Source organism: Strix uralensis, chromosome 13 (assembly GCF_047716275.1).
Source record: "Strix uralensis isolate ZFMK-TIS-50842 chromosome 13, bStrUra1, whole genome shotgun sequence".
Lineage (NCBI taxonomy): Eukaryota > Metazoa > Chordata > Aves > Strigiformes > Strigidae > Strix > Strix uralensis.
The window spans coordinates 2158282-2229029 of NC_133984.1; the positions used below are offsets into that span (position 1 = coordinate 2158282).

The 70748-nt window shown below is 47.3% G+C and overlaps 3 protein-coding genes and 1 long non-coding RNA gene across 5 annotated transcripts; 3 read left to right on the forward strand and 1 right to left on the reverse strand.

The window, feature by feature from the left end:
- The first annotated feature begins 1323 nt into the window (after nucleotides 1-1323).
- On the forward strand, nucleotides 1324-7484 carry LOC141949400 (putative P2Y purinoceptor 10). 2 transcript variants are annotated; one of them, XM_074882923.1, is made up of 3 exons: nucleotides 1324-1652; nucleotides 4183-4373; nucleotides 5237-7484. In XM_074882923.1, the coding sequence occupies exons 2-3, from the start codon at nucleotides 4370-4372 to the stop codon at nucleotides 6397-6399; spliced, it is 1167 nt and encodes a 388-aa protein (XP_074739024.1). In that variant the 5' UTR covers nucleotides 1324-1652; nucleotides 4183-4369; the 3' UTR covers nucleotides 6400-7484. The 2 variants fall into 2 exon arrangements, with proteins under 2 accessions (XP_074739024.1, XP_074739025.1); XM_074882924.1 differs by lacking the exon at nucleotides 4183-4373.
- A 5937-nt stretch (nucleotides 7485-13421) lies between these two features.
- On the forward strand, nucleotides 13422-22791 carry GPR174 (G protein-coupled receptor 174). The gene is made up of 3 exons (XM_074883100.1): nucleotides 13422-13500; nucleotides 15984-16058; nucleotides 20092-22791. The coding sequence occupies exon 3, from the start codon at nucleotides 20503-20505 to the stop codon at nucleotides 21481-21483; it is 981 nt and encodes a 326-aa protein (XP_074739201.1). The 5' UTR covers nucleotides 13422-13500; nucleotides 15984-16058; nucleotides 20092-20502; the 3' UTR covers nucleotides 21484-22791.
- Nucleotides 22792-35463: 12672 nt separating this feature from the next.
- On the reverse strand, nucleotides 35464-46438 carry ITM2A (integral membrane protein 2A). The gene is made up of 6 exons (XM_074883101.1): nucleotides 46271-46438; nucleotides 42185-42316; nucleotides 41772-41960; nucleotides 40240-40350; nucleotides 38984-39134; nucleotides 35464-36550 (listed from the first exon to the last, which is right to left on the reverse strand). Exons 1-6 carry the CDS (start codon nucleotides 46352-46354, stop codon nucleotides 36462-36464), a joined length of 756 nt encoding a protein of 251 aa, XP_074739202.1. The 5' UTR covers nucleotides 46355-46438; the 3' UTR covers nucleotides 35464-36461.
- A 15326-nt stretch (nucleotides 46439-61764) lies between these two features.
- LOC141949371 (uncharacterized) lies at nucleotides 61765-62847 on the forward strand. The gene is made up of 3 exons (XR_012630739.1): nucleotides 61765-61913; nucleotides 62099-62563; nucleotides 62666-62847. It is a non-coding gene; the product is annotated as an uncharacterized LOC141949371 (long non-coding RNA).
- The last annotated feature ends 7901 nt before the right edge of the window (nucleotides 62848-70748 follow it).

Genomic DNA, 70748 nt, shown 5'->3' on the forward strand with positions numbered 1-70748 from the left:
ACAGCCACTTTGCTTCGGGATAAACCTCTAACCTCTGGAGAGGGACGGGGCGCAGTGCCAGCCTCCCTTCTGCGAATCTGTGAACGTTTTGCAAACACACGAGCACTGCTCTGTCTTCCAAGGAGCAGGATCAGCTGCTGAAAAAGATGCACAAGAAGAAAAGCTGGAACAATAAGCAGCTTTTGCATCTTGCAGGTCACTTTACTCTCAGCTGAGATGAGAAGCATGGGGCTTCACAGGTACTTATTTGCTAGCAGGCTACGTTTATGTGATGGATAAGCAAGTGCTAATGAAGAGCCCGTAGATATGTCTATAAAGGCTGGTATAGAAACTGTATATAAACTGGTCTTGCCTTCACTTTCATCAGGATGTTGACCAATGCATTTAAATAACTGCATCTCCACTGACCACAGGACACTTCAGGTCAAGGATCCTCTTCTCTGTTCTCTATGAAGCACCACTTCAGGGCATGGGAGCGCGCTGGGGTCCCCGTGGCCAGCACCGCTGCCGGCACCGAGAAACCCTGGCAACTGCAGGGCCAGCAGAGCAGTGGGCTCAGATGTGTGGGGAAAGATGCACGCTTATCCCAGACCCTGAGCTGGCCCCTTATTCTACAGCTAAAGGTTATAATAGCTTCCTTCTTTCATTTCTCTTCCACAGTTACATTTCTGATAATTTTTCAGGGTCATAGGACAAACTACAGAAAAATAGATGGAGCAAGAATAGTTCTATTTATACATTACCTACAGTAAGAAAGGGAAAGATGCCAACAGCCATATTATCTTTGCAAGCCCTGGGCCGAAAGATGTGACACTGTATATCAAGTAAAACCGTTCAGCTGGAAATGAGGCAGCTCACAATAAGTTAGACTACAATATATGCCTGCCAGTTTTCAGCAATTCAGAAAGAAGAAGGTCATGCTTAGCAGGCAGTAAAAGAACTAAAAAAATACATATATATGGGAAAGGAATTAAAGGAGGCAAAAAAAAGAAATAGGGAATGATGCACATTATGGGTTTTTTTTAAAAAATAGTTTTTTGGGGAAGTCTCCACCTTAAACCATCATATTTATTTCTGAAATAAAGTCCAAACCCTTAGCTTTAGCCTATAGCCTTGATAGTCTGAGGCTAACCAAACTTCCAAGAAAATGAAGGAAAATTACTACCTTCCAGTAACTTACACTGGCACAGTTTTCAGTTTTCCTTTAGTGAGCACTTACTGGAAGATTTTTGCTTCTGTATTTTATAGCTTTTAGCAAGCAAATGGCAAGTGACCGTGGATAAAAGCAGAAGCAGCTCGCCTGAAGGACACCATCACAACTTCTGTGCAAAAAGAAGGAAAGAAATCCGCGTCCGAGGTCTTTCTCGGATGGCACTTGGATCAAACGTCATCGCCTTCCCAGTTGTTTTAACGTCATTAGCTGTACACGTTTTGTGTGGTGAAGAGAAACAAAATACAGGATTTCCTGTTCTGCAGACACTGTACTGGGCTGCAGATGCCGGCAGGATTCCAGCGCTCCGAAAACATGTGGAAGTTTAACAAGGAGTCGCTGGGATCGCTGCAAAACTCGGTGGAAAATAAAAGCAGAAAGCTCATTCCTCCTGCTCTCTAGCATGGATGTCACCCCCCCGAAGGATGGGAGTCACAGGAAGGTAAGATTGATTTCTGCTGCATGTTTTCTTCAGTAGACTGACGCTATCATAGTTTTGAGCAATATTATCACTTTTTTTTTAGTAGTTCTTCAGGAGATCTTTATCAGGCAGAAGCTGGTACCACATCCCCAGCAGCTTCTGACTGTGCCCATGTCTGTCTCGCTCGGCTCTGAGGGCTGGGTGAGTGGAGCTCGGTGCGTCCGAGCAGGATGCTGTGTGTGGTAGTATGCGAGAAAAGCCTGTTTTACCCAAAATACTTCAGTTTTGTCATTACTGACAGAAGCTGCCGTAACCGACCAGTTCTGTTTATGCATTTCCTATTAGCGCCTAGATTAAACAAACAAAATGACTACTTAAAACACAAGTGCCAGAAAGCCTCCACTACTTCAAATCAGGAGCTTGTCATTTCAAGCCAAAAGGGGATTTTTAATATTTTTTTTTTTTTCCTAGACTGCTTTTCCCTCCAGCATCCCAGACTTGAGCAGAGCTGAAGGGAAGCAGCTCTGCCCCAGTCCCCCCAGCCCAGGGGCTCCCCAACCTGGGCGCTCCCCCCAGCCACTCAGCTTTAGCCTGGTTTGTCCAACCAAACCATGGAAAAGATGAGGGCAAGTTTGCCAGTGAATCTGGGAGTAGTAAATGCAAGACCGCAGCAATGTAGGGCTGGGTGGGGTGCAGAGTGATTCAGAGTAGCCAGGCGATTTCCAATAGTGACAGACACATACGCCTCCAGAAACAGATACTGCTAACATACCCAGAAAAAGAAACATGGGTGTTTTAATAGCTGCCTTAACCTCCTAATTAATTGCAGAGTTACTTTATATTTAATGAATTGCAGTGCTACATCCACAATCAGTGATCTTACTCCTCTGGCAGTGATACTGGTCTCCCCTCTAATTTCAGCATGCAGCTGGATAAAATTCACCTTTTCCAGTTAAAAAAAGCCTCCCATGCTCCTGCCCATGTGTAAATCTGTGCGTGGATGAAATAGGAAAACAACCGAGGAATGACAGGGAGCATTTTGTACAGGTTTTATGAAGTTGCTGAACAAAACCCCTGCCAATGCCCAAGGGAGTATCTCAACCCTGACACCGGCATCACAGCACGGGGGGAGCTGGAGGGGCTTGGGGCAAGGCGAAAACTGAAAAACAATAATAAATAAGAAAATCCACCCTTTCAGGAAGTGCGGTAGTGAAGGAGCACTGGCCTGAAGCCAGACCAACGGGGGCTCTGCAGGGAGCTCCCTGCTGCTTTCTCGCCAGGTGCTCTGACAAGCGCCATCACCTAAAAACTGAAAGTGTCAGGTACCAGGAATGACACCGGCCCTCCCACCAAGAAACAGGCTCCTCCACTCCCAGGGAAAGCCAAAAAACCAGAGAAAACCGTCAAGGAGGCTCCCCACGGTCACGCCTGCAGGGACAAGGTTTAGGATTTGGGCTGAGGCACGTGGCAGGGAGGAGATGGCGGGACAGGGACGCTGGGCACTCTATAATCCTTTTCACAAGCCCAGACCAGCAAGTGCCACCCCTGTCGCTGGAAGGCTGTGACAAGAGCTGGCAATAGCTGCATTCCCCACACTCCCTGGCAGTTTTCCCCTCCCTGTTTTTCCCCAGGGATGTGAAGACAAGGTGTCCTGCCACCACTTTTCCAGGGTTAAACAGACTCAGTGCAAAGGGCACTGGCCGAGAGCGGGGCCAGAGCCAAGCACAAGCCCCTCGTGGGCTTGCAGGCGGGTGAGGAGCACGCAGGGACGCTGCAGGGACCAAAGGGGTTTGTTTCTCACTGTCCCCTCGTGACAGACATCCCTGCTCCCCTACCATGTCCCAGCACACTCCCACCCGGGGCTGCTGGCTCAAGGCCAGTCAGCAGCCAAAAGGTACACTCAGTAGCCCAGCAGCCCGCCTGCAGACAGGGTTTCACTTCAGCTTTGCTTTTTTTGCAGCCCTGGAGAAATAATCAAATGGGAGAAGGCAGTTTGGCAAGGGCTCAGTTTGGAAAGCAGAGTGTAAGCACCACATGGGCACAGAAACGGGGGTAAACACAGCGACCCTTCTCACATCAGAGGTGCAAGTGGTGGGCAGGCCGCCGAGAGGCTGCTGGCTGCATTTGGTATATATGTGTCTACAGATATCTATGTATATAAACATATAACCTTCCTCCTGAAACTGAAAACGTGGCAGCCCCTCTGCAGAGCTGCCTAGCTGAGGAGGAACAGAGGAGAGAAGCCTTCATCCTGTGCCTCACAGCAGCGCCAGGCTCTGCGCAGCAGCTCAGTCCCTGCTGTGGGTGATTGGCTTTTAGAGAAAATCCACCCCTGTGGCAAACACCAGGCTCAGGGCTGCGGGAAACAGCACCGCAGGCTGCTGCTTAATTAAATACTGCTGTTGGGGAGCTGGGTGGCAGTGGCAAGAGGTGCTCAGGGCTCTGCCATACGAGGCTCTGGTCTCCTGGAAGGGAAGGGCAGGCTGCCTGACACCTTGCAGGCAGCTACAGACTCTGTTTCCAAAGGGAAAATTGCACTGTTTTGTTGCAGACGATGCTGCAGGCCCTTGGTTTGTAACCTGCTGCTGCTGAATCGCCTCTTCCCGAAAGAGCAGACCCTTTCCCTGTGGGCTCTGCTCACGAATGGCAAAATCCATCACCTCTCCGGAGAGCTGCACGAGTACCTGTGAACTCCCCATGACCCACTAATACCCTCAGCGCTGGCTGGATGAGGTGAAATGGGTAAATGGATGAAAAGAATTTCTACTCTAACTAAAAGGCAGATGTATTTATCTTCCTTCATGTCCTGAACTGTTGCTGGAGGATAATTTCTGTTGCTACAACACGATGCCTGCACAATGTGCCATGAGTGCCGGAATTGAGTTAGCAGGACCGGCAGAGCAACTGGCGTGTGTTCGGCCAGCTATTAGTTTATAAATCCAGCCTTAAAATCTGGAGCCAGAGCTCTGATAGATCTGTCTGCACCTCTCCCACCGGCCTCTGCTCCGGTCAGCTGCCTGCCAGCACCATCATTTGCTGATGCTAATTATTGCCCTTGCTGCTGATTCGCATCAGAACTCTGCATCTGAAAAGACACTGTCTAGATCCATTTGAAGTCCCTATTTATTTACAGTCCCATGAAATGGCTTGTAGACATAATCAGAGCACCAAATTGATGGGAGTTTGACAGAAAACTCTGTGTAAAAGTGGTCCTGAAAACCCCCAGGGAGCTGAAGCTCTCTGGCATTAGCAATAGATTGATAAACACTACGGAGCTCAACTGCAACGTCAGTGTAATCGCAACATCGCCTTAGGGGGTGGCAGGGTATGAAATCCTGCAGAGCAAGTTGGAAAGGAGCTGCCTGGAAGGTGACCGGGATCGCTGCCTGGAAGGTGACCGGGATCACTGCCTGTAAGCGGGGTCTGGCTCTGCACCCTTCCCAACACACACACACCCCCCCACCTTGCACGTAGGCCTGCACACACACACACCCCGTACACACACCTACACACAACTTACTCTCCTATACTGAAGCATATTTCCTCCCTGTGGGGAAATACTGGAGAGTTTTTGGCTTTACAGCATCTGTTTTCACTCCCTACAGAAGCCCTTCACCCGCTTTCATCGCCCCATGAACCAAGAGACTCGGCCGCGATGGAGAGCAACATGTCTTCTGGGAACTGCACCGATCCCCAGATGTCCTTCCAGTCCACCCTGTATGCAACCACCTACACCATCATCTTCATCCCTGGCCTGCTGGCAAACAGCGCTGCCCTGTGGGTCTTGTGCCGCTTCATCAGCAAGAAGAGCAAAGCTGTCATCTTCATGATCAACCTGGCCGTGGCCGACCTGGCTCACGTCCTCTCACTGCCCTTACGGATGTATTACTACATAAACCACACCTGGCCGTTTGGGAGTTTTCTTTGCCAGGTGTGCTTCTACCTGAAGTATCTCAACATGTACGCCAGCATTTGCTTCCTCACCTGCATCAGCATCCAGCGGTACCTCTTCCTCCTCCATCCCTTCAAAGCCAAGGACTGGAAGCGGCGGTACGACGCAGCCATCAGCGCTGCCGTCTGGCTCTTCGTCGGGGCGGCGTGCTTACCCCTGCTCGTGGTGAGGAGCCCAGCCTTGTCCAACAGCACAAACACGTGCTTCTCAGACCTGGGGGTGAAGCAGCTAAGCCCGGGAGCCTCCATCGCGCTGGTGACCGTGGCGGAGCTGTTTGGCTTTGTCATCCCCTTTGGCATCATCGCCTGCTGCACTTGGAAGATGTGGCAGTCCCTGCGGGAATGTCCGACGCAGCTGCAAAACACCAGCGAGAAGCAGAAGGCTTTGCGCATGGTCTTGATGTGCGCGGCTGTCTTCTTCATCTGCTTCACCCCCTACCACATCAACTTCCCTTTCTTCATGATGGTGATAGAGAACATCATCCGGGACTGTGCCGTTCACAGGAGCACGCTCCGTTTCCACCCCATCTCCCTCTGCCTGGCAAGCCTCAACTGCTGCCTGGATCCCGTCCTCTACTACTTCATGACCTCCGAGTTCCAGGACCAGCTTCTGCGCCACAGCTGTGCTGCCCTGCGAGCTCGGTTCACGCGCCGTGGGAGCAGTCTCTCCATCACCGAAACCCACCACGATATTCATATGAAGAGAAATTTTTCTCGCTTTAAGTTCTGGTCTCTTCCCAAGTTCTTTGGCCGAATAAACAGTATGGAAATCCCTCCCATGCCACCTGACGAGCTTCTGCTGGAGTCCATCTCTTGAAACGGAACCCATTTCTGTCCATGTAGGTGCTTCTCATCGCTTGAGGGAAGATTATGTTAGGTCTCCAAATGCATCTTGAATTACCCTTGTGTGCAACAGATGCCAGGATCTAACCTAGAAGGACATTTCAATGCAAAAAGACTTGCTGGTTGCATTGTTGCTGCTGGGGACTGTTTGCCTTACAGCATTCTCCATTGTGATATTGTTAAAATACCCGAAACAGCTGTTGCTGATGCCAGTACTTCTCCCATGCTGAACTGTAGCTGGGTTCAGGTCCCTCATTTGTGTTGTTTCAGTGCTTCTACATACTTGTCATTTTTGAAAATCCTTCTAGATCCTGTGTTATAAGCAGGCAGCTCAGCCTCAGCGCAGCTTGGGGAGGTAGCATGGGGGAGTTTCAGCCCCGATCACAGCTACCTGCAGCCCTCGACGACCTACAGCACCCACCATGCTCACGTGAGGCTCTAGATCAGGACAGTTAATTATCTCCATGCAAACTGAACCTCTTCCCATTGCAAAAAAAAAAAAAATCAATCATCTGGACCTAATCTAGACTGCAAGGCTATAACTCTACCAACATGTATCAAGCAAAGAGTATTAACCTATATCCACATTGGTGTTAAAGGGAGTTTTCAAACAAACTGGGCTCAGCTCACGCTACTGAAAAAGACACCAAGAGCTGAGCGAGGGAGTCTGCCTGGCTCCCGGGAGCTACAGGATGCTCAAATGATTATGGGGGGATAAATACTTGGAAGACAGACTGTTACTGGATATGCCACGAGCAAAGAGGAAGGATGAAGGACATCTCCCAGGGCACATTTACTCAGAGACCTGGCGCGAGCTGCAGCAGGGAGGACTAGTAGTTGGCATTGCTGTCTCTTGTGTTATTAGGAGTCTTGTGTTGTTTGGCAGTTTGCTAAAGCCTGTGGTTGCAGATTAAGATGTTATCCAAGCCTCTCAGTTTTGCTTTAAAAACTAGAAAAGGCCCCAGCGCTCACTGGGTACTGAGAAAAGTTTACAGAACTGACCCAAGTGCATCCTTAAAGCTTCAAACGCGGGAGGAAATAAAATGATCTCAACACGTACTTTTGCATCATGAGTATTATTTTAAGTGCTTGTAAATAGCCTGCACCACATCTGCTCTCAGAGCAACACTACAATCTGCAGAGGCGGGGAGCCCTAGCTGGGGGCTCAGAGAGGCCCCACTGCCACCATGGCCCCTCGCATGGCGGCCAGCACAGGGGCTGAGAGGTTTCCTCCTTGTGGGCTAAGGCACGGATGACTGCAATGCCAAAAAAACCCTCGGGGAATTATATAAGTAAATGTAGGCAGAGGGGGTTTGATAGAAAACAGCTTTGCTGATGATTGGATGCACATTTCCAACCCGTGCAGCGTTTCTGGGAAGCGCGGAGCGGGCGGCGATTACCCTCACGTTGCCAAGGCTGGTCTTAGAAAGACGAGTGGAGATCCAGACAACCTAGAGGAATTTGCTTTGGTACTTATAGCTTGCCAGAGACAGGCAGAAAACACACTGCTCTGCAGCTTTTTCTGTCCCAAATCTCCTCCGTCACAAAAAAAAAAAAAAAGACAACCAAACCCACCACAAAAGGACACATTTTCCTTGTTTGTTTGAGGGAGGAGAAGAAAAAAAGTTTTCAGGGCTGAAAAAAAACTTGAGGTGGCACAAACCCAGCAGCGTGCGCAGGCAAAACAGGACACCCAAGCAAAACCTTGCCCAGGCTGTGGCAAGAGGCGGCTCCGGGCAGCCACCACAGAGATAAGTGACACCACCAGCACCTTAACTGGGAGCGTGGTTTTAGCCTGTGAGTGTCTTCCGGGAACGGAACAACCCTGTGTAGCTGGGGTGGACATCCAGGTCACCCTCAATAACCACAGCTGGATATTTATAAATCCTGCTGACTGACCACAAAGCCCGTACTGCAGCTCCAACCTTACTGGCAGCACGAGCTCCAGGTTTCCCAATACCTCCAGTTACCGCTGGGACTTCGCCAGCTTGTTTTCAGATTGCACAGCTCTTCTGAAATGTCTGCAAGGCAGCTTCCCCCTTCCAAAAAGAAAACAGGAAAAAGAAAACCAAAAAACTCTCACTAATCCATCACGTGGAAACACAACAGCAACCCTTACTCGGGCTGCCCCCATTGCCCCTAGGGCTTGCCAGCACTGCAGGTTGCATTGGAAATACAGCAGAAGAATCCTTTTTTGGGTTAGATGCACTGGATAACAAGGATTTTGCAAACCAGACCCTGAGGAAATATCTTTTTCCAGCACAGGCTGGTGCTTTCTGCCCTTCAGAGGCCACAAGATGCCTGACAGCCCTTCTGTTTTATTACAGTCCACCAAGTTCTGCTCCCACAAACACCCTGGCTGGGTACCAGGACCCAAGCCGTGGGGTTTTGGGGACTTCTGCCATCTGGATGCCACATGGAATGGGGGGACAGACAGGGATGCTGCTGGTCCCTTGTGCAGAGACCCAAGAGCTGGGGAGGGTCATGGGGGGCAGCAGGGCAGAACAGGCTGGGGGATGTCTGGCTCCACAGTGTCCCAAAGAAAATTTAGGTGAAAAACTGCCACGTTGAGGATTTGCTTTGCTGAGGCCAAGGTGTGTGCTAACTCCTTACAGGGGAAAAGCTCAAAGTTGAAGAGAAAGGAGAGCAAGGGACTGGGAGCTGATGTGTGGGGGAAGAGAGGGCAGGGTGAATTAAGAGCTTTGCAGGATTTCTCTCTCAAAGCTATTGCCTGTGGGCATTAAACCTTTTATTCACAGGGCAAAACCAGCCAGCAATAATGCCAGTGCTGCGCTTTAGCCTCAATAATTTTCAGGTAAGGGGAATTTCCAGGTAATTACAGACCCTGGGCATGCTCTCGGTGCTATTGCCACCAGCCCCGCTTGTGAGAGCGCATCCCTCAGCCAGGGCTCTCTCTGCCCCACGTATCACCCCCAGCTCTTCCCACGAGAGAATTCCCCGCAAATGCTCTGGGATTGTGCCAGGTGGCCTCAGTCTGATAAGCCACTGGTGACAATTTTGGCTGGGAGGGTTCCCTCCCCAGCGAGGCGTCTGAATCACCCTCCCGGGAAGGGCGAGAAGCTGCAGCAGCAGCAGGGAGAGCAGCTCACCCTGACCTCTGCCAGCACCCACAACATCCACATATCCCGAGCTTTTCACATGCAATTAATTATTTTATAGAGCTTAATCCTTTATGACTGAGTAGAACTGCTTAGCTTTTATATACGTGGTCCACCCATATACACATACACCCCTGCACACATGCTACACTTACATATACCTAAAATTATGCAGTATTCAGGAATATCCAAGAAGCTCTCTTGTACACAACGCTTTCTAGGGCACCACAAGAAGATGGGAAGGTTGCTTTTCTGTCTGCTAAAAATACCTTTTTCCTCCCTCTATGACCACATGCTTCCACTCCAGCCCCAGCAAAGTGACTTTGCCTCTGGAAAACCACTCAGGCGCGCGGAGCTCGTACCACCTACCCGGTAGCGAGACTCAGACTGATGATTTTTGGCACAGTGCTAACAGCCACCACTGCTGGCACCAAGCTGCTTCTCCACCCACCCACCTTGTGTCGAAGAGGGGAAAGTGCTGTGCCTGGCAAAGGAACAAACACAACTTCAATTCTAAGTGCAACCTAAATGCACAGAAAGCAAATTCTACTGCTTTAAGCCAAGCCAGGGAGCTATTTTCCAGACAGTCATGATTTCATCAGACCCGAGTCCAATTTTTTGATTCGGGTGCTCAGCCAGCAACACCCTGTGAAGCCCAAGTCACCGGTGTTCAACGGGACAGCACCATTTTAGAGACCCAGGGCTGTCTGTCAGTCCCTCCTGTGCTGCAGGGTCCCGTTCACAGCATGAGGGAAAAGGTTTTGGGAACTTTGCATCGATGCCGCGGCTGCGTTCAGTGCTGTGAGGGTTAGCTCTCCTCTGAGAAACACTCAAAGCCTCAACTTTCCTGCAGTCAGCAAGTCCTTTCCAACAGGAACTGCTGCACTGATCACTCAGTCTTGCCCCTCTTATCAGGGGATTTTTTTTTTTTTTTTAAAGAAAATTTCCCTGCTGTAGGCAGATAGTGCAGACACTGAGAAGGAAAATCCAGAACTTTTTAGCCCTGCGCCTGCTCCCCCTCTGCAAACATGCTCCTGCCTGGTGTGTGCCCTTCCCTGGGCTCCTCCTGGGTCAGCACTGAGCAAAACACCACCAGCTATGTGGAGAGAAGACAGACATGCAACCTACTCTCTGGAATTATTCGTTAAAGACTGTCAGTGCAGACCAGAGGGACCTCAGCTGGCTTTGTCTGAGGATCTCCTACAAGGTTGTGAAGCACAAGCTTAGATGAACTGAAAATTTCTAATTTTTTTATAAGATAAAAATGTAAGTATAAGATAAAATCTACGTAACAGAAGAGAAAAAAATAGGTATTAGATAAAATTTTATCTTATACCCTAAAATAATTGCTTTGTGATTTGGCACCCAGCTCCAAGTTCTCCTGATTTTTGGTGGCCTCAAGTACAGCAGGTCTGGGGGGGGTGTCTGGCCAGCGCTGTCCCTGCGTGCCCCATGCCACGGGACATCACAACTCCGAAACTGGCATTCGGCTGCCGGTAAAGGCATCCCGGGGTTCCCACCCACACACCCCGCGAAGGGGCTGAGCCGGCGCCGGCACAAGCACCAGCCCCTGGAGTGACGGGAAATGGGATGGATGCTGGCGGCAAACGGCTGCGTGCAGAGCGTGGCACCAGCAAAACAGGATATGGTTGTGCTCTAGAAAGGTGTTTTTGAAGCACAGTATATCCGTACAGTAAATGCACTCGCTGCCCCAAGCACAGGCTAGGCTTTCTTATAAATAGGCTGGTTTCTGCGGAAATGAAAGTGCAAAATTTAGCATCCATCACACGTTCAATTAGGAAAAGAAAAGAGAAAGAGATCATCTTCAGAGCTGAGGTGCTGTTCAGCCACTGGGGCTTGGTATTGTTGCTATTCTTGGGCCCGGCCTCAATTTTGTTGTCTATTAAAGTGGTGTCCAAACTGTCCCCCTCGGCCCCACGGTCCCTGTGGGGTGCCAGGGTCACACAGGGAAAGGCTGGCGGGGCAGGAGCAGAGCCTGGGGACTGCTGGGTTTCACATCACATGATTTTGAGTTTGTGGTGGAAGAAATAAAGGGTTTTTCTTTAAATCACTAGAGTGAAAACACTGCAAAGCATGAGAGCACACGGCAGAGGCGACTGGCAAGCACAGGGAAAGTTTTGCACCCCAGATCCCACTGCAATTAGGGAAACGCTCCAGGACTAACGTGAACAGAGCTGGCATCCTCCACCGAGGGCTCAGCACATCTCCCAGGAGACTCCCCAACAGCAACAAGCCCCATTTAAGCAATAAACCCCAAACCTCCGCTGCTTCTAGTCCAAAAGCATAAGCAGATTAATCCATCCCTGCACCCAAGGGGAAAACTCAGCCACAAAGATCCCACAGTGCTGAAAGCGCTAGCTCCCACACAAGATTAATTAAGGCACATTAAGTAATCAGCAGGCTTCAGAAAAAGGCTAGAAGCTTTAACTGGTAGGAGTATTAGCTGCTGAAACAGGCAAGTGCCCATGTGTTTCGGGAGGTGAGGAGCTGTGCCACCACAGGGATGACAAACCTGGCACACTGCAAGCCTATAAAAGCCCACAATCTGCCCAAGAGATTCATTTTCTCTAAACCACAATAAAAAGAAGTCTACAGAGCTACAAAACCCCGTTATAAGCTGGGATTGTTAGACAAGTAAATCAATAATGCTTTAAAGGAGTATGTGTCACCGAGCCACCAGTACCTGCTGCGAGCAGGGGGTGCTGCGGTGGGGACGCTGCAGCGGCCACCACTGCCTGGCCCCTGTGCAACCCTTCTGCAGAGCTGCTGCCCTCTCCATGCTGCAAAATAGGTCCTGTCCTCCTGAGCAGACATGCATGAAAAATAAATACATGCAAATTTAAAAGTTGCAAATAATTTTCGGTTGAATTGCTACAGGAAAGTCACTCTTTTTTTAATATAGCCAAGTGAATCAAGAATCCTCAATCCCTCTAGATCTTCAAAAAAAAAAAAAAGGCTTTTAATACTTCTTGAGCTAGAGACCCCAGATGGATAACTGCAGAAGTGCTACTTTTCAAAATCACAAAGTCACTGAGCGCAGAGGCAAGCGAGCAGCCTGTGCCGCGGCCAGCGCCGCCCTCTGCCGATGGCCACCACTCGCTGCCGATGGCCACCGCCCGCCGGGCACCCCGTGGGTGCCAAGCCAGGGGCCACGGCGATGGGTGACACCACTTCTTGGCACAAGGATTCCTTGGGAAGAGAAGAGTCCTTGGCTCTGGCCCTGGCTTGCTCCGTGTGAGCTGCAAAAGTCCACTGAATAAGAAAATAATGACTGTGGAGAAGCTCCTGCTTTTGGGGAAGCCCAAACCGGACCGTGATCAGCTTCAGTGCGACTTTCTAAAGCCCCCCTCGATGCGCTGAGTGCAGGGACCTGCAGTGTTGGGGTAAAAATATCCAGATGAGAGCAAAGGAACCTTTCCCAGAAAGCTGGGGAAGGCAGAGGAAAGTAATTGATGAAGGGTCTCGCTTCATCAGCCTCATTAGCTCCGTGGCCCTGGCAGACGGGACTCTGCGGGCAGGCACCTGCCCAGGGAGTCTGCGCTGCTTCAGGCGGGTGCTGCCGGGGTGTCGAGCCCCCCCGAGCCCCCCACCTCCGGCAGCTGCTGGGGCAACAGCAGCCTCGCAGCAAACAACGACTGTGCTTTCCAGAACACCCCAAAACCAACAGCACCTTTACATATATATGTGTATATATTAAAAAAACACAAAAAGAGAAAGAAAAAGGGCCAGGTCCGGCTGGGACCCAGGGGCAGGAGGAGCAGCACTGAAAGCGCTGCCGGCCGGGGAGGGCCCCACTCCCCGCTCCCCCCGCGCGGGCGCAGGCTGCTGCTCCCGGCAGTTGCACTTTTGCTTTGCACGTCGAGAGTGGTGGGGAACCCGCTACCAGCACCCACAGATCGGGGCCCACACTGGAGCAGCCCGCCAAGACAGCAAAGGTAGGACTGATACGCTTTTTTCTCTTTTTATCTTTGGTTCAGGCTAACGGGTTTAAATTGTACTTTTTTTTGGGGGGGGGGGGGGGGGTATTGCAACATAGACTTGGTGCTTCTTCATACTTGCACTAGAAGTGCTGAGAGGGGATGGGGACACCCCACTGAGAGACAGGAGGGTGCAGCATTAACCACCGACCCCCATGAATCTCCAAAAGTAAACGAGTAGAAGCAAGGAGGTGCAGGCTAAGCCCGGCTATGGGTGAGGAGCCAGTATCTCCATTTATCAGAAGAACGAGCTCCTCTAAGTGCTCATGAGATGCTCCGTGTGTCTGAGGGAGAGGAGGGGTAGGGCTTAAGCCCAAAATAGCCAGCCATGAAGTTTCAAAGTGTATTTTCTATTACTGTTGTGTGATTATCAAGAAGCTGCCTTTAAGAATAACACCAATTCTGGTGATTCTTAACCTTTGCAAAACTCCCAGCTGCTTGTGAAGGGACTTGTCTGTCAGTGGACTTTCTGAGGCCATACAGCCCCATCCCCACAAGCACAGCAATTTACTCATTTCTCTGGGTTTCACCGGGGTTCCTCTCACTGTATTTGCCCAATGGATTTTCTTAAACGGCCTGTTCCTCACAAGAGGCAGGACGCTGACTTTCCACTGGCAATTTTTCCGCTTAACTGCAAGAACCGGGGGGAGGGAAGAGGCAGGGTTATCCAGCTGCATGTCCCTGGGGGGCATGTGCTGACAGTTTGGGTGGAAAACTCACAGTTCTGGTGCTTATTACCCTGCACATCTACTAGGGAGATCAGGGTGTGCCACAAAGGGAGAAGAGGGGAGGGGGTTTAGGCTGACACACAATGCTGCTGTTCCAGGTTTATTTTCCCCTTTTAACCAGGATAAATATTAACAAAGGAGGACAAGAGCTTTTGCAAAGGATTAAAAGACAAAAGCAGCATATTTCACATGACTTTAAACTGGAGCATTTATTTTTTCCTGCAGATTTCTGGAATTTACCCAGCCAAAATCCCCCTGGTGTCCCCAGCTGCCTGCCCGCCTGACTCCTGCCCACCAGCACGCAGCCACCCCCTAGCCCCTCTTCCCAGGGAGCTCCCCCAGGGCTCCAGCCCCACAGCCCCTTCCCAAAATTTCAGTGCTCCCTCAAGGAGATGCTGGCAGCTCTGCCACCCCGGTGGAAAGGCGGGGAGCACAGGCAGGGCAGAGGGCAGGCATGCCACGGGAACACTCAGTTACCTTAATCATGAGCCAATCATAGAATGAGAGTGGTTTGGGTTGGAAGGGACCTTAAAGCCCACCCAGTCCCACCCCCTGCCCTGGGCAGGGACACCTTCCACTAGCCCAGGTTGCCCAAAGCCCCATCCAACCTGGCCTTGAACCCTTCCAGGGAGGGGGCAGCCACAGCTTCTCTGGGCAACCTGTGCCAGGGCCTCACCCCCCTCACAGGGAAGAATTTCTTCCTTAGATCTCATCTAAATCTCCCCTCTGTCAGTTTAAAAACGTTACCCCTTGTCCTATCCCTACCCACACCGCGCCCCCCCCCCCCCCCCCCCCCCGATCAAGAGTCCCTCCCCCCTTTCCTGTGGCCCCTTTAAGCCCTGGGTGGCCGCTCTAAGGTCTCCCCAGAGCCTTCTCTTCTCCAGCTGAACCCCCCAACTCTCTCAGCCTGTCCTCACAGGGGAGGTGCTCCAGCCCCTTGAGCATCCTCATGGTTTCCTCTGGACCATTCAAGAAATGAGAAATTAATGAAAGAACAAATAGAAAAAAATCACTTTTTATTCCACTGTGCCAATGCCCCGCAGTCCTAACCTGTAAAATCTTGGCTGTTTCACTGCTTTTTCCCCTGTAACAAACATTCACCACCTTCAGTGATTCACATTTCAGGTAACCACAGAAATCAGATGGGATGCACAGGCAGTTGCTGTGGTACCCTGCAACTGAATTAAAATGAAAAAGCCGCTCTAAGGATATCTAATAAAAACACTGTGGCCTCTATGATGCTACCAAAGAGGAAATAAAAGAGAGAAATCTTCATTTAGCACAGCAAGAGGCAACTTTGTCCCTATGGAAGATGATATAAACTCCAAATATCTACCACAAAACTGCTTCAAGGGAGAAAAGCTTTTACTCTCCCCTGACATATTTTAAGAGAACTCAAAAGCAATCCTGTGCAGTGATCAGTTTATATTTCTATCATTTTTATTTTCAGTTAATACCTATTATTATTACTACTAGCAGTTATCTCCCCAAAATAGGGCAGCAGCACTTCAGGTGACACAAAAACCAGGCAGCAACTGGGAGGAGCCCAGCACAGGACACAGCTGCCCTGCTCCGGTCCCTGGGCCAGCTCCCACATCTCCAGCGACTGCCCAGGGAGCAACAGACCCACCACCACACCACCTCTGCTTGCACAGCTTCAGCAGGAAACTATATTTCTATTTGAAGTTACCCCCATGTGTGTTTTTATTTTAGGCCATGGAGGAGAAGGAGGACGAATAGAAGAGAGGTTGCAGCCAGCCACACACCCCAGGCCTCCCCCCTAGAAGGGTAAGTCAGCAGGTGACACCAGGGTGACACAGGCAGCACTAGCGGCTGCTCTGCCCACATCACCCCTGCCACAGGCTTTACGTGTTTCTATAGCACCATAATAAATACAGTATGACATGCATAAATACCAGCCCCACACCAAACACAGGGTGCCTGCACACCCACTGCTCACCTGGCCAGCAGCCATCCTTGCAAGAGCGGTGCTCGGCAGCAGGATGCGGCCAGGCTGATCACATACCCTGGCTCTGGGAGTGAGCAGGAGGTGCTGGGCTCCAGGAGGGGACCAGGCATGATGCTGCAGCAGAGGCAACACCTACGGATGCTGCTTAACCATGGGCTGCTTTCCCCCAAGTGGGTTTAAGGGCCTCTCCTCCACCGAGCTGGGTTTTAAGGGCTTTGCTTCCTGGGGTAAAACCCACAGGATTTGCTAATGAGCATTGACCCAGGCAGTTATAACCATCCTCAGGTGAGGAGCCTGATTACACATGCAGGGTGTGATGGGCTCTGGTGTAGGCATGGGGCAGAGTCCAGTTGCATCCCAGACCCACAGGTGTTGTGGCTGCTCCCACCACCCCAGCCCCTCCACTTCTTCATACGGAACGTATGAATCTACAGCTGCCCCTCAGCAGATAGAAAATACTTTACACAGTGTAACTGTCCAGCTTTAACAAGCGTTAACAAGTCCCAGGTGTAAAGCCTGACTACAAAACGTACCTGGTGTTTCTGACTCATTAAGTACAAACAAGAAGTCTTCATCCAGTCCCTAGCGCCGCTGACTGTGGGGTCTCCTTGGCAAAAAAGAGGGGCGAAAAACCGTTCAGGGGAAGAAGGAAGCCGTGCCTGGGGACAGTCTCACACCTACCGCCGCAGCCAGCCCCCTGCGCCGAGGGGAAGCGAGCACAGATAATGCGAAACAAAATTTCCTCTTTCTGGAGCTTTTTTTAGCATCCTGCTGGTTTTTACATAGCGCATTTGGCTGAACTTTGCAATGTTACTGCTTGGGATTTCCAAAGTGTGGTTTTTCACATTGCTGTGTTTTTACCCCGCCTCTGAGGGCGGCTGCTCTCGCAGGGACGTTTTTGGGTGCTCTGGGTGAGCACCCTCGCTGCTCCTCGGCTTTAGTTGGGCTTTCTGGGACCCCTCGTTCTGTGGGTTTGCAGCCCCAGGGAGAGGCAGAAGGTGCTGCACGCCCATCCCTGCCCTGGGGCCGGGCTGCAGGGAGCAGAAGATGGTGCTGCAGGAAAGTTGCTGTGCGCTGGGGCTGGGGAAATGCTCGTGGGAATGTGTGCGTGCACTGGGCTGAGAACAGACTGATGGGCTGGGCCTGCACCTTGTCCTTCCCTTTGTGCATCTCATGGCCCAGCGATGGAGGCAGGGTGGGTTCCCCCACCCAGGAACGCAGCCAGAGGAAAAGGAGTGTGATTCAGCCTCCCTGACTGGGTGATAGAGGTCCCTGGGAAAGAGATGACAGGAAAGATAAGCTTGCTTTTTAAAAAAAAAAAAAAAATTAAAAAAATCACTGGAAGAAAAAGCTGGGTGATGCAGGTTTAGGGCTTTATCTTGTAAACGCCCCTGTAGATGCATCCCCTGCCCGAGCACTCATGCATCGGCCGCAGCAGGATACACGTATGGGCAGCGAGTGATGGCACCACACAGCCACCCTTTGCTGGAGCTTCAGAGCAAACTTCAGGCAAGAAGTTGAGACATTCTAGGCGAAAAAAAAGTGGAAATCAACCCAAGGCAAAGCCATGCAGGTCCTCACGAACCACCCTTGCTCTGCTGGGCAGGCTGCCCACATCCCAGGGGATGGAGCTGGTACCTGGGGAGCCAAGAGGAACAGAGGAGCTCTCCGGGAGTGAGAGGATGCTCCTGGTCACTGGTACCCTGATCCTGCTGCTTGGGTGCAGCCCAGGGACCTCCAATGGGGTTGTTTTGCTCAGACACCCTGGCAGGAGCAGGATGGGAAGCCTGGACATGTCATGCTGTGACAGTAAAGACAGGCACGTCTTCACAGGGCCTCAGCATCGCCATGGACAGCCAACATGAAAGAGAGCATCCCTCCCATCCTCTGTAAGCACCACTAAGCAGCTTCAGAGGCTTTCCCAGCGCAGCCTGCTCTGCCTGTACCCAGACTCAGCATTTTTTCAAGCCCAGCAAGGCAATTTCTGACCACTCGAGGAGGATGTACTGGTTTTGGCCAACTGGTTTGGCTCGATCCCAGTACAGAGGAGAAGGGAGGAACCTGCCTGAAGCAGGCACCAAAGGGGTTACCCAGCTGCCGAGGGTGAGCTCTGCAGCCCCAGGGAACCCCAGAGCATGACAGGTACCAGCAAAACCAGCCACATCCACTGCCCCCTCCCAGTTACTTGTGCCAGCAAATGGACACCAAAGCCCTTGGCCCAAGTTACCCACCAGTGACCGATAAAATCTGATGAGTAGGTGAGCACCAATTAGTGTCCCTGCATGAAGAAGACATTACTCACATTTCTAGAATTAGTCGTGCAGGTTTGTGCATTGAAAGTTGAGTGGAGAACTAACAAAAGAATTGGAAAGTCTTGAACAGACGGCTAATTTACAGCTTATTAATCGTTGCTTCTGAAGATTAATAGGATTATTTCACGAGCCCTTTTGCTCTACTGGTTATGTTAGATGCTGGCTCCCTGGAAGAAAGAAGACATCTCAGTCTCATTGGACTCTTTACTCAATGGTATGCAAGAGAAACTATACAAATAGACACAGAAAAGCTGCGCCCCCCCCCCCCCCCCCCTACCATTTCCCTGTATAGATTTTCTGTTTCCACCCAAAGCTACTTCAAAGTTTTGGTACAATCACGCTGGCAAGTGTTGAACATCAGCTCCATTAATAAATGTTCACATTTTGATGCCTATACCTCAAAGCACAGGAAAAAACCATCAAGGATTGCAGTGGGATATAATTTTGCCTTTATAAATGTGCCTTTGGCATCTTGGTTGCTACCTAAAAACTTTTCCCACTTAGACCTGTAGGTTAATTCTTCATGCTGAAGCAAAAGGGAAACCTGAGAGAGTTTGGACAGAGCGCTGAATTTCCTCTATATTAATCAGATCTGGGTTGTATTTTTTTCAGTCTGACGGGTTCTGATAATATCAGCTGCTTACCATGCAAACAATTTTAAAATAAAGTCACCTCGGTAATGATATCTGGTATTTCCAACAGCCACAGCAGTCACATGCGCAAGGTGGGCAAAGGAAAGGCTTAAAAAAAGCAGCTGTGAGAAAGTAAAATTTAATATAATGCTGGTAGTTCTGCAGCAAAAAGGGTTTAATAAGTGGGCCACTTGTCCTTGCTTGCATGTTTTATATTCTATTTATGGAAGATCAATGAAAAAGTTGACCCTGGTTCGGTGAAAGCCACTGATGTGGGACTGGCACTCTGTGCTGCAGCAGCAGCAGCTGCACCGGTGGAAAATGTTCATTTTTTGGGTGAGTGGCTCATTTACATAAGGAGCAGATTTTGTTCTGTCCTCTGCTCGGCCGTGTGCGGGTGGGAAGTTTCTGAAGGGCTTTCCCAGGAAGACCAGGGGAGCATTAAACTCCCGAGGGCTGCATGAGGTGAGAGTATCCCTCTGCCCGCGGCAGGGCAGTGAGGGCACGGCGCTCGCCGGAGCATCTCTGGGCTTGGGCACGGGGAGACCAACGCAACCGTGGCAAAGGGAGATTCGGATGGAAAAGCTGGAGCTGGGAAAGGCTCAGCTGCAGAAACCTGGCACCAAGGCCTGTGATCGGGGGCGGCTGCTGCTTGGCGGTACAGCATGGGAGGCTGGTTTGCAGCAGCAATTAAGCACATTTTCTATTTATTCCTCAGTGGTTTTGAACCTCCCTTCACTGGGTGAGACATGGTGCTTGTCAGGCAGAAGATCTGACCCCCACAGATGCCACTAGCAGTAGGATTCTGCTAGAGAGACACTCCTACCGCTCTTGCAGCTTCCCCGTCCCTCTGGTTTGCCAGGCCCGCGTCTCCCCGCAGCGTTATAACCCACCTTTCTGTCTTTCAGCTGCAGGGCCATGCTGGTTGTCAAACTCCCGTGTTGACAGAAGCGGCTGAAATGCCACCCAAAAGGTGACACAGAGGTGATGAACCGTCGACTGCTTCGGCACACGACGATGCATTTCGCGGTGTAGATCCCCGCCCCGTCAATCCTGTGAGCCACTCGAGGAAGGTCTGGTAACTTCTGACAACGAGCACGAGCAAAGCACGTGAGCAGGACTTTAATTAACTCACTCACCCCATAATGAAGCTCCTCCCCAGAGCAGACACAATAATCTGGTAACCGAAGCCTCACACACGGATGCCAGGGGTGAACATTTTTATTTAAGCACCGACGTCCTGAGGACAACCTGGCTGCAGGATGCGAGTGAGAGAGATGTTATCATGCCGGCGCTGAGCGCGGATCTGGAGCACAACCATGACGAACAGCTCGACCTGCACCGACACAGACCTCAAGACCTACTATGCGATTACATATACGTTCATCCTCATCCCTGGACTAATAGGAAACATATTAGCTTTGTGGGTCTTTTATGGGTACATGAAAGAGACTAAAAGGGCCGTAATATTTATGATCAATTTAGCCATTGCCGACTTAGCGCAGGTTTTGTCCTTGCCCCTGAGGATTTTCTACTACTTGACCGGGACGTGGGAATTTGGAGGAGGTCTCTGCATGCTTTGCTTCTACCTGAAGTACGTCAATATGTACGCAAGCATCTATTTCTTGGTTTGCATCAGCGTGAGACGATACTTGTTTCTGATGCACCCGTTCAAATTCAGTGACTGCAAACGCATCTGTGATGTGTATATCAGCATCGCTGGCTGGGTCGTGGTCTGCGTTGGCTGTTTGCCTTTCCCGCTTCTCAGACTTCACCAGGATGCTAAAAACACGTGTTTTGTGGATCTCCCCGTAAAGGAAGTTGACCTTCCCATCTCCATTGCAATGATGACCATAGGTGAATTGGTGGGGTTCGTAACACCCCTACTCATCATCCTGTACTGCTCGTGGAAGACTATCTTATCACTAAAAGAAAAAAACTCTGCATCACATGACCTCGGAGAGAAAAAAAAGGCTTTAAAGATGATTCTCACCTGTGCTCTGGTATTTCTGATTTGCTTTGCACCGTACCATATCAGCTTTCCACTAGATTTCTTTGTCAAAACCAAAAAGATTAAGAATGGGTGCGTCCAGAAGGTGATCTCGGTGTTTCACGTTGTAGCTCTGTGCCTTGCCAGCCTGAACTCCTGCGTGGATCCAGTCATCTACTACTTTACTACAGATGAGTTCAGGAGACGCCTTTCCAGGCAGGACTTGCAGGACAGCATTCAGCTCCACCACCTCAGTTACGTGAGGAAGCACTCCAGAGATACACTCAGGGAGCACACCATGGACTACTAGTGCTGGCCTTCCCCAAGGACTTCAAACGTTCACTGTATTTTGGGGTTTGGCCCGTTATTTTTTTTTTTTCCTCCCAGGACACCGAGAGCAACAACAAGCTTCTGCTGATTTCAGTGAGGATTGGAGAAAAACAAACAAAAAACCCCTCAAAACCCAAACCTGACCGAAAATATGTTGATTTAACACTTTGGTTGCAATTTTTCTCTGAATATAAATAACACTGTGTAATTCCCACAGGCCCTGTTTCTAAAATGGGCAGCCAGGAGCAGTAGCTTTGGCAGTAGGAGGACGTGGACCCGTGGCGAGATGCTGTGCCCCATTGTCACCAGTGGGCCACTACCCGGCCATGTCCTGATCACACACCCTGACTTCAGCAAGAGGCAGCAAAGACTCTGGGCTCTTGCTACACAGAAAGAATTCAATCCTAAAAATTAGTTGGTGACACAGTATTACATATTTCTGAAGCAAAAGACAATCCAGCAGTGAGTAATTTCTATGGGGAGTGCTAAGAGCCTCCCTCAAGCCATGTTGCCCATAGGGTGAGGAGTGTAAGGTGGCCCCAAAGGACTTGCCATTTAAATAATGAGCCAAGACTCCATTTTGGGGTGTAGCAAATGACATATCCGCAAATCCCAAAGTCACAGAAGTGTCCAGACACTATTTTTCTGCCATCAGTTCCCATTTCTGGCTTGAAAGCTGTAAGGCTGGAAGCCACGTTGCTGCCTTGGATAAGCTTTAACCACGGGGCTGTGCTTTGAGGGTATTTATTCAGGCTAATGTCTATCAAGACTTTCAGGTCCTCTTTCCACCAAAGATGGGGCAAATTATTTCCCTTTCACTGATAACTGACCCAGAGCCATCACACCTACTCTTCATTAACAGCAGCACAATTAAAACACAGTCAGAGGAACCAAACCTTCCTGAAGTTCACTGCAATGGGAACTCACTAAAGGTGCCACCCAACAAGCTATGTGAGATTTTTAAGAGAGGCTCAAATGTGGATGTATTTTTAATAATTTCTTTAAAAATCAAACAACAGAAGCGTTGGGTGTGACTGGTATTTCATTTGCACGTTCTTGTAAAATTTATTTTTCTGTGAACATTTGAAATGTTACATTTTGAAATGTAAACATACTGTGATGGTATTAGGTTTTATTTAATGTAAATGTTGTTTTATAGATTTAATTTATGAAAAAATACATGTTTTGTAGAAAAATGATGTGAATCCCAGAGAGTGTTGGAACACAGAAAGACTTTTTTTCTTTTTAAAAACCCTTCTGTATAATAAAACAAAACTCCACCACTTCATCCCTGCAGCAGTCTGAGCCAGTGTGTCTATACCTGAGTGTGTCGGCTGAGTAAGCACTGCTAATTCATGGAAACCACAAAGCACATTGTAATTTGTCCACAGCAATGAAAACATATTTTATTTTTTTTTATATCCTGTTGTGTATGATAAAAAAATCCCTTCAAAAATTTTTTATATGTAATTCTTGGCCCACTCTCCCCTCTGTAACTGCCTGCGTCACCAGTACATGCTTACAGGGACCAACAAGGGCAGCACCTGGATTGCCAACACCTCTCGAGCATCTGTAGAACATTTTAGATGCCTTTTCAAAATTGTTTTAACCTCCTTCCTGCACTGGGGAGAAAAGCAAAGGGACAAAACACACTGCTGCAAACTGCAGCAGCTCATCTGTCTGTCTGTCCGTCCCCTCCCACCCCCAAGAGGTTTGCCAAGGCGTGGTGGATTCCTAAAGTTGAAGGCCAGCACCGGCACAAGCCCATCACCGTCCTTTCTGGCCACTGTCCCCCATCCCTGCGTGCGTGGGAGGGGAGCAGGATGGCCCTTTTAGCTTCCGAGGGGAAAAGATGTTACACAAAGTGGTGTCAGAAGTTCAGAAATTGTTCAGTGAGAAAAACCTCAGTAAGCCTAATTTTTCACACCAAAAAAATACTGTGGGTGCAACAGAGTCGTTTCCCCTGCTGCCACAGCAATATGGTTTATTCATATTAGTATTAACGGTCTGTGTTTACAGGAAGTCGGATGTAATAGTCGCAGTAGCTCACATGAGCTGAATTCAGAAGAGAACTGCCTGCCCTTGCCCTGCTGCGGCACCTCTGCTCCCGGTGGGATTTGCTTGGGCCACGCTCTCCATTGCAGAGGGCTCACAAGCCCTTGGCTGATGTTACCACGGACATCTGGAGAACCAAGATATTACTTAAGTTAACAGAAGGTGGATTTCCATGCCCTGTTGATGGCTCGGAATCCACGATACCAGCCCATGCTTGAGCCCCTGAGCAGTCACACACCAGCAGAGAGATGTTCTGCTGCATTTCTGCCACCCAAGAAAGCCTCAGGTGGGGATGGCACGAAGACAAGTAATGCCCATCCACTGCAGCAGCAGGGAGCAGTTGCTCTTTGATCACTTTTCTGCCCAGCTTCAAGCTCTGTGCTAGGCAGGATCTGCTTCTTCACCTGGACTTTGCTCAGCTCTGACTGCAGTTCTCCATTAGCCTGTTCAAAGCCAGCAGAAGCTGATATTCCCACAGAAATCTTTTCCCCAAAAAGCCTTTTGAGTAATAAATCGTCCACAGCGTAATAAATTCCCTGTAGGACTGGGAATCTGAATGACAATGTAACTGAGAGCAAAAAAAAAACCAAACCCCAACATCCCCTTTATTCTACATGCAGTATTTCCTCTGGTTGCTCAAGCAGCATCTCTCCCCTGCGAGGGTTGTTCTTGCCGAGGAGCAAAGCACCGAGGGCTCTGCCAACAGCCTCGCCAGGCTGGCTTTGTGCCGAAGTCACAAGTGGCTTTTTGACACAAACAGAGTCAGGTTTAATTGTGCTAGGTCAAAGGAAAAGGTAGCGTGGCCACAGCACAGATCCAGGGGAGGTCTTGAGGGATGCTTGGGGACCTTAAGCTGTTCAGAAGCAGCACCAAGTGTTTTTTGGTGAAGTCTTATTTATCCATGAAACAAGGTGAACGGGGATGAGAGAGTTCCGGGTGGAAGCGGAGCTCTCGGCGTGTTTCCGAAGGCCCCAGCCCCCCGTTTCCATCGCCTCCCACACAGCCGCACGCCTCCAAACCCACACGCTGCGGAAAGTGCAACAGCTGCAGGCGATTTCATCACACCTCGGCGCCGCTTCTACCAGCTTCCTTTGTGTCGTTGTCATCAAGAGAAGAGACATGACAGGGGGTTTTGTTGTTTGTTTTTTTGTTTTTTTTTGTTTTTTTTTTTTTTTGCACGTCAAGACTTAAAACTGTACTTGCAAGCGAAGGCTGCTACGGAAGTGGGAGAGCACGTGCCTGCCCCTCTTCTCATTGTCCTCTTTACACCTTCACAAGACGGTGGTGTTGAGCCAGATCAGGGACCACTGAAGGGGCTCGCTCGCTGCCGATGGTAGGCTTGGGGAGAGGGCTGAAACGCTGAGCTGTGGGCAGCAATCCTGCCCGGGCCCAGCTGTCCTCAGCCGCTGGCTGTGGGGCTTCCTGCAGCTGCACTGAAAGCATCGTTCCTCAGAGCCATGAAAAGCTCTTCTGGACCAACATAGACCTGAACCCACTAATCCCTTAAAGTCCAGTGGCAACAAATTCCCTATTTTAGTTACACATACATTGCTCAGAAACGTATCGCTGTTGCTTTGAGCTGGCCACCTGACAACATCTCTTGGTGTCCCTTCCTCTTGCACCACGAGGCAGCAGTTGGTTCCCTCTTCACCACCTCTGCAGGGCTCGTGCCTCAGCAGAGGCGAGGTCTCACCCGCGCTCGGGACCCCCGGCCACCTCCTGCCCCCGCAGCTGCCGCCTGGCCGTGCGAGCGGGGCCACATGCCAATGGCCACGGCACCGGTCCTCCAGCATTTCCAGTGTCCTCTTCATCTCCTCTGCCATCACCAGCTACTGCCCATGAGCTAGCCAGGTAACTCAAAAGATCTTTCTGTGCAAAAAGCTCCTCTTACCTAAGCAGAGTTTTCCTTCCCTCTTACACTTCTTGTCTTTTCTCAGCACTAGATTTTATTTTGCTATTTTGTCATCTGGCTGCTCAACGTCCTGAGAAGACTCCCCATTTCTCTGTAGTTGGTGTTAGATTTTCGCTGCTCCGGTTAAGGCTGCATCAGCAGCAAACTTTGACACTTCTTCCTTCACTGTTTACTTCCCTTTTCACTTTTCTGTTAGAGGCTAAAAATTAGTATCGTCCCCAGTGTCACCAAAACAGCTCGCTGGCCATAAAAGCACACAGAGCATCAAGAACAGCACGGCTGGACACCACAGCTCAGGCCTCAGTAACAAAAAATAAACTACAGCAAGCAACCCAGATATAAGCCAATACCATCCAGTACAAAAACAACAATAAAAAGATAAAATCTTGTCAGAGACGGTTTAATCTGACAAAAAGAGGAGAAAACCTGAAGCTGTCTAGACAGTGCCTGGCTCACGCTGCCAGGTAAGTCAGGCCAGACGAGCTCCAACATTTGAGCTCTGTATAGATGTGATCTATATGATACACATTAGTGGCCAAAAGATCTGATTTTGAAAAAAGATCCAGTTACTTAAAGCCATCAAGAACAAAATAATAGTAACAAAAAACCAGAACACATCTGCAACAGCTTTTGGTACCACCACTCGCTGCTGTAACGAGCTTGTTGGGACCAGCAACTACCATCAGATTAACTCGTTTCACTCACCCTTCTCTCTAACGCGGTGATTTGCACTTCAGAATTTATCTGCACAGGCAACACTGCTGAAATAAATATGAATTTCTCAAAATTAAAAGAAAAATATGCCACAAAGGAGAATATTTGGGAAACTCAGGTGAAAACATGACGTTCCAGTTGAAACAAGCAGTCAGAGGTACAGGGATCTTTTTGCTTATCATCAGTTCTTTCCTCTAGTGTTTTTTAATATTTTCTGCTCTGTTAAAGACTCATCCATAGTCTCTCAATACAGATGAGTTACCCCCAAACCTTCTTCTTTGTCTCACACCTTTTACATCATTTCTTATCTCCCCAGAGTGAACTCCATGCAAAGACTCCTGCTGATGCCAGCAGGCTCATTAATTTCCATGAAAACACTGACCTTCCCAGGAGAAACCAGGGATGGACACCATCATATTTTTTGGATTCAGGATTGTTATCAACCTTCTCTTCCTCAGAAAGCAACCTGGAGCCAACAGGAGGAGATGCCTGATCCAGGGTCAGGCGCATCCATCTGATACACTAAGGGCTGGATTTAATGTAGGATGGGGGTTTCTAACAATTCAGCATCACCTGAATCTCGCTGCAAGGAGTGTACCCTGGTCCTAAAAGATGGGGAAGGGATAAGGCTGTCACTGCCCCTTCCTGTAAGTATAGTCCTTGCCTAAGAAGGGAGGGAAATGGTTAAAATTCCTCCATTATTTAAGAGGGGATTTGAATCCCTGTTTCCCCTGTTAGGGAAGAGCCAAAGGTCAAAGCAGTGGGAGAAAAAAGAAGAGATCACAGCCCAGTAGGCTGCTCCCGGGTACAGAGAACAGACACAAGCATGACTTTTGGTGGTTAGTGCCATCTCCTCAGAGGGGAAGACCTGGGTGCTTGTTCCTGCTTCCAGCTCTATTTCTGTATCTTACGTCAAACCAAGACGGGACGCACGCTGTAAACATGACCAGCTGCTGGCAGGGCTTAGCTGGGGGGGTTTTGGTGGCCGCTAGCGCTCTGTTTTAAGGGATCTCCATCCTGTCCCTGTGTGGGTGATGGCTGAGCAATGGCTACCTCTACGAAAGCAAGTGCAGCAACATGCCCAGATGTCCTCAGAGCCTGTTTCAGCATGAGTTAGACCTCAGAAAAAATCCTCAGCCCAGTCGGAGCCAGTGCTCAGTTCTGGTCACACACCCAGGTGCCAATATAAAGTCAAAGGAGAGGAAAAGTGAAGGCTCTTGGAGGTTAGCTACCTCCATGGTCAGCAAGAGGCTGAGCTACGATTGTCAAGATTATAATTTTGGATGCCAGTCTGCTTAAGTTTCCTTCCACCTTTGCTTTTTTTCCCCTAAACCCAGAATTCAGAGAAAAAAACAAACAAACAAACAAAAAAACAGAACCAGCAAAGGTAGGATGAACAGAAACGATGTAACTGATTGCCACAACCTAGCGTGAGAATTAACAAATCTCTACCCCATCTCCCTACCCACTCTCCCAGTGAGCTCAACAGTGATGTAAGAAGGGAATATCTTGGGGTTCCAGCTAAGCAAAGGTCATGGCTTTTACCAACCACAACGTGCAGCCACCAGCCGTCCGCTCCAAACGCCGCACAGCCAGCTTCACCTCCCTGCTTCCCCTCCCAGAAGCCCCAAGGGAAAAACTCTATTTTAAAGTTTTTAAGCCACCCAAACTCTTGTCTTGGCTGACTAGTAACTCTAATCTGCTGTCAGCCTGTTTATCAGTCCTATGATTCAGGGCCATTATCTTGCACAAACGCCACTATTGCATGACACAGTTGATATTTAAAGAAACGGTAACTCTTTGTGGTCACACAGAGGTCTGCGCAGCTAGAGAGAAAGTTCCCAGTGACCAGTGTAAAACAGAAGCTAAAACTCACACAGCTTTGAGTTTCTAGTTTAATGAGAGGTTTCTTATTTAAGTGAATTAACGCCAACCATCAAAGCCCCACATCCCAGCCTGTTCCCGTTGGTTAACAATCTATAAAACCCAGAGCAGCACCCTCACAAACCCAAACCCAACAGCAGCACCACTGCCCATGCTGGCCTGGTGCTGTTCCTCTGAGTTTCTTCACCCAAAGTTTCTCTCTCTGGGCTCGTTTGCCCCAGCTGACCCAGCCCAGGCATCCCCCATGGGACATCAAACCCCCAGTGGCATCTAGCTCAAAAGCTCTTGGGCTGCTTCCTCGTTCAGTGGGAATTTCTACAGCAGCCATAGGCTTGGGACAGGGCCACATTCTCCCTCTGGGGCAGCAAAAGAGGTATTTACCCTCCAACCCCCCACTATATTATTATACTTAAAGAAAGCCACAGGCTACGACAAGCTCTAGGGGACATGCTGGTCATGGGACCTTGGAAACACTGCTATAAATTCCAGGAAATCTCTTACAACCAAGTCAAGCAGTTCCCTTTTACTGGTAAACGGGATGTGGTGCAGCCCCCCCAGGGAGCAGATCACCCACCCCTCCGCACCCCGGCCCCTGGGTGCTCCCCCCGCCAGGGCCAGAAGTACCAGGCTGCACTTCTGCCCATCATGTGGGGGGGACGCAACCGCCAGAGCTGCCACGGATGGGTTGGCGTGGCGCAAATCATCCCCCTACTCACTCCAAACAACTGCCTCACTTCCCGTGGGTGCACGACCCTTTGCAGCCATGTAATGTGGGCAATCACAGAATCAGCTGGGTTGGAAAAGCCCTTGAAGATCCTCCAGTCCAACCATGAACCTCACACTGACCGTTCCCAACTCCACCAGATCCCTCAGCGCTGGGTCAACCCGACTCTTCAACCCCTCCAGGGATGGGGACTCCCCCCCTGCCCTGGGCAGCCCATTCCAACACCCAACAACCCCTTCTGCAAAGAAATACTTCCTAAGAGCCAGTCTGACCCTGCCCTGGCGCAGCTTGAGGCCATTCCCTCTTGTCCTGGCGCTGGTTCCTTGGCTCAAGAGACTCATCCCCCTCTCTGCACCCTCCTGTCAGGGAGTTGTAGAGGGCCATGAGGTCTCCCCTCAGCCTCCTCTTCTCCAGACTAAACCCCCCCAGTTCCCTCAGCTGCTCCTCATAAGACCTGTGCTCCAGACCCAAATGCTGCAGAGTGCTTGTTTTTAAGATCTTCTCCCATTACCCAGGAGCTCTTTGTTTGGTGGTTGGTCAAAACCCACAAATTCAGCAGAAGGGAAGATTGTTTCTGGAAATCGAAATTGCTTTGGAGATGCACCTGCCCTGCAAGCAGCTCCGCCAGCGCCCAACAGCACGGCCCTAAAGCCAACGTGACACCAAACTGGTCGGATATTCAGGAGTTGAAAAGAAATAAAACACCTGACTGTAAACTAGAGAAATAAGTGGGCTGAATAGGGCACATGAGTGCTGAACTAAACACAGAGGAAATCCCTGATTCAAGCCCCACTGATGACTGTTACCCATGGGTTTTGCCCTCAGCTGTGTGTCGCACTAAAGTGCATCCATGCGCTTCTGAAGCTTACTCAGAATCGTATTCGGCCGCTGGAAGGTAATCTTATGCTGGCTCAAGGCCAGGCCTAAAATCAACACTGGGCCAAAACACGTGCAGGCTCTCCACAGCTGGGTGCTGAGCCCTCGGGGGTTGGCAGTTAACATTTGCAAGGGCCTCGTGAGGGTGAGTGTGCCTCCATTCGCATCAAAGAAAGTTAAGTAGCCCTTAGTAGAAATACCAGATGAGGGACCACAACACCGTCTGCTCAAAGGTAAAAGGATGAATGCAAAAGCAACACTGCAAGGCTGAGATTTTATGGCTTCGCAGAGCATGTCCACGCTCCTCAGGGCAACAGCCACAACCAGCACCACCTCTTCAATGTGGAACAGTGCACAAGAACAACGGGGCAAACCAGGTTCCCGCTGACCATCTCCCCTATGAGGGGGTGAAGCTTTTCTGTAGGAGATGGGCCCAGCCTCAGAGCACCGACCCCAACTCACCCGCACATCAGTGTTCAGTTGTGGATCCCAGCTCTGGGCAAGGACCCATCTTTTTTTTTTTGTAGCACTGGTGGTTTTTTGGCTAGCGGTTTTTGTTTGGACAGTGGTGGAGTCACCATCCCTGGTGGGGTTGAAGAGTCGGGTTGACCCAGCGCTGAGGGATCTGGTGGAGTTGGGAACGGTCAGTGTGAGGTTCATGGTTGGACTGGAGGAGCTTCAAGGGCTTTTCCAACCCAGATGATTCTGTTTTTTTTAAACAAAATGTAAATGAAAACACAGAAGAGGAAGAAAATCAAATGATGCTGAGAAAGCAAAGAGTTTTGTAGAGGGAAACCATTAGTTCCATTAAAAAATAACAAATATTGTGAGTGTGCAAATAGATACTGCAGATATCCAGTGTATCTGCAAGTAGGATATTTACAGAAGAAATACAAAAGTTGTTGAGATCTGGAGCTCGCTTCTTTCTCTTACACTGAAGGCACTCAGTCAGAAACTTTGTTTTCCCTCCAGTTAGTATGAAATCAAGGGCCTTAATCTATGGTGAAAATAGGGCCTGAGAAATACCCCAGCGGTGCAAGCTCTCCTCAGCCCATACACACATCTTCCTTGCCACCTCCACCCAAGCAAACCTTTACCACAGAAAACCCTCCCGGGAGGTCAGTACCAGGAGACCGTGTCTCTGGAGCATCATTCCTGCTACTCAGCCACCCAGATACCCACCCACTCCACGGTGGTTTGTGAATTGTCAAGAGCAGTAACACCAAAGCTTTGACGGGAGCACAACGAACCAGAGGAAAGCAGCTTATGCTGCAGCACAGATGTACCAGATAAGCAGAAATGCTTTCGTTTCTTTTCAGACTACAAACTTATGTGAAAAGCCAGCAGTTACAGCTCAGCTCACCACCACAGAAGTGCTATCGTTTACTTTGTGTGAAAGTCTGATTCCCCCCCTGCTTTTTTAATTTGTTGGTTTTTTCTTTTTTTTCTTTTTTTTTTTTTTTTTTTCCACACTGTGATGTGAGGAGGCAAAGCCAGAACTGCTTCCAACTTCCCACTGGGCGATAAGGCACACAGGTAAGGGTAGGGTAGCCTGAATGGTGGCTTCTACATCCCTCTTATTTTTCTAAGCATTAAGGAGTGAAAGGGGCTGAGAACAGGAGATGACAAAGAAGCTACAACCATGAAGTGCAGAGAAACCAAAGTACTCAATTACTTACAGCGAGGGGGCACAGTTACTACTGATATCACCATCCCACAGGACCAAAAAAACCCTACACAGATCTTCCCTCCCAAGGGATTTTTGACCATAAAGTGGAAACTGTGGGTTTACCTACCCATGGATCTATTCCCGGTGAATCCTGCACGCTGGTGCTCTCACTCTGGTGTAAAAGCACCAGGTTCCACTCCAACAAGGGGTCAGGTTTGTAGGAATGAAGCTCCTTGTTCCAGGCTCAGGTGTCCACACGTGGGCTTAACCTGGAACAAACTTCAAATATCAACAAGGCCTAAAATGGAACAGCTCATGAGAGCGTGAATGCATCTCTAATAGACACACGATCCACAGTCAGAATGACTTTTAAGACAGTAAATTCACTTTTGCATTTGTTAACATGGAACTTGGAGGTGTCAGAGTGCAAAAAATATGCTTAAATAAACAAAATAGATGAACTATAAGAAATAATTTCCTTTGGAGGTGGAGTGCTAGGTGGAGAGTCTTTAATTATTCTCAAAACAGGAAATACACCCATTCATATTGCCTAGGCAATATCACAAATATATACACATAATGAAGAAATAATTTTAATGAAATAATGTGACTGTAATTATACATATTATAATTATTTTGGTTGCAGTCTCGAAGCTTCAATCAGTGCTAGTGTTTGGGCTCTGTGCCATCGCTGGCAGCCAAGCCATCCCCCACACGGCTCAAAATTAGGACAGTCAGAGCAGCTTTAATCCTTCCAAGCCTGACCTCGAGCTCAGTCTCCCCGAGCAGTAGCTCAGCCTCATGGCTAGCTACCGTGCCGCTGCGGAGGCTTTGTGGACTACTGCACTGCCTTTCTCTGTCCCTGCAAACGTTCTCTTCTGTTCTAGGATTGTTTTTTTTTTAGTTTGGGGCACGTTAGGAGAACACAAGATGAAATGCAATAGATCGGGGAAGTGGTAGGGTGGAAGAGGCTGTCTTTAGTTAAATGTCATAATGGTTTTTTTCTCTCTAGCTTTCCTGAGTACTTCAAAGACCAAGAAACAAAAGCATCTGCCTACAAACCTAAAGCTGGCAGCTGCTCCATCACTAACGAGGGGACTGTCCAATTCAGGCCACCCTGCTGCAAGCAGAGCAAGAACAAATCCCAGGCATAGGAGGATGATTTAAAAACACTAAACCTGAATTTTTCGCAGGGAAATTCAGAGCTCATTTCAGTGCTCCGGTATTTCTGCCACCATTCACCACAAACTCTGCTGAGCACATCTGTATTTTCGGTAGCTTTCCCCACCATGCCAAGAACTAATGAAGCCCACAGAAGTCAGTCCAGTCTTGCTGAAGTCCTAGCAGGCTCCTCCCAACATCTGCACATACACCGTGACTTCTGCTGTGGGCGCAAGGTGTGAGTTTTTCACTGCCCCATGAAGCATGGCTGTGTTGCAACAGTCCGCAGTATAAAGTTGAGCTTATTGTGAAAAATGTCTCACTTTTAGACAACCAGTTTAACAAGTCTGAGGTACTAAAACTCTATTTCACACCAGGCTGAGGCCTCCGTATGTTTTTCAAAGATTTCCACACTGTCCCCATTTTTTTCTTGCCTGGGTCTTCATCTCAATGTATTTATATATGCAAATAACAGCTTAATTGCTATGAATTTTTACAGAGTCTGGCTGGAGGAAACTCTAAAATTCTAGTGTAGACTAGCACCTACTCTAATGGAAGTGTCTGTCACACACCACCACCGCCGCCAGCCCCCCACACCTTATCAGTCACACTCAGAAAGCCATCAGGCTTCTGCAAAGGTCAAGAGCATCTCCTCCAAGTAACTAATTTGAATTTGCTCTTAATTGTGATTTTTCTCATGTGCCTTTCTGATCAGAGTACTTAAACTTGAAAAAACCTCACATGTAATGCTGGAAGAGGAATCATCCAGAGCACTGGATTGTCAGCTTAACATTCATAAAGGTGTTTAAAACTTACATCTAAATATACCGTGTCAGAAAAACAACCTGCAAGATGGTGTAAAGAGAACTTGGCAATAAGCAAGTGCACAGATACTGCTGATGGTCCTGTGCACAGGTTGCTTTTACAGTAAATACATGTATAAACAGGAACTACTATGATAAAAAAGTCTACATTTTCATCTTGGCAATGTTATCCCTTCAGTTACCACAGTCCTGTTTGAAGCACAGTCTTACATCTAATGGGGTTTTACACAGGTTACAGTTGTATTATAAAAATATTCTTCACTAGAAATAAAAACTAAGCAAAGACACTGAACACCACACCTAGAGGAAGCTTTCATCAAACCATTTTCAGGTTTAATTTTGGCAAAATACCCCAAACCCCGTATCTTAGAATAAATACGCCGAGGTTTTACCAGTTACACACGCTTTCCACCCAAACGCTTGCTGCCTGTGCCATCTACTGGCACACGGGTGGCTTTGACTCGCAGCCTCCCTTCTGCTTCCTACCACACGGGAGCTGCTCAAACTGAGACACAGCGTTGCAAGATGCCGAGAATACCGGCTGTTTTCACACAAACAGCGTTAAAACTGCAAATCCTTTGATCTGACTGCCCCCCGCCCCCAGCCTAAAGTCACTGGGTCCAGATAATAAGCCTTGCACGTTGCACACCACACGCGTGAGCAAAACTTCAGCCACTTCCTCCATGCAAGAGCACCAAGCAGGTAAGAACAGTCTGTTCCTTCGGGTATCCTGGCATATTGCCGAGAACATCTAATAAGCTCTTAAGGAACTGACTTCATTTCTTTTAAAATCTTTACCAAAGGTAGGCTGAAACAGTTTTCTCTTATCTGGAAGCGTGTCTAGCACTCCTGTTACATGCCTTAAGGTAGCTGGCAGGTTAAAGGCTTGTACAGCAAGAGCCACCTGCTGCCCAGGCACCCAAAGCTGGAAGAATTTTTAATTTTTATTTTTAATAAGCTTAAGTCTCAGTGCCGCGAGCAAATGCTTCTTGCTCTCTGCAACTAACGCATTTCCAAGCCTTTCCACTTTAGAGTACCAAAACAAATGAGACAGCCAACCCATCCCGGTTACCCTCACTCAATCTGGAGGAGGAGGAGGTGACCACGACAGTAACTTGCCCAACCCCTTTGCAAGTCTGTAGCAGAAACAGTGCAGCTACTTCCCCCAGCAACACAGACCCATTTCAGTAAAGCATACCTGACACCTGGTGACAATGACAAGTTTTCCACAGCATTCTACTTCAGTAAAGTTAAGGACATAATTAAATACTCTGAGAGTCACTATTTGAGAGCCAAGCTCTAGTTTTGGGACAGGCATCGCATCGCCACACGCCTTGGGAGAAGCACTGCGCTCGCTTCCAAGACAAGGCAGCAGAATTCCCTCCTGCCCAGGGGCTGCTCCTTCCCTCTGCACGGTTTCACAAACAATGTTGGAGAGCAGCTCCTCCTCTGGTCACTTCTCCCTCCCTAGTTCTGCACGCAGAAAGCCTACTTAGTGGTTTACTGCCAGCTGTACAACCTGAATTACTTTCCAGGAAAGCCAGAAGGGTTCAGCACACACTTCACCTCTCTAGCAACCACTCACAGACATTTCAATTTAAGATCTGAGCCCAAAGCACAGCAAAGTTCACTGCTAAGTGCCAAAAGGCATTACAATAAGCTGTTGATTAACCCTCCGCTGCCTTGGTCTATTATGATATGCTAAAGAGCCTTCTCGTTAACACTGCCATAAATACACTGAGACAAGCAAACTTTAATCAGCAGCCTTATCAGCACCACTGCTCGAACAGATGAATTACAAAATGCATCCTTCCTCTGTGATACCACAGCTGACTGGTACCACCAGGAACTCTGCTCAGCGAACACAGCTTACAGCAAACATCACCCGGAACGGCCCTGGGGCGGGGGATCAAGTTTGAAGCGAGATGTCCCCTCTGTTCCCCAGGTTCGTTTTGCACCACAAAGCATTTCCACATCAGCAGGAAAAGGAAATTCAGCTTCACAAGCTGAAAAAGAGGCGAGGGAAGAGGGAAGAGCAGCGCATGCTGCCACAGGCCCATACCCATCGCTTCCCCACACAGGCCGTACACCAGCACACCGCGCTCTGCTCCCAGTGCCATGAAGTCACACAAACGCCAAAGTTTTACAGAAACATTTATTATAGGGTTGCAGAATTTATGCCAATATAAAGTCCCTTAATAAAACTCTCAAGTTCATCAACTGCAGGACACTAACTCTTTGTTATCTTTATACCGCAGCTTTCAAAAAAAAGGAACAATGCTCTGACTGCAGTAGTAATGCTACTTGCTCATAAAAAGTTGATCTAAAAAGTTTATATAAGCCAGAGTAGTTTGAGTTTACAACTACAGTCACATTCACAAGTGAGCTATACCAGAACAGGTTCTTGAAATAGGAAGTTACAGGATAAACCAATTCATAACCAAAAATATTGACAAGCTTTAAGAGCAACTCTATCTGAATCTAACAACTAAATACCACAAAACCAAACAAAGGTAGAAGAATTAAACGTAAGCTCGGGGAAGGTTCCAAATATACATACGAATTCAATACAGTAATTGCACAAAATGAAACAGGGTAGTGTTAAAGGTTTATGATCACTGAGATTGGATTTTACATGCTTCACACATGGTAGTTAAAAGAAACGTTTAATGATACGCATCAGAAGGTTTTTTAGCCAGGATACGATGTGCAGAGCTATTCTACAGAACTACACAAGATGTGCAAACCACAGATTATTAATATTAATCATTCTGTGAAAGTTAAGGTGAACAGAATTGGTTCCAGCCAAGGAATTGGTTAACAATTTTTATATATATATATATTTTTCTGCCATTCCCAGATTACACTAAATCAAACACATTCAACAGATAAACTGATATTAACCTTCTAAGAAAAAAAAAAAACCAAAACCTTACTCAAATTTAAGTTTTACATGAGACAACTAAAAAGTTATACCAAGGATCAAAGAAAGCTGAAATGGTGATGTTGTCTTTTGAAATACAAGCAATACACAGAAAATGCATAAGGCTTTTGATTATCACTGCACATTTTAATTCAAGAAGTCGATGTCTAACTCTCAGACTTCTCAATGAACTAGTCACCTCCCATCCAACACCTTTCACTGTTGACAGATCTTTGTTTCAACAACGAAAGAGTTTTCAAAGTGTCTGATTGAGTGACAGTTCTCCACTGAACGTTTCTGCAGACCTGAGGAAGAGAGAAGATGAGAGCCTAAGTAAAGCAGATCTAGAACCCAGCAGCAAGTATTTACAGGGTTTGCATCATCATGAACAGCAGCAAGATACAATCATTTGGTACACAGTGTTTCAACAGCTGTGAATGGCCAGCAGAGCCTGATATCAGTTTGTTTTCTACCAGAAAACCTCCACATTTTCAGAATGGTGACAACAAGGCGGGGGCCACACACAACACAGGGGACAAAGCAAGCAAGCGCTATTTTCTACTATCCCTGCCACCATTTTAGTGACATGAGACAACGCTAAATAGATTGTTTATGGCAAAGTTTCTCATAGCCCTTCCTAACCACAAAGAAAAGCAAAGCAGATTGACATAATAGGGAAAGTTTAAAAACTCAGAAAGGGTGCAGAAAACCCCCCTAGTTCTTCATCAGCACTTCCCCCCCAGCCACTATGCATTAACACAGAGTGTGCTTCTATAGAGCAGTCTTCACCTTCAAGAAAGCCCCGTGAGGATTTGCCACTCAGCTGATGATCTTAATGGTGTTAGGAAAAACTTCAGTAAGTGATTTTTCTCTATTTTGTGACATGATAGCATTGGCTCTGACACAGGCAGTTCACCTGTATCGGCTGTGAGTCTTTACAAGACAAGAATATAGTAGTCCTGCCATTAAAGATGAGCTGTTCAACTCAAGCACTTCAGTACACAACAATTAGGGAAGAAAGATTTATAGCTTGTTTAGTAAGCAGAGAATTGTTCAGAGTAAGCAAGAGAAGCTATCTGCTGAAGTCTAGAAGCACTGGCTCTTAAGCCTAATCCAGCAGGGCTCTGCTTTAGTTTATAAACACTTAAAATCAAGGCTGTGCTTCCATTCATCTCCGTCTCAGGGCCTGTACAAGCCAAGCTGATGCCTAACTGGGTCTGTAACTGCACAGTCAGGATGAGCTGTCTGGTTTCTCAACTGCCGCAGGACCCGAGGTCAGTTTGATCTAAGAGATGAACGCATCAACTCTACAAAAATCTGAGAGCCCATGCAGCACCAGCTAGATGAGAAGACTTCTCCACAGAAGTTACAGGAGTTTATCCATTTCAGTCTCATTATTTATACGTGCATGGCTTGTACACAGAAGGCATGCTAGAAATTCAATCTGGAAGGCAAGACAAGCCTTGTCCCTGAACAATTTTCTCCTCGGCAGCAGTCTTCCATTTGACTAGATCTCCCTCCCCAACAAGGGCAACCAAGGTTAGTTACAGAACAGACACTGGGCCAGGAAGCATTATTCATTTACTAGCATCTTTTTATGCAAGCATTCTGCAGAAGACTTTTACCACGCAGCAAAGCTGTCAACAATATGCTCTAGCAAGATGATTTAAGGAAACACCATGAGCACTTTGCAGTGTTGTCTGTAAGCTACGGTCTTCAGGCACAGCAGCAGGCAATTTAGACTTGTTCACAAAATCATCTTCGCAACAGCTATGAGCCACGTACATGCCTCTCCCTCCCATCACGGCAACATTTACTGTTTCCTCACATGCCCTGCGCTGGTAGCTACACAGGAGCCGTTTGATGCTCCCACATCCAGAGCTTTCCATCCAGTAACAAGATCCAGTCTCTAGCAAACAGCAGATGCGGCTCTTGATGCTGCAAACTGTAACTGGGCTCAGGAAACTCTTGCCTAAAAGCTTGGCAGGAAAACTAAAGCAGAGAGCTCTGACAAGCCAAACATTTGCATTTTGCAAGGCTCTAACTGACAAAGGATCAGTTCGCTGTGTGTTTGGTGAGAGCAGCAAACTATGAAACGCTTTGAGAACTACAGTGAACTAAAATTCGTGGCACCAGATTTCTGTACTCCAGGCCTCCTTCCAGCACGCCAAACCACCGCCACCTCAAATTCAATCCTTTTCACAGAATGGCAGGGGGGTGGCGCGAGGAGACAGGCAATAAAGAAAGAGAGCTCAGAAGTTCCGATGAAGTGTTCTTCCTCTTTCAGAGAGGAAGTCTGGGATGTCCGGAGCTAGTTGTTCAGTTATTTTATTTTTCTTTTCAGAGCAAGTGAACCAAAGATAATGCTTTTACTTGGTGCTCCTGTAACCCCATTTTAGACAGGACAGTGACAGATTAAGCTGCACCTACAGAGACTTACAAGATCAGATGAATCCATCTGAATTTTGGTGCCAAACTAACTTACAACTTCAACCAAAAGATGGAACAGAAATAGGCTTAAGTTCAAACCTCTAAATTCCGTAAGTGAAACTCTCTCACCACATTCAAATGAAACTTCAGATACATACTTGAAACTAGGGGAAAATACCCATCAGTTCTATGAGGAGTTTCAGCTCATGTTGAACACTCATATTTCCAAGTCTAAAAACTCCGAAGGTTTAAGTATTTACCCTTTTCCTACTCAAACAATAGATTTTTTTTTACCGAAGGGAACTTACCCGTTATCTGGTCTCTGCGCTGAAGTCTGAACGTCTCTTTTCCAACACAGAGTTGGTAGATGAAGATACCCAAATCAGACACATTATCTATCTCCTCTGTAACCACCATTTCTTCACGGACTAGGTAAGTCTGAGGCAAGTAAGAGCCAGTCTAAAAGAGAAAAAAAAAATCCTTAAGACACAGTATTCTGCTAACAATGGGCAACATCACTAAATTTTATTCTTGGCTCTTGAAGCGCTTCATGTGCTAGATTTCAGCTTTTTTTTAATACTAAGATATGCTAGTCTTGAACAGCTGCATACCAGAGAGGTTAAAAACTGACAAAGGCTATTTCAAAAGTTGCAGTTACATCCAAACAAAGCACAGTTAACCTTCACATTGCTGGTCTCACATGAAGCAAACATAACTAGAACCTGTTCAGGTTTATTCATATGCAGCAGGAAGTTTGCAGTTAGGAGAAAAAAAAGGTATTACAAAAATTTCCATGTTTGCAGCAGTATATTTTGAATATAAAAAAGCAATGCCACCTACAAAAGTAAGGTCTTCACCTAAAAGATCACAGCACTTCACCCCTCATGACCGACTCCTAAACACGGGGACAGGGTGACACACTTAAAGCTCGTCTTCCTGCAGGTTAAGAAAATGAAACAAGCCAAGCTAGATCAGGTGGCCTCCAGCACTAGGTGCAAAGGAGTCAATGGCTTTTTTGAAAGCACATTTGACACACGATAGCTCAGTATCGCGTTTAGTCTGGAAGTAGCAGCAAGCTACTATCAACTTGATCCATAAGTCATCTTGGAAAAATACCAGTTTTAGTCACTGAAGAGTCAAAGTGCTTGTGGTGAGCTCGTAATTACAGTGCCAATAAAACATAAGAACAAGGTAACATTGTTCCTTTCATTAAAGCTCTCACAGGGCAAGTGAGCTTTCCGGTAGTAACTTTCAGGTTTCGGCTTTCAATGGTATTTGGAGCTTTATCAAATTCCTTTATAATACCTAAATTTAACCTTATTTGCTAGTTGCTTTCAGCTTTCATAAAGCTAGGTATTAATAAGAGCATTAAGCATGAATCTACTCAACATAATATACACTGACAGCTGGCCTTAACTTCAGTGCAGTGACTGAGCCAGGGGGATTATGTACTTTGATGGCAGGAGGACTGTTCTAGTAAGAGACTGCCGTCCAGGAGCAACACCCAGCATTCGTATCAAAAGTGATCTTGTCAGCACAACTAAACAGCAAAGTTTCCACGTACCGCCAGCTTTGCGAAGAGATCCATCAAATTTCTCGGCGGCATAACTATGGATGTGTTCAGTGGAATCACGTAGCAGTTACCCAGTTGCAAGTCAAGATACGCTGTCAAAAGCTGTTTTGAAAACAAGTTTTCAAATAATTAAGCGTGGCCTTTGATTATCAGAACACAGTTCTACAAGAACTAAGGAGGAGGCTCAAGAAGCTGGAGATTGTGCATAGCTCATATCAAAGCAACACATTCAGGAACTGTCTAGTGTAAGAACTCAGCTATTGCCACTTTGGCAAAGTGTTTATAGCTATGGTTTACATGACAACTTCTGTACAAAAGTGAGAGCTGACTATAAAGGCAGTTTCTGTCATAATTCTAAATGAGTACAGTTTGTATTAATACAGAGAAAGTATTTGGGAGTATGCTCTCATAACTGAAGGCGTCCAATTAAGCGCAGAATAAACAGAAGGTATCCAACTGCTGATAAGCCATTATTTCCTGTAAATAGTTCTTCAGAAAAAGTATTAGTCTCTAGAAAGTCACATCAGCATTACCGAGCACAAGAACTGCAGAGACTAAAATTATCAACATACCAACTTGTTTTTATTATGTTTTCTTAGTGTATGTTATATATTTTATAATATATTATTTATTACGTTGTGCACAGCACTTCGCCAGAATCAACCCAAGTTCTTCAGTTGCCTGAATCCTTTAAGTTATAGCCAAGATTCTGTCAAGGCAACACAGATAAAAGCCACCGATACTGCGAACACAGGTGGCACAGCTCGGCTGCGTGGCATTCCCTGCTCCCGTAGAGGTCAGTTCTAGTGTCTTTACCGTGATTATACCTGCACTGCCAAGGTCTGATTTACAAACCACCTACAAAAGCTTTTACAGCTGAGTAAGGATAACTGTTGATACTATCAATGCAACTTTAATAAAAAAGTCAAATTAAAACCACCCTCTTGTCTTTGCTTTAGAGAAACTACATGCAACTAACCCAGCATATTCAAGTTCGAGGTTTCAGCCACTAAGTGATTTTTTCAATTCACTTATCCAAAGCCCACGCTTGCCTGGAATTCTACATTTTGCTGTAACAGTTTGGCAGAATCTCAGATGGAACCCTCAGTTTCCCCATTTCTTAACTCACATTTACAGTGCCTTCATCCCTTGCTTTCATTTACACAGGATTCTTGACCAAAGAGCAAGTGTCACTTTCAGACACCCTACGGGCCCCAGTATTTAAAGCTGAACAGCACAGAGGTGCCTTGCTCTGAGAAATGATCCAGCTAGAGTCGCTGTGGGGATGAACTGCTCCAACATTCTTCTAACACTCCTCCCTCGCAGAAGTGAAATCTACTATTATAGAGTTAAAAGGGTCAGATTTCCCACACAAACGCCTCCCCAAAGAGAAGCCTGCGCTGAGAGTAAGCTTGAAAGGCCTCAAGAGCAAAAACCCTGGAGCTATTGCGATTACCATCCGCTCCACAGTTTCCCAGTGGGCAACAAGACTAGTTATCTCTTATCACTTCACATATACTCACCCTATCAAAGTCATGAACGATCGCTGCTGGATCACTGTCCGAGAACTTTGGAACGGGCACATCGATGATGGCTATGTTATCATCCTCTCGAATGTCAGCTTCCTCAGCAATAGGAAGGAAATAAGGTTCTACCGCACGATCACGATTTTCATTTTCAAAGTAACACATTTCACCACGGTACACCTTATGCTGAAAATAAGAGCAAGGCTAGTTATTTTTATAGCCAATGGTGCTTTAAAACTGTATTTCTAACACTTATGCTATGACAAAGCACAGGGCTGTCACACGGCGCTTTTATAAAGGACATAGCAGTCTTCATGTCCCAGCTGATGAAGGTTTTCTATTATAGTGGTAATCCATTTATAATTACACTTTTTATTCAGTGATGCTTAAAAAAAGAACTTTCACATTACCTTAGGCATGAAGTACTTGTAGATGCAGGCTCCACCGACAACAACTCCTGCCAAGATGAACGCTAGACCCAGCAGAGTCAAGAGACATCTTCCAGATGAGTTTTCACCTCCATGTGTGGCAACTTCTGGATCCTTTAAGTAAAGAGGGATGACAACTTACAAAAGCGTAGGCGCTCTGAATTCCAAGTAAACTGGATTTTAGTGCTTCAGTTTGACCCACCATTTTCTACTTCTTCTAGGTGTGCAGTGAGAATTGTCAGTCAAGAATCACATAATAAGAAAACACTTACATGAAATACTACTGCATCAAGTTAAGATCAGTTTTCAAACAGCACCGGAAAAGGGTATTTTCTTAGTTGTAGGACGCTTTCTAGACAAGCCCTTATCCAGGAACTATTTGAGGTGTAAGAAATTTAAATAACTGCAACAAAAGATACAGCGCTGCAGCCATGATACAGTACAAGGAGAGCGAGATTTGTAGAGCAAGGTCATTGTAAGGTACACAGTGTTTTCAGGCCTTTTCCCAAAAGCTTATTTCCTATCCTCCTCTTGCTATCAGCTGGATTAAGATAACATTACTCCTCCTTACAAAGTTGGACTAACAGAAAAAGCTAAAAATGCAACTTTGTCTATTAGCTGAGGAACAGGCATCTGACACGAGTCAAACATGCAGGCTTTAGAAGTTATAATGTGCACAAGTGAACTCCACTATGAAAGAGAACCACTCGTCATCTTAAACGCAGCTTCAAATTATGTCAAATAAAAACAAGTCCCTGTGGCACATCCTATGTTGCTGCTTCAAAACGCTATTCCTTCCACCCAACTCCCAGAGCAGTTTTGTTTCTAGCAGCCTAAAACTTATCTCTTTAGTTCAGTGACTTGTTTTCCCCACCCAATGTTCTCTCAAACAGAAGATGGCTGCATCCAAAGGAAACCAGACAGTGATGAGTTGTGTAATACTGATTGCAAAGTCAGTGACAGTGTCTGAATGGCAAGTTCAAGAGTTCTTTCAGGGCCTTTCCAGACTTCCAGGTGAAAGGGTCGCACAAGCCAAGTTGAGAGGAGAACAGCAAAAGTACTGTCAACAACCAGAAGAGACATTCCCTTTGGGCAAATACACGCTGGTTTTGGGTCGTTCAAGAAGAAAAAAAACTAAACCCAACCCCAAATGTTTAGCTAATCTATATATTTGGTCAGGTATGTCCCTTTAATGATTCATGACTCCAGTATTTAGCACCTCACTTTCAAGACCTGCTCTTCACACTGGTCAGGAAGAAAAATCGGATTTTGCAGCAAAATATGTTTTCCTTCATGTTGCTCCTAGAGTCAGTAGCTAGATTGAGCACAGCAGCTTCCGTGGTCTTTCTTTATCTGAGTCCCACTATTTGCACTCCTGGAGATCACAATATATTTAAGTGAACCTCTGATCACAAGCCACAGTATTATTACAAAGGCTGCACATATTTCCGTGCTCAGCAAGATATAGCAGCATAAAAGTCAAACGCATCAGCTATGCAAGTACTGAAACAAAAAACAAGCTGTTTTGTGAAAGTCAATACTCCTACATTCCACTCTCGCATCCTCCAAACAGAAAAATGTTGGTTCAGCAAGACACAAGCTGCTACAACTGGCTAGTTAAGCATTTGTTAAAAAAAACCCAGACCAAACCACCTAGTTTCAAGTCAGAAGTATGCCACGTTTATATGACATTATGTGAAAATCATCTTTCAGAGTTAACTGGCTTTGAAGATCAAGACTAATTCTGTTCTCTTCATATTCTGCCACCTTCATCTACACCTTTCAATAAGTTACTCATCACAGTTTAGACTTAATCAGAAATTCACTGGTTTGAGCCCTTTCACTCATCTAGCTTATCATTACTTAAACAGAACAGTCTGCAGCAGTTTTTGGCACTACAGACGTCCTAGTGCTTGGATGATGTCAACATGTAATTAGCTACGCTTGCACTACATATATTTCAAACAAATCAAAGATATTTATCATATTAAGAAGCAATGCAGGCACCCTGAATCTCAGAAGAGCTGCTAAGAGAACACAATACCAAGACTTTGCTCCAGTAGGTTACAGAGCCTCTGCAAAAAATAATAAAAAGTCATAAAAAAAAAAAAAACGGCAAAGAAAATGCAGTTCTAAGCTGTGCAGTAACAAGCAAAGCAAACTAGGAGAGGAGAAGAAAAATCACTTGTGCTAACATCTGCAGCTAGCTGAAGAGACACTGTTGACACAGTCAGCTCCAAAGAATCTGCAGGGAGAATATCCTGCAAGCTCAAGTGCTTTGTGCAGATATTCTAGGGGACTTTATTGCGCTGTTTCAGCCAACATTAGCCATTAGGCTTGTTTGCTCTGCACAAATATTCCAGGAAAAGGAGACATTAACAAGCACTAGAACAAGTTTGTCTTGGAGTAAAATTGTGAACTTGATGTTTACACGCAACTCTAAGCCCTGAAGTCAGAGTGAAGTGATGTTAAAAACCCACGTACACATGTACAAACACAAGGAATATCGTGACAGGTATAACTAAACAGTGTGTGTAGCTTCTAAATTGAGAAGAGCCGCTACCACGAAAGGAGAAGAAAGAGTGTAAGTGTGTATTAGAACTATTATGCTCAGAACTGGCATGGTACAGGGCCATTTAAAATATGTATAACAAGCTGCCTCAGGAGTAGGTGATGAGTTTGTCTGACAAGGAACTGGCTAGTCTAATGACATTTTCAAAATTTAAATTAGTCATTTATCTACACCGTTTCACTACCTTCTCCCCCTCCTTTGGATCTAGTAGTTCAGTGCTACTGTATTAACTGTGCACACATACAACTCCTACAGCTCAGAAGAGCCCACTGAGCAGTAACACCACTCTGCACCACTTCTACTTTTAAAGGGAGGCTATTTCAGGAGAGGCAGAGGCTCTGTAGGCTGGAAGGCAAGCTGCTTTCCTGATTACAGCTTCAAAGGGGGAAAAAAAAAGAGGCACTAGAGTCCAAGTCCACAGGTGTTTTTGTTTTTTTAATAGTCCCACTTCCTGATTACAAATAAACTAGGTCCATCCCATATTCCTCCTCTAGAGCTACTGATTTATTTACCTAGACGCTGACCTTCACCTGACTAAAAACATCAGCAGGTAAGCAGGACATCTTCAAAATAAAGTCTCCCACAGATTTGGAAAGTTCAATTTAAGTCAGCGACACAGCACCTCGTTAGGAAGGAAAAGCCAACCACAGAGTACTTGCCTGGGTTTCTATTTAAAACCCTTTATGGCAAGTTTCTTAATTTAAGCTAGACATAACAGAAGCCCAGACACCTCACCACAGCGCTGCTCTCCAACTCGCTGCCTACGATGGTTTCGGAGCAGCAGCGAGCGGAGGATGAGCCCTAACCCACTTTGTTCGCCCGGAAGGCGCTGCTGGAAGCCTGCTCTCTCCTGGGGGGACCATCCTACCGCCGAGAGCACGGCGCTTTCCCTGCGCCCTTCCCCGGGCTGGCCGGGACGGAGCCGAGCCCCGGGGAGCTCGCCAGGGCGCGGGACTCACCCGCCTGCGAGCTACGAAGGTTTAAAACCCCGTCAGGAAGCACGGCCCTGGCACGGGCCCAACTGCGAGACAAACAACCGGGCCTGCCCGCGGCGTGCGGGCCCGAAGCTGTCCCGGGTATGTCACGCCAGCCCGCAGCTCGGCACGGCCCGGGGCCTCCCCAGCGGCACCCGGGCTGGCGGAACGGCTGTGGGGAGGGAACCGCAAACCGCTGCAGCGGCGCGGCCGGGCCCTCCCAGCCCCGCACCGCCCTGAGGGGAGCGACCCCCCCCACCCCAGCCCCGCAAACCCCCACTCCCCGGGGCAACCCGCAGAGCGATCGCCCCCACGCTGGAACGCTGCCCCAGGGCCGGGGGGAGCGGTACGGCGGCCACCAGGCACGCCGGAGGCTCGGCGGGCTGCCAGCTGCCTTCCCCCGGCCCGCAGCCGCTGCGAGAAGATGGCGGCGGCTTCCACCTCCTCCTGCCCCCGCCGCCGTCCCCTCGGCCCCGCTCCTCCCGCCGCAGCCCGGCAGCGGAGACACCCCGCTCCCCGCACCTTGTCGGCCACCAGCGCCTCGGCCGCCTCCTTCTTAGGCTCGTCCTTCTGGGCGAAGGGCGAGTTGAAGGCGATCTTCACCATCTTGCCGCTCCTGCGCACCGCCGCCTCCCCGCTGAGGAGCCTCGGACCGGCGGGGCGGAGCCACCCGGGGCTGGCCACGCCCCCCACCCCGCGCTGGGGGCGGGCCAATGCCGAGCACCGCCCCTCCGCGGGCAGGGCGGGAGGAGGGCGGCGCGCCCCCTGCAGACCGGGCGGCTCACCCACCGCGCTCACCCCGAGGGCGGGAGAGGCGGGAAAGGTGCGACGGCGGTCACGCTGTGGGGACATGGAGCAGGGTCCCCACCTTCCACCTCGGCCCTGCAAACCTCCTGCATCCCCTCAGAAAGTGATGCTGGATGGGAGGTTTAATGACGCCCAGGCGCCATTACAGTGGGCAGAGTGCTTGGCCCCGAAAGGGAGCGTGTCTTAAACAGAACCCCAGAATCATTTCGGTTGGAAAAGCCCTTGAAGCTCCTCCAGGCCAACCATGAACCTCACACTGATTGTTCCCAACTCCACCAGATCCCTCAGCGCTAGGTCAACCTGACTCTTCAACCCCTCCAGGGATGGGGACTCCCCCCCTGCCCTGGGCAGCCCATTCCAACGCCCAACAACCTGCAAAGAAATACTTCCTAAGAGCCAGTCTGACCCTGCCCTGGTGCAGCTTGAGGCCATTCCCTCTTGTCCTGGCGCTGGTTCCTTGGCTCAAGAGACTCATCCCCCCTCTCTGCACCCTCCTGTCAGGGAGTTGTAGAGGGCGATGAGGTCTCCCCTCAGCCTCCTCTTCTCCAGACTAAACCCCCCCAGTTCCCTCAGCCGCTCCCCATCAGACCTGTGCTCCAGACCCTGCACCAGCTCCGTTGCCCTTCTCTGGACATGCTCGAGTCATTCAATGGCCTTTTTGGAGTGAGGGGCCCAAAACTGAACCCACTCATCGAGGGGCGGCCTCACCAGTGCCGAGCACAGGGGTGAGATCCCTTCCCTGTCCCTGCTGGCCATGCTAGTGCTGATACAAGCCAGGATACCATAGGCCTTCTTGGCCACCTGGGCACACTGCTGGCTCATTATCAATCAATCAATCAACCCACCCAGGTCCCTCTCTGACTGGCAGCTCTCCAGCCACTCCTCCCCAAGCCCGTAGCGCTGCTGGGGGTTGTTGTGGTCAAAGTGCAGAAATGCCTTGGGGGGACCGAAACTTCCTTTTCTCCTCACTTTGGTGTGGAGGACGGCACCCTGCAAGAAGCGATCGGGTGCTTTGAGCACTTTGGTGTGGGATCGGCTGGGCAAGACCACCGCTGCCTGTCCTTGGCGCTGAGGCCATGCCTGCCGCGCCAAGCCCTGGCACAGGCCTTGCTGGAGCAGCCTTAATTCTCCTGGAGCTTTCTAGAAACACCGTGGCTGTTGCTGTTAGAGGCTACACAGCTCCGTGGCTGCACAGGGAGCTTCACGGGCAACAGCAGGGACCAAACTCCTGCCTGAAAAGACCTAAAACCAGCCCGAAATCTGGGAGAGGCTGACTGTGGCGGTGAGGGGACAGCAGCGAGCGGCAGCAGGAGTGTCCATTGCAACGTTTCTCGAGCCTGCCTCCACAGCAATCATTTTCTTTCCTTTTAGCTTCGTGCACTATTCGTGCAGACAATCACACATATGTCTAATACTTGGTATTTTACACTGGGAGTCCATCACTGGTGTAAAGGAGGCGTCTCTGGGCCACATTTGGTATGGCACAGGGATGGGGATATTTTTAGACAAGCTGCCTCCTTTCCCTCGTGAAATATGGCCTCAGGGATCTTCAACAGCCAAGGAGACAGACATCTCCATTCATTTAATGTCTCCAAAGGGGGAGAAGAAGAAAAGGCTTCATGTATTAGACTGTCTGAAATGATCTTCTCCTTCATACGGATAAAAGTCTGCGTCCGTCTCACTGGAATTTGACTTTACGGCTCTAGAAAGAAATCTGGTTTGAATCTGGTGCCTACACCATTGAACTCTTCCTCGCAGACAGCTGTAATTAAACAGAACTGAACACTATGCAAATATTGCAATAAGTAATTCCTCTAAGTATAAACAAAATGCAGCATGTATTCCAGCATTCAAAGCACGTTCCTATTCTACAGAGGCAATGCCACTGTTATTTCCGTTCAAGATCACAGGTTTGATATTGCTCCCTTTCATGTTAATAAGAATTCTGACTTTAACTTCAGTCAGAGAAGAACAAAGTCTTTTACGTCTATTTAACCTGACTTTGTCTAGCAACAGAAAACACTTTTACCTCATTTTACCAAGAAACCAGCAAAAAAATAATGTCCATACTTCCTAGCTTTAGCATGTTAGGAATAAATTAAGCTATACTCTCATCAAATTCCCTGAAACACAGATTTTGAAATGGATTAAGTAAGTTTTCTGTTTGGCCGATGCAATATCTGTACTCTACAACCTGTGATCTGTGTGCTGTGGTCTGTTGCAAGGGATGGACACACCTTGAAAAACTCTGCTCAGATAAAAATTTAAAAATATACTTTTTTTTTGACATTTTCACTTGCTAAATTTGCAACACTGGAACTCTCATAAGATTTGTTGTGATTTTTTTGTTTCTCTGCATTTCTATCTGTAGCATCTGTGACAATCATTTATCTTAATGTGTTCAAAACTTATTTAAAATGTGCAGTGTCCAGGAGAAAGCAACTCCAGTATCATCAAACAATTTCTCCTATCCTTACACACCTGAAAACAACTGTCAATTCAGTCAGTATAAAATAAAGCTCCTCTTACAATACTCTGTATTTTGTAGAGCAGTTGCAATCTGAAGTACCAGGTCTGGGAAGACAAATTCCATCCAGAGATGCATAGACATAAGAAAATTCAGATTTTTTTTTTACCATCCTGAAATCATCAGGCTGTTTGACTGAATAAATATTAAGAGATCTCCATGGGGGACTCCACCACTTCACCTCTAAAATGCTTTTGCATCAGCCTCTTAGTACTGGCTCAGTTTGCTTTCAGACTTTTGCCATATGTTGGCTGCAGTTTAGGCCATGAAATCCCAAGATATCTAAACAAGTAATATCACTTATTCTTTTGAATTCCATAATATTTCTGATTTTCCTTTCTACTAAAATACCCTGAGTTTAGTTTACTGGTATTTATTCTGAGATCATCTTTATCACCTTGAAAGGCAAGAGATTATCCCCTTACCCTTAATTATCCTTTTAATCCTTCTGGTGTTTGTGATGTTAAAGCCACACTGCTTAAAAATTTAACAATATACAGACTAGATTGTCTTAGAGACTGGAGGAATTTGGCCAAAACGAAGGGTGAACTGGTGTGCCCTAGTGGCTATGTTTCTGTTACCTTTAAGCTTACTCACAAAGAGAAGTGTATTTCTTAAAAGTGACATTAAACACCAACACCTCCCTTTTTAGTGGTAGTTACGATATAAGTAGCCCAGAGAGTCTAAGAATATGAAAGAACAAGGTTTGTAAGGTGAGGTAGTATCTTTTATTGGACCACTCATTGGTTCAGCAGATAATGCCACTTGAAGCATCTTTTTGAGCAATTCTGCTCCAAACTAATTTTTACTGTGTAGGCATTTTTTAACTATTCTAATGTACTTTTTAAAAACCTCAGACTTTAAAATAATTCATGTTTATTCTATCTCCTCCTCTTGTGTATGCCAGGAGAATACTTCCTTACCTTTTAGGAACAATATGATGTTATCTTTGTTCTAGTTTGTAAAGTATTCTCAGACTTTGAAGCAGGAGGTACTACGTATGTGCATAATCTTCAGTCATGTGTATTGTCCTAGTTCAAACAAATGAGGGCTACAGTCTGGCAAGACATGTGAGCGCACGCTTTACAATTCAACGGTCACTCACAGCGTGATGTTAAGCATGTGTTTCAGTTTTTTAGAACCGAATCCACCTACGTGGTTAAGTACTGAAGAGCATATTCGCTTCACTTGAGCTTGACGCTCGCTCTGCACATTGCACAAGTCCACGGGCACGAGGGCTGTCCCCTGCGCAGGGCGTCACACAGGCACAGAGCATGTGCGGCTGAGCCCCAGCCCAGACCCAAGGGAGCACACGTAAAGAAACAATAATTAATACATGTAATTAATAATAGTTTTAAATATACACTCTATCAATTGAATTTTTTTATGAGTAGCATAATTATTGAAAGAAGGACAACAAAAGGTAAACAAGTACGTCACGTAGGACTATTAAAAATGAAAGAGAAACTACAAACTGGCTCCTTTGCGCAGGGAGACCTTCTCCGAGTTTGATGGTTTATGTTTATCCAGATGTTTGAAGTTCTACTTTGTGCCTCCAGTCCTTTTCCAGCTCTTGCTAAGACATCCTCCTTCGCCACCTCCTCAGCCTGTTTTCCCTCACTCTCTAGCTCTGATATTCACAGTCTCTGTTTCTCTAATCAGTGACCCTGGCACCTCTTTTCCGTTTCTACCTTGCTCTTGTTTACGAGGCTGTTGATAAGGAATCTATCTGTATTTCACACTATGAAACTGTCATGCTGAGGGCTGCCAATATAAACTTTTGTAGAGGGAAGTTTTTTCCCACTGGGTTGAGATGAATTTGGGCCCTTGACTGAGAATCTCTGTTTCTGGGCAGCAAATGCTGTGTTGCTCCTCTGACTTCCCTGACTGCCTGGCATTCTTTTCTTCCCTGCAGCAGTATTAGGTTGGTTATCTGTGGCAAAGCAACATAGCTCACTTCACATACATTGCTCACTTCTACTGATTGCCTGTAACAGGAATATAAGTTACATGGAAAATAGCCTATTTACATGCAGGGGAAAGTCATGAGTCCATTTTCTCTGTAGTGACAAACTGTGGAAGTGATGAGCAGAAAAGTGAGCCCGAAGGAGGCAGAGACGAAGAGGTGATTACCAGTTCAGCCACGACGTCAGGAGTGCATTCTCTGACGGCTGTGCTCAGAGCAATGTGGAAGAGGACTCTGCCCACACAGCCATTGCCTCACTGAACAGAATTCCACAAGAAATTCCAGTCCTCCGGAGAATCTGCCAAGCAAGCAGCACGCCCAGAGTGATCAGCAACTCCAAACAATTAAAGGGCCAAATTCACCTCTGGTGTAACTGCAGTGAGGCAAGCAGAGTTACACCAGAGAGATATTAGGAGCCCAGAGTCTTGGCAGGTCTAAAGCAGCATTGCTAAACGCTACTATTAGAGGAAAAACAATAAACACCCAAAGCTGCCTTCTACCGAACTGACCAAATACACGTTTTTGAACATAGATTAATGTTTACCTTGGCATTGAGGGGTGTCATCTCAGGTTCCCTCTTTTTCCTTTCAGGCACGCTTCCCCCCCACAGCACCCTTAGGGCCGGCATGCCCCAGCCACGCTCCCTCGGGCGAGGTGGGCTGTCGGGGCTCACTCCGCTCCGCTGCCCAGCAGCACAGCGCTGCGAGTTGCCCTGCCTGGGGCTGCTCCTCTGGCGAGGACCCTGGACCGAGCAAGAGCCCAGGGCTGATCAGGGGGCTGCTACTTGTTAGAAACCCTAAATGGGAGAACGCTGGGGTTAACCCCACCCCTCCATCCTTAGCATTTTCTCTGTCCCCTAATCTCTACGTGCTAGTAAGAGTTGTGGGGTGGTGTCGGAGCCAGCCCGCTGGAATGCAGCGCAGCAGCGGCAGAGCCCACACCTCCACCTGGGGCTCGGCAGACACCGGCTGCGATCGCCAGCCTCTTATCAACGGCAGCAAAACAGCCCGGCGTGTGACCACAGTCGCACTTTGGACTTAGTTTAATGGTGAGGACGGACACAGGCACATCTTGTCGGGCTCTGCTGTCCCAAACCGTGCTGAACTCGACATGGGCTCTGCCTAAGCGCAGTTAAGCCAGAGCTGTCTGTACACTGCAGCGGTGTGAAGATGTTCCCAGATCAACAGAGCTCTGTTGGCAGAGATCACTAATGCTCTGTCAAAACTGTGCATTGACTGGTGTAGCTTGTTTGACTTGTTGTGTGGGGGTTTACTTTGCCACGGGTTGATATGGCTGTGCACACAGGGGCAGCTCTTCTCCGGCTTAATGAAAATAATACCTGTAGGGATGGTACTCCTGAACTACGTAAGTGATTGCTGTGTAGGCACATCGTCAGTTTAACATCGATTAAGTCTTCCACTGAAGACACGGTTCTGAAAAAAGCCGAGGAAATAAGAGCTGTGGTTTGGTCTGTTTTACATGCACACCACTTGCATATTGAGTAGCTATACCTCTTAATATGACATTAATAAAGGATTTATAGCCAGACAACATTCCAGCCGGAGAGTTTTCCTATCCACAAGGTGATGTAATTAGGCACCCAGTCTGAGCGCTGTACTAAGAGGCTATAGAAGGTTTTGGAGCTGAGGTAGAAAATCACAGGTGAATCTTTCAGGGGCTTTAGCAGAGTTTTGTTGATCATGCAGAGGTGTATCAGAATTGGGACTGATAGTATCTAGTTAATAAAAAAGCTATAATGCAATTATAGAGACACCTTTCCTGCAAATAACACCCTACTTTCTGTCACTTTTCTGTCTAAATAAGAGCAAGTATGTATTTTAGATATCATAACAACATAACTAATTTATAAGAACTTTAAAACCAAAAAATTTTATTATATCACCTTACCTACTGAACTTCAGTCCATTAATGCTAACAGAAATCAACCTCAGACTTGCCTTTGAGTAGGAACACATTACCAATTTTTGCAGCCAGCTGCACTGCCCTTTTGCTTTCTATTACCTAATAAAATAATATGAACTTTCAAAAAAGAAGCCCTGATGGAAAGCGAACTTGCCTTCACCCTCATCTACTCCTGTGGGCACTTTTTTAGAATACAGGTGTCCCTTTCATCTGTGTGAAGCCTCTACTGTCAAAAATAGAAATACCGCAGAACACCTGTCCTAACAGCAGCTTGGAGTACAAATATTGTCAGTTAAAGAGATTTGTTGCTTTGTGTTGTGCAGATTGTCAGCAAAGTTGTGCAAGGGGGTGCAGATTTTCTGTTAAGGAGCAGAAGGGGTGATAGTGGTATCCTGTTACGGTGTTTATCTGTCAGTAAAGGGACTGACGGCTCCGAGAGGCAAAGCTTCAACGACGTTGTGGTGTCGGTTCCTGGGTGAAGATGAAGGCTGGTTCTGTAAGACGCAGGCTGCCGAGCCCAGCTTGCATTTCCTCTTTGCACTACAGAGAGGAAGAAGCCCATGATCAGACACACACACACACACACACGAGTTTCCTCTTTACAGCGCAGAGAGGAAGAAACATGATCACACACACACTGATACAGACACAAGCACATACTTACACAAAATTCAATCCATATATGAAACATTATGTTGTCAAAACAGACCCTAACAAAACTGTTCATTTTTAAAATGTATTAGTTTTGAGAAGATGGCTTCTGATTTTAAGGCAAAACAAATCTACTGTCTGCCCCTTTGTTCCAGACTACAGGTTTTACTGCAGACGGTGTTTTCTGTTCATATGATAGACACCACATCATGCTACGGGAAATAACTTGCGGTTCTTTATTTTCCTGTTCCAAGAAATCTCTTCATACTGAGGAGACACCTGGTGATATTAGAAGTCTTTGATGGGACCCCATGTGATGCTATTTTTGAATGTGTTGACTCTCCAGAAGACAGCAGAGTGAATAGCACTTGTGTTTCGAAGGAGTGGAATTAAGAAACCCCTAAAAAATGGTAGTTTTCTTCTATTGCACTTTTGTATGAAGCCCCCCAGTTCAGAAAGTCTTTTTAAGGAAAGCAATTCAGGGTATCTTGAAATCTCACCATCAATGTTAAAGACATGTGCACTGACCTGAATTTAAGATCACAGAAACATGGGAATGTTTGTTGAAAGGGAATTCTGTTGGTTTTTAGTCCAGCCTCCCTCTCAGAGTAGGGCTATCACCAACATTAGATTGGGTTTTGTGTAGCTGAATCTTGAAAAACACTAAGGATGAAGACTCCTCAACCTGCCTGGAGATCCTACTCCAGTACTACACTATTTTCCTACTGATTTTTTTTCTTTAATGTCCAACCTGTGTCTCACAAGCCACAATTTGTGGCCATTGCACCTTGTTTCTATCTTCTGGCACTGCTGGCAGGAGCTTGGTTCTGACATTTCTGTAACTGCCCTCCACGTAGTTGTGGGCAGCTCTGAAGTCACCCTTTGGCCTCCTCCTCTTCAGGCTAACCAACCCAGCTCCACCAGCCTCTCGCCGTAGGTCGGGTGCTCTGGGGCCACGACCATTTTGGTGTCTCTTCCCTGGGTCCTCTCCGGTGTCTCTATGTTCTTCTTGGGCTGCGGGAGGACCCAACGCCTGTTGCAGTGAAGCTGAATGCAGCCTCCAGTTCTCACTGCGTAGAAGGGGGTAATAGTTTCCCTCATCCTAATGTAGCCCAGTACATGTGAAGACAAGAGCACGCTGGTGGCTCCTGCTCAGCCTGGCATCTGCTGTAATCCCCAGGTCCTTTCCAGCTGGGCTGCTCCCCACCCAGCAGCTTCCCAGCCCGTACCAGGGCCAGGGCTTTTCCAGGCCTGTGCACAGGACTTGGCACTTTCCCCAGCCATACCTCATGTATCTAATCATCTGCTCCCTCTCACTGGATCGTGTCTCTATTCACAAATTCTGCTCATAGACAGCAGTCCTTCCCAGGGCCATTTTTGACCCTTTGTCAAGGCTATTTAGGTGTTATATATTAATGCAGTACATGCTTTCCTCAGACCAGTCACTCAATAATGAGGTGAACAAGGAGGAATATCCAACTCACAGCAATATTACCTTATCACTCAACAGTGGGCACAGTGGTTAAGTAGAATGTTCTGAGTTTCTGGTTCATATAATAAATGTTAAAAAAAATCAACTGTATTATGGACTGATTGAAATGTTTCCACGCAAAGTCCTGTGCTGGGATGCTGGTGGGATGGAGCTCTCGGCCAGAACATTGGGGATGAGTGGGAAGAGCGCTGGGACACAGGGGAAGGGTGACTGCTCTAGTGCCTGACCCCGAGTGGGGCAGCGTGGGCTCTGCTCCTTGACACCATTTCGCTTCCTTTCACACCTTCAGGTCCCTTAACTCTGACATTGTGGAGGAGGTCGTGTTCCCACTGCCCCAATTCTAACTGTTGGCTGTTCCTCAGCTATGCAACTGAGTGTAGAGGATGAAGGATTTCCAGGAATGTGACCCATTTGTCCAAGTAAACAAATCTCTTTTCTTCTTTAATTTAGAAATTTCTTAAAATTTTAGCAGCTCTTTCTAAGTGTCAATCCTTTTAGCACTCAGACCCATTTCTTGGAGGTGGCAATGCAGTCACCCTAAAGGAAGAACTGTGCCGAGGTAGCAGTGTGTTTACTTCCACTTCTCTCCGGATTGCATCACAGAGAAATACCGTTCTCGACAGTTATGGTGCAACGTTTCATCTTTTGGTAATGCTCAGGCAAACTAGGACCCAATTATGGCCCAGCTTCATGCAATGATAATCTCAAAATCCTTGTGTTGGGAATTCATATGGGATCATTTTCCCAAAGGCCTAAAGATTCTTTACAGACCCTTCTCTTGGGATTTCTAATATTTTCCGAGGAAATCAGAGCTTCTTGCACTGATAGCAGCCTGCTGCTCTTGCTGCCATGTGAAGTGGTGTCCACATGCCTGTCATGCTCAGCAGAAAAATTAGTTCAGTCTCAGCATTACTTGAGTTTCCCATGGGGCTGTCAGGAGAACGATGACCTTATTTCTAGGTTATTTTCTTCCACTTCTTCCCAAGTGAATATTTTCATTACTGAAGGACATGATCTCCCCTACTGTGTCCCGCTTACTCTGTGTCATATGCTGGAGGCCTGGAGATGGTGCCGTCCTGAATCCAAATGTAACCCTGTGACAAGTGTTCACCACCACTCTCCTGAGCTTGGCTACTTTCATTCGCCAGAGTTGGATGGTGTTTTCTGATAGAAGAAGATGCCACTGAAATTAATGACAGCATTAGAAATTCTTCCACTTACATCCTGTATAACCTCCTGGGGGTAATAAGTACACCGACTATAACAAATAGATATGTCTTTGGAATTGCTTGCTGAGAGCCTTGCTTCAATTTCTCGGATGAGCTGCTTTTTCACCTTAATTAGCAGAACTGCATCTGGTTCATTTCAAGACTTACTGAAAATTAATATTAGCTGAGGCCAGTTTCTGTTCAATTACTGAACTAGGAGGATAAGGTGCAGCCTCGGTCCTGGTTTCCATCATGCAGACATTGGAAGTGGTCATTCCACTAAAGATACTGCAGAGATTGTTGTTTTCATAATGAAGTTGCTCACCATGTTTTAATCAGTCTGAGCAGCAGGACAGGAGGAGCTGGGAAAGTGCTGGCCACAGGAAAGAGCTGGGGAGGGAAGAACTAGTGACATGAGCGGGAAAGTGGTGCAGGACAGCCCCAGGGAAGGGGGAAGAGGGAAGGAAGTACTGCTGTAATGTAAAATCCAGCGCTCTTTAAAAACATTCTGCCCTTCAGATATCCGTTCTGAGCCTCTGTGCAAGTTATTGCAGGCAGCCGGCAGCACTGGGCTGAGGGTGATGTTGGAGCCATGTTTCTGCTGAGGAAGTGTGTCCTCAGCGTACTCAGCTTGAGCACATCACCGTCTCCTTCAGCCCCTGACTTACTGAGGAAGCACTGACGTCAGCAATTAGAAAACAGAAAAAGGGAAAGAAATTATTTACAATGCCTGAAAGTGAAGGTTTGGGTACAGGTACAACTGAGTCATTATTTACAACTTTTTTTTTTTTTTCCGTAAAAAGGAGCTGGTACAAGAAACCACATGAAAGGGTGTTGGCTTTTCATCTGAAAAAGACAAAGACCTCTCCAAGGGTGGAGCTCCCAGGAGAGGGATTGCCCAATGCCTGGACCTGTGGCGGAGCAGGGGAGGCAGCTGCCTGCGGGAAGCCTGCCCGATCCTGCCTCTGCGGCCGCTGCCACATGGTGCTCACTTGCTTCCCAGCCTCTCGCAGCCTCCCCAGGCTCCTGAGCTTGTGCTGGCAGGGCAACAGGCAGCGACCACCCAACAGTTCTGCTGAAAGGATGTCAGCAGGCTGAGTCGCAGAGCACTGGGAAGTTTGGAGTAGGGAAACCCGGTATCGGGGTGACCATCGCGATGGATGTGCTGCTCCAGCACCTCATTCTCTCCACTCAGGCCCTAGCAAGCAGCTGGGGTTCAGGCCTTTGTTGTTCCGCTCTGATCTAGAGATAATATGATGCTAAAGGTGAAATTCAGGAGGGAGACTGCTGACCCGTGAGCTGGACCATTCCTGTGGGATCCATGCACAAAAGGAGACAGCAGGCCAGAGAGATGAGGATGCCAGAAAGTCCACAGACAAGCCAGTATTGTCCTCTACTGCCTGACGAGCTCTCAGAGCATGGGCAGCCGTGCCCTGATCCTGCTCGCCTCACTGAGGGGGACAGTCCCCAGAACAGGTGGCACCACTCTCTTGCAGTGAGCCAGGCCAGCCCTGGCTCCCAGCGAAGACCAGAGCAGGGGCATTCTTCATCAGCATATTATCTACTCAACAACATTTGCCACTCTGCCTTCCCCTCACTGAACTTTATTTCCTTATCACTTCCGAATGTAAAAGGGCACCCAGAGAGCACAGCGAGCCTTATCAGCCCCCTGCCTTCTGCTGAACTCTGAGTTGGATCCAAAAGTTGGCTCTTTCTCCCCCAACTCTTCTCCCTGCTGGCTCAGGTCCCTGCAGGGGTGGGGACTGCTGGAGCCGTGCAACTATCACTCTCAGAAGTGATGACCAAACACAGAAGATTTTTTTTTTCCTGTAAAACCCACTTTCAGAAATTTTCTAGAGCTCAAATGCCCTCAGAGAAAAATCCAAGTCTCACTTCTTTTTCCAGTTTTCTACAATAACTTCAACCAGAAAAAGAGAAACCAACCCACCAGAAAAACACTGTGCAGAACAAAAAGGCTGAGGGGAAGTGAAATCAAAAGAGAAATGAGATTTATACACACATATTTTGAGGAAATGCCTGTTGACAAAGGTCAGGGAGGAAGATTCTGCTGGGACAGCTGTCTCTCTTAAATTCTGGGCTGATATCAAATGCTGAAACTCAGTAAAATATTTACATTGATAATTTTCTGTTGCCCTTCAGAAATAACTGTGGGTTATATAACTAGGGGATTTTGCAGCTGTAAAATTGAACCAGAAGGTAAATGAAAAAAAAACACAAGCCTACTGCCTCCCAAACATCTTCCTTTTATCCCCATTCATGTCTCAGCTTTTCCACAAAGTGCTCTTTCTTCTACCAACTCACCCCCTCCCAGAATATTGTATGGTATCGGAGTATGATTTCTTATTGCAGAAGAAAAGCCGCATTGTTCAACATCTTCCTCCTCTAGTTATGCCAGAGTGGCACCTATTTTGGCAGAGTCTTCATAGTTTCCTCATATCTGACTAATAAGTGACGATGAAAAACATGATTCATTAAAAAAACCACAGATAATAATCTGAGAAAATGAAACATGCATCTTTAAATGTGGCTTAATTTTCTTAAACGATCAAACCTCAAAGAAATATTTTAATCTCAAGGCTCCATCTTGTGGCAAAGTAAAGCAAATTCATTTATTGTGAAATTAATATTTGCCCTTCCTTAATTTCCACCATTTCTTCCGTAATAACCTCACGCTGTAGACAGGTACATTGAGCCTAACCCAAGCGGGAATGGAAGGGCAGGAGGTGCTGGGCAGGGGGAATGCGTTTCTTGCTGTTTCAGTAATTTTAAAGCTGTTTGCAGTTACGTTAGGCACACGTGCATTTCCTAACCGACTCCCATAATCAGTGACGACAAAGGGGGCTGCTCACTCAGGAGTGGGATAAATTTGATTTAATACCCTTGAAAGCTTAGAGCAGTAGACAGAGCTGTGATAGTTATGAACCATCCCGAGTATCCTGACCTTCTGAGTATCTATGTCTAATATAATTGTGCTTGAGTGCATCTGTATGAAAAATCTCTTGCAAAAATGTAGGATTTGGCATTCAGTTTTGGTTGGCGTCTCTCATCTAACCTCGTTAAGGTCTTCATTTAGAATTGCATCAATGGTGCAAAGCAGAGCAAAGTTGTTATTATTACCACGAAGGATTTCTGATCAATTAGCAGAAATTCTGATTAAAAAGCTGGTTTACAAGGGGGAAGGTGTAACCAGCCAGCGAAGCACTGCAGCCCAGCCAGAGTGGGAATCACCTTGCTCACACCCAGGGCCATTTGGCCACTCTCTCTGCCATCAAACTGCTGCATTATTTCTTAAAACCACTGTTCCCAGTGCCGTGCCCCTCACCTGGGAGCAGGAGCTGGGCAGCCCTGCCTTCTCCAGATAAAGCTCGGGCTTTCCGTTGGGCAGCCGGGGAGGAAGGAGGACCGCTGCCTTATCTTCCTTCCTCCAGCACCCTGCAGCACTGCGTCAGCTTTTTTTTTATTATTATTTTTTTCTTTTTTGCTAAATATAAAGTAAGGCTGGTTTTTAGCATCAGGAGCTGGCAAGCTTCCCAAAGCAGGTCCTGTGCAGCAGAGACAGACAGCCACGGGTGCTCCCCCCCCGCTCCCCCACCCCAGCCAGCCTGCGAGCCCAGGGACCTCCTTGGCTGGGCCACGGAGGAGGTGAAGGTGCAACACCTGCATTGAGCTGTCCTGGGCGCTAGTTTTATCCTGATAAAATTCTTATCTCTCTTTTGTGATGCAGGCAGCAAGGCATCATCTCCCAAATCTTATCTGGGCTACCCACACTGGCTATCTGGCCGGTAACAGCTCCTGGTGTGGTTATGAGCTGAGCACGAACTCTCAGACCCTCCTGCGCCCTCCTCAGAGGGTGTCAGCGAGTGCACCCGCAGTGGCAGCTGCTGCCTTTGCTGGACATGTGGAGAACTCTTGCAGTTTGGGGGGGGTAATTGTACTGATTCAGAAGCATTTAACAAACCGAAATATCGTTCTGCTCCATGCCTTTTTATTTTCTCCTGTCCCAGCTACAATGTCAAGTAACTAATGAATGCAACATGATGTGGTATTAGGTTTAAAGCAGTATTTTCCTGTTGCTGTTCCTTACATGTTGGTCGCACCCTTAACGATCTTCATAGGAAATATTTACTTTGAGGAGTTTGGTTCTAAGTATGGCAAGTGATCAAAACCAGGCAAGGCATGGTTTGCTTTCATATGACTTCAGTTTTTCCTGGAAAGAAATGGGACTAAAAAAAAAAAAATAATCTTACTCTCAAAATTAATGCAAATCATCTTGAAAATCATCTTGTCCTGATAAATGAACACTCCGTTCTTTCTCAGGCAGGCTAATATTAACTTTTATGGGAATAGAAACTCAAGGAAGAATAAACTCTGGGGAAAAGTAAAGTCTGTAATGGTGGTGCTGACCGTGTCTGGCAAGTGTTGATATATAGCGTACGTACGGGTGTTGCAGCTATATCCTTGCAGCTACCCATTTTGGGTTATTCTGAAACGGGCGTCTTGGCACTGGGAAAGGGGAAATAGCTACCCATGCAAAGCTTTCTCCTTAGTCCACTCCCCGGGTTTAATATCCTTGAGTCATTTTAAGTAAGCAAGGAAGCAGCAGTCTCACACATTGGATATTGCTTAAGGTGCAAAATTGCCCCACCCTTTGTTATTACTTCTGTTGCTTCACCCGAATTTCTTACAGGCTGAACTGCAAAGGAAAACATGCCCGCGTGAAGGTGTATGTGTAATATATACATGTGTAATGTGTGATGTACATATGTAACATGTAAATGTGTAATACATTGCTATGTGATACCGCCTCTTCATGTGCCGTAGAGGCCAAAAGAATATGATTTTGTGAGGCCAGAAATTTCTACCCATTGCAAACCCTTGATGCCACATGTCCTGGGAAGTGGGGTTGACTCTTGTCATCCATCTGGAGTTAAACAGTGATAGAACTGCTTGGACAATTCTCTGTTAATTTATCGGCATGTTTTTCTTTGCAGGTCTTGGTTTACTAAGTACCTTGGTAACCCTTAGTCAAATGTGCAGGACCAGGGGTTGCCATAAGAAGTCTCTTAGAAACGACCTACAATGATGTTTTTACATGAAAAATGTCACAGGTAAAGGTCTAATAGCTGGAATGAGGAGTGGGGGACATGCACATCTCGCATTACCGACATGGCTCAGCTGCCACCACTCTCCAGATCCACTGGCGTTGCCCAGGTGTCCCGGCCTGGGCAGGGAAGGGGTGGCACAAGGCTGCTCATCCTTTCCCAGCCCATAAAATATATGGCCTATTGCTTAAAAACCTTTAAAGATTCTTAATCACTTTTTAAATTGCTAACATCTTATTCAGATGCTGTTGTTTCTTTGCTTTCACAGTATCTGGTAACCGATGGGACGTGGATGAATCCCATCTGGAGTTGGTTCAGGTGATGCTGGGAAGAGAGGAGAGGGCTCGGAGGAAGCCAGAGGAGCAACCCCGGTGCCCTCGCAGCGTGAGGGTGGCTGTTGCCTGTCCTGGGAGGTGATAACTTGGGATTCCTCTTGGCTTCACTGGCACTTATTCACCCTCCAGCCTGGTAGGAAAACTTTGAACAAGGAGTCACATTATTGACTCTTTACTTTGGGGATCGAGCAAGCTTTAAATGGCACTTCTCAGTTACAACCATGCACTTAGTTATAAATGATCAATAAAACCATGAAGTTAAACATGATAACAGGAATTGTGTAAGGACAGCAAGCGCTGAATTTTGTTTTCCATCAGCGTACTGGACTGTGCTCTCCCAGCGAGTCGCAGCAGCTCACAGAGAACTTTGCTCCTTCTGCCTCCGCAACACATCGGCTCCTCTGAGACAGGTTGACCTCCAGCTTCGCTGCTGAATAACGAGACAAGGAATGTGTTTGAGCTGTGCTAAAACCCCGTCATCTGTAAGAGATGTCCCATCCTTGTACCTTAATGGTCAGGACAAGTCTTTGCGGGCTTGTCTTGTGCTTGGTGGGAATGTGCTGCTCTTCATCTTTGTCTGTTGAGCCAGGTTTTTTTTTTCTTTCATTTGTTACTGATCAGACTTGTGTAAACTGGAATTTTATATGCATTTTGCCTGTTTACTGATCCTTGAATTCCTGTGACGCCATGTACCATGTTTTGTTTGTTGCTGGGCCATGCGGCAGCGATGGAGGCTCCAGGGTTGCAGCTCCAGGGACGCTTTGACATCCACCAACACTTCAGGTATCTACTCCATCCCTTTGGCCCTGGGATCAATTCACAAAACACTCTGGTTTGATGCTGGGAATGGGCAGAGTTTTTCCAAAGGGATGTCTTTGCTTTTAGGGCAGGGAATCCCATATCTGGAGGAAACCCACCACCATGACCTTGCCCAAGCTGTCTTCTTCAACTGTCACTGTCCCCATCTTGGTGTTGCAGCATCCCCAAATTGCTGGTGAGCCTCCAGCCAGTGCCTGGGAGCTGCTGAAATCCCTGAATAACTGCCAGGTCTGCATTTATTTTGAAGTACCACACTAGTGGCCCTTCCCAGAAGAAAACTTGCTGGTAGAACGGCCCTTCGGTGAGTGGCACCTGGAACAAATTCCAGCCACGGGTGCAAGGATCGCTTTGGAGGCTGAAGCTTGGGAAGGAGTTTGAAGAAATCCCAGGAAGAAGAAATCCCTCATGGCTCAGCAGCTCGACGGTTGCTGACCGAGATACTGACGCCACAATTTTATTTGCAGTCCCACTCTGAAGCTTCACGGCTCCTGTTTCCTCCATATCAGGGAGCACTCTGAAGGCTTCTTTCACCACCTGCAATTTCCTTGCTCAGCTGCACCTTGCCAGAGTTTGAACCCCACCGCGGAACATGCTCGTCCCTGGGCTGCCCTGTCCCCACCATCCTGTCTCCCCTCAGGGCTGTCATTACACCAGTTGCCTTCACATTTGTCTGTCTCAAATCCTCACTCTTTGTAACCTCAAACGGGTTGGCAAAGCTTTGGCAACGTTGGTGAACATGAGCACCCTCATCTTGGGTCTGCATCTGAGTGAGCTTCCAAGCTCTGACCTGCGTCTTTCAACCTTTATGGCCCTAAATTCCTCTTTCAGTGAGGTTTTTTGCCCTGTGATTTACCTGTCTTCTTTACCTGCTGCTCCCTGGTGGAGACATCTGCTATTTCTCTGCGCTGCCTGGAGCCTTTCAAGAGATCCCCATGCTATTTGCAAAATAGTTTGCAGTTTAATTTTATTAGATTGTCAATAAACCAGCAGGGCATAATTACACACCAAAATTATCTAGACTTGAAAGCACAGCGATCACTCCCTTGTTCTCCGTGAGCTGTAACTTAATGCAAAACCCTCTGTCGTTTTCCATTTTCTAGTTCTTTCATTCATTCCCGCTCAGTAATTAAAAATGGCTTATAAATAAACACTGGGGATGATTTCCGAAATGTTCTGTATTTACTTGCAAGGCTGGTACTTCTGTCATTGGCCCACTTAAGTGATTTTGAAAGATTGTATACAGGTTCCTTTTACAATGTATTTGAAGTTTGTAATCCTGCTTAAATACACAAAAATAGGAAGGATTAACAAACTGCCACACTGAGGCCAAAAGAAGACAGAGCTAAAAGCAATCAAGGAGCAGCCTATCAGATACATGAAATAAATTGGGGGAAAAGTGGAAAACTGTCAACAAAAATAATATGTTATCGATCCTCAAGCCTTTGTGTTTATGCTAGAGGAAGCCTAAAATAATCTGTGGTTTCTGATGCTTGATTTAGTTTTCCACAAGCCTAATTAACACCAGATTAAGTTTGCTGCCACTATAGTTTATTGCTGAGACTGACAAATACTTGCTGTTTATTTGTTTTCTAAAAAACTGACTGGAGGCAATAACAGTATGACACAGTTAATAAGCTTGAAAACAATGCTATAATATTCATTTTTGTAAACTCAGTCTTTTGGAGAAACCCCCATGACTTTCCATATTAAATTCTGGCCCTACAGTCCTTATGAAGGAAAAAATCCCATTGATTGAATGTCCCATTGATTTAAGATATAGCCCTGTGAATTTAAGCTAAAAATTGAGCATGTGCTTAAGTGCTTTGCTGAGCAGAGATGGACTGTGCCATATGTTTAAAATAACTCATGTGCTCAGGGGCCTGGCCAGGTGTGGGCCAGCAGCTCTGCAGAACGGAGCTGCGCAAAGCAATGACTTAGAGATAGAAAATCCACGTGCATCAACCCATAATGTGGATGTTTTCTATGAAAAACATACTGGAGTGGCATCAGCCATTGTCTGACTCTGTCGAAACGAATGTCAAGACATCAGGATTGAACCCAATTCCCAGAAATGCCAGAATACCAACTACCACCTGGGTGAAATCCCAAATCTGCAATCATTTATTTATGCAGGCAACTTTGCTCATGCAGGATGACCCACTGAAGTCACCGGGATTTCTGATGCAAGGAAAATTCCTCGCATGGTAACTGTGTGAAGGACACCTTGCCACGTGAGAGCTGAGGGTGCAGCTCCTCAGCCTGCAGATAACGGGCTATTTATGCCAAAAGATGGCAAACAAACTTTCAGCCACATCCTTTCGCAGTCATCCTTGGAAACACATACTCCATCCAACAGCTTCATTGTGGCTCCTCTGGGACTCGAATCAAGCCAAAAGACACAGAGGTTGGCAAAAACAGACCTTAAAAAGTTACCTAAATCCTTGCAGACCTCATAGCAAGTCTGGAGTGGATGCAGATTGAGATCTGGGCAGAAAGTTGGTGTTTTACAGAGCTGATGTCCTTGATTCATGTTTTTCATTCATTACACGTCAGCAGAACCAGAATATTTCACGAAAATATAGAAGCAAAGAGCCAGTTCATACTTTTTCTTTCCTTTCTCTCTCCAGCATTGTGGAGCAAACCTGTTACCAAAGCCCTGGTGCCCAGTCTTGGGATCCATACCTCTCCCACCTTGGGTAAGTCAATCCATCTCTCTGTCTCACTTCTTCATTAAAAAAATGTGGATAATCTTTCTGTGTGTCAGAGAGGTGGCATGGAGTAGTCAAATCCATGTCTGGGATGTGCTCTGTTTCTCCAGTAATTAACTATATAACGAATCTGAGCTCTGTATCCTGCTGAATGCAGTTCCTTAATGTGTGGTGTTACCTGACCTGACTTGAAGAGTTGTCTCCATTCCCTCCGTGCTGATGGAGAAACACAGTGCCTGTGTCCCATGTCCTCACCAAATCTGTTCTCAATGTTTGAGCGTTGGCCTGGGACCAGGAGGGTGGAAATGCTCAGGTCTTGCCTCATGAGAGGATATGGAGGAAATAAGTCTCCAAATGCTTTTTCTGAAGCTACATCCCATGGAGGCCAGTGACCGTGTACCGTCACCTCTTGCAAAGACAAACCCACCCAGAAACGAGAACCCAGTATGGGAGTACGGGGATAGTGGGGAACAGGGAGCCCTAAGGAGGGAGAAGCGAATGGCAGGTTGGCAGAGCTCAGGCACTGGGCAGCATTTAAAGCCTCCCTGGGGATGCTGAGCCCCAGTTCCTAGTTGGTGGTACCTCATCAGACGCTCTGGTGCTTTTGGGGGGCTGTACTGGGCTCCTGGCAGGCCCTCAGCCTCTAAAGAAGTCATCCAGGTTGAGGGAACAGATTTTATCTGTGTGACTAAAATGTGGGCATAGATGAGGATGAACAGGTCAGACAAATATGCAGTTTCACTGCAAGTCAGAGCCAACATAGTCACCAAATTTTTGTCCTTGCATCTTCATCTCCCCGCGAAGCAAAGGCCAAAATATTCTTGTCTTCTTGATGGCCTGAACCAGAACTATTTTTGGAAAAGCTGGACAGATAGTGTTACTGTTAAGCGATACAGCTGCCAGCTCAGCTGGGAGATAAACAGAAAGTCATAAGCCAGCGCAAATGTCTGATGATAAGGGGCAAATGTCAGGACTTAGTGGCTTTCTGCTCTTTTCCTCTCCGTATTAGAAATCACTGATGGCAGCAGCTCACTCGAGTGTGATGCCGGCTGAGAGGAACCCATCCACCAAGGGACAGCTCACCTTTCTTCCTGGCCATCAGAAATCGGGGAGACACCTCTGAGGATCCTGCGTTGGGATTCTCAGGGAGCCGTGGTCCCACCTGCGTGATGCCTGTTGAGAGTATCTGAAAGCTAGTGCTGTTGTCTGAAATTCACCTTGTAAAGGATTTCTTCCACAACAGACTTTGCAGCCCCCTACTCCAAATTGCTCTGTAAAGCTCTGGTTCATACTGGTGTCAGGGGCAGCCCCAGGCTTGCTCTGAAGCCACGATCCTGCCACCCTGGACAGAAAAGGACAGGACTTAAAGGAATTGTACTGAAATGGAAGAAAAATACTGAAGTTTTCTTTTTTTCTAATGTTCAGTTAGCGTCAGGCTGAAAAACCCCACTGAAAAAGCTATCACTTTATTTAAGGTGTACTTGGGGAACAGCTATTACAGTGCTGGAGTTTATCATGCCCCATAATATTGTTAATTTTGCTATGAAGTGAGTAAGACAGGCTTGGGCTGCAGAGCCATTTGGATTTAATCATACACTTCCATACCTTCTTAGCCCAGATTTCTCAACTAACTGTGCAAGGATTTATCATTTGCTAACTGTAAGTGAATTACTACAGGGTAACACAATCCCGGGTTGAATGCAGAGGAGGAATGATGTCTTTCATATGGCAGGGGAGAGCCCACGACAGGCTGGGGCTGGGGCTGCATCCGCAGGTGGCTCCTGCTGCAGGGAACACCATTTCCTTCAAGGCAAGAAAAAAAAAAAGACATGAGAAGCCTTTTCTGGGTGTTCAAATCATATTTTTTTCTTAAAGAAGATGTGCCAGAGCCCAACACTGCTGGTCACATTGTGGGGGAGCTGGGGGATTGCCCACAGCAATCCCCCCTCTCTCCCCAAACCCCGTTTGGGGCAGTAAATGGGGCAGTTGGCATCGCCCAGGGGTCGGAGGCTGCAATCAGCCTTGGCAGCTTCCTTCATTGCCAGAGACTGCTGCAAAGGCAAACACCACCACGCAAAATGCCACTGCAGCTTGTGTTAAAGGAGGAAAGTGATTGGTTTGAAATATCTCGCGGAGAGAAAATGCCTGATGCCTGAGGAGATATTTTCTTGAATATGTTTTCTAATAGCGTGGTAGGTGCTGAGTTATTCTGCTCTTTACCCTTCCTCTTGTCTCCTAAGCTGCTCTCCACGGCTCGCTCGTCACGTAACAGCAATTCCCCTCTTTTCCAGATGCCACCTTGTGTAACAGATCAGCAGAACCACCCGCTCCCCTCCTGCTTCTTGCATAAGAAGCTGCAAAGCTGGGGCAGCTCTGCCGCTGCTGTGTACCGCGGCAGGATACGAGTAGGACCCAAGCCTCACCGAAGCAGCACGTGTTTTCAGAACCCAAGCTCTTATAGCTGCCTCTGCTAAGTATTTCAGTCGACCTTATTCATCAGCTTCAGAAATGAGTAGCCAAGCCATATAACAGAATTACAGGGTGTTTTCCTGGGCTTTGGATGCACGCGTGTGTTTTAAATCCCATCCCCATCTGCCACGGAGGACAGGGCTGCTCGGGGCGGGGGTCAATCCCTGCCGGCATCAGGGGGGGATTCGGTTTGGGGGACGGTGTTTGGGCACAGGCTGGTGTAGTGGTGTTGCTTTCCTGGGCCATCACTGGCAATTTTAAGCACTCAGCATCCCCACCTGCTCCCCAGGGCGGAGTGTGAAGGGGTGTGATGTTTGAGGTACCTCTTCGGGCTGCCCTGTTCTTCCTAACATGACGTGCATGTTATTTATGGGCAACTGCCTCCCTGTTATCACTTCATCAGCTGCACAGCTGTGGTGGCTGCAGCCCCAGCGAAGCCTCCTCTTCCCTCCCCTCCCCGCTGTCCCACAGACACCTGTGCTGCTCAGCAGGGTTTGATGAAATGGGGGGGCTGAAGTCCTGTTCTATGGCAGGCAGAGAAGCAGAGAAGGTGCCTGGGGTGTTCCCAGGCTGGGCAGAGACAGAGCCTGGTGGGGAGAGGAAACCTCCCTGCTGATCCCTGCTGTATTTTAATACACGTGGCAGGGACCACAGCTGACAGAAGCTGCTCTGCCTTCCTGCGCCTGGACCCTACCCAAGGACTCTGGATTCAGGCCAGCACCTCAGAGCTGCCCTTCTCCTGGTTTTGTCCTGCCCCCCAGGGCAAAGCAAAGCCCAGAGAAGCCCGACCTCGTCTTCTCCCCCGTGGGGCTCTGGCATGCAACTACGGAGTGGTGACCCTTCTCTTTTCTCCCACTTTTTCTGAAAACACCCACTGAGATGTGACCCGACGCCAGGATCCCAAATGAATCTGTTGCTTCCAAGCAAAGTCAAGCAGACCCAAGGGCAGTTTTATCACTCAGGTAGATTATTCCATGTTGGCACTGTTCAGCTGCACCATGCCACTGCTTCTGCCTCCTCAGCCTGACCAAAACTTTTAAAAATGGAGTAGATAATCAACAGCATTTGGAGGGTTACATTTCCAGGTGCCTCATGAGCTTCCTGGGATTCCTGAGCTGTTTCACAACCCCCAGGACTCTCCGTGTTCTCACAAATAATAATTACACCCAGGAACTGCAAAGCACAGATCTGAAAAGTTTCTTTTGCTTTGGTGCAAGCCTCTGCAAATCTCTACATTTACTAAAGAGCTTTTCTTTCCTTTACTCCTTTACCCGCTTCCCTCCGTCCCCCGTTCCCTCTCCCCGCTGCTGCAGAACTCAGTGCGCTCTCCCTCAGGGGTTACGTGGAGATGATCCACTTTTTTGGGTCCTCTCGGAAGGGACATTGAGCCACCAAGTCAGCAGAGAGGTTTTGCCGAGCTCAGTGCCCAGCAGCCCCGCGGGCTGAGGTCAGGGTGTGCTCATGTGGCTTTAAGGTAAAGGAGATTTGGCGGATATTCGGCTAAAGCCTAAATCCAGGCCAGAGTTGCTTTCTTCTGCTAATCCTCTCAGTCTCATTGATGGACCACAGAGTCTGAAAGCAGGACTCAGATTTTCATGAACATCAGGAGGTCAGCTACGCCTCAGATAAAAATGACGTGTGGCAGAGTGACACATTTTATGGGACAACATCACGTAGAGATCCTTCATACAGCTCTTCCAACCTAATGTCACTTGTTCCCTGCCATCCCTTGTACAGAATGATCCTTATGCTCAAACTTTCTCTGTTAATTGCCATGGAAATTTGATAATTTCATCCTAAAAGAGAGCTGAGGAAAACTCAGGAAGAGCTCAGATTACTGAAAACTGGAAAAAATTAATCTTGATTAAAGCACTTCCCCCATGAAAATAAGGACCTCCTGAACTTTGCAGAGAGCTGATTGCTCGGAAGCTGTTCTTCGGGCAGTGTCGAACTGTACTTCTGCCAGTTTTTCCTGCGACATTATAATAAAAGAATCTAGCCATCATGAGACAGAAAAAAAAAATATCTTTAGAGGTGTAATTTAGTGGGCTATTGGCAAGACCTTGCTTCAGTTCCCTTCTAAGGGAAAGTGCCAAAATATGCATATTACCCTCCAAATGCATAACGGCTGCAAAAATGCCTGTCAGCTGTCAGCGCCCATAGAGTTTCTCAGAGGAAAAAATAGGACTTGAGCATCAAAGATGTTTTGCCAGCACCAACAGAAAGAGCAAAAGAGAAAATGGAGCCCGTCTATTCGGCATTTTTAAGATGAGGAGGCAGAAGTCCCTTTCGAAGTTCAGCGTAATACGGATTTCTGTGTTTTCTGGCAGGTTGATTCTCTCTAAGGTAAGAGAGGATTGGGATAGGAAGTGCTGCAAGTCGGCTTCATAACATTTAGGCACACCTGGAGTTTGGATTTAAAGCCAAACTGTTTATTTTATTTTATTTTATTTTATTTTATTTTATTTTATTTTATTTTATTTTAGTTCATTACTTTAATTAGGTATTTTTCTTACTTCCTTTGAGGCATACATTTGCCTAGCACTTTACAGAGCACGTGTGATGGTGGCTCTTCTCCAGCACATGCAATGTCCCTTCAGTGTCCAAACTTTCACACCCCGGGCAACGATCCAGAGCAGCACACCCATGTATTTTACCCTTTGCCCGTGTATTCGTACCCTTGCCTACCTCGTTCCCACCCACTCTCATACTTGGCACTACAGATGCTTACAATTATCTGCAGATGCAGATGCGAATACAGATTCTGTGGTTACAATTTGTACCCCCTGAAATTGTCCTTTTGAAGACTTGTCTCCGAATTTCTCCAGGCTTTCCACACTCTATTTATTTAGCAATTGACTCGCAGCATAAGAGAGCAAGCATCACCCTTGCTCCCAATCCCCCTCAGCAAAGATTTATTGTGTTATTATGCAGAAATGTGCCGGATTTGCTGGGAGGGAGAGGACGTGCCT

Coding starts and splice junctions, on each gene's coding strand:
- ITM2A (XM_074883101.1), bottom strand. CDS start 46,354: ATGGTGAAGATCGCCTTCAACTCGCCCTTCGCCCAGAAGGACGAGCCT. Junction 42,317..46,270: donor AGGCGCTGGTGGCCGACAAG/GTGCGGGGAGCG, acceptor CTTTACTTAAAG/GATCCAGAAGTTGCCACACA. Junction 36,551..38,983: donor GCGCAGAGACCAGATAACGG/GTAAGTTCCCTT, acceptor TCTCTTCCTCAG/GTCTGCAGAAACGTTCAGTG.
- GPR174 (XM_074883100.1), top strand. CDS start 20,503: ATGACGAACAGCTCGACCTGCACCGACACAGACCTCAAGACCTACTAT.